Source organism: Lactuca virosa, chromosome 4, assembly GCF_052849685.1.
Source record: "Lactuca virosa cultivar CGN04683 chromosome 4, Lactuca_virosa_CGN04683_v6, whole genome shotgun sequence".
Taxonomy (NCBI): domain Eukaryota; kingdom Viridiplantae; phylum Streptophyta; class Magnoliopsida; order Asterales; family Asteraceae; genus Lactuca; species Lactuca virosa.
In genome coordinates, this window is record NC_136429.1 from 314,798,770 (window position 1) to 314,870,858 (window position 72,089).

The following is a 72,089-nucleotide window of genomic DNA, read 5'->3' on the forward strand; positions in this document are numbered from 1 at the left end:
AAGCAATTTGCATCAAGTATAATTGAAAACAAGCCTAGGCTCTGATACCGTTGATGGGTTTTGAGCATTCCAACACTCCTATGGTGTACATCCAACCCTAGAAACCTTGGATCTATGTTTTCTCTATAATACATGCAAACTTCCATTTCCAAGGCTTTCATCCTAACTAGCATATTATGGGGTATATGTATTATAAAGAACTAGTAGAATGACATACCTTTCTTGTAGCTTGGATTCCTTAAGACCTTGTGAGCCTAGCACCCCAAATGTGATGCCTCAAATGCTTCACACAACACCACCAACAAAATGGAATAACTTGAGAGAAGAATGTTAAGCACCAAAATTCGGCTAGCCCTCACTAGAATCACTTAGGCGCCAATTTGCGAAAATGAGGCTTCTTTATACAGTGTGCATATTAGGGTTACACCATGTAACTCATGACTTTCCACATTCCTCATGATCCATGGGTTTTAACCTCCATGGAGTATCCATGGGTAACCACATGGGTTTAGCCCATCATGAAGAACTATGGATCACAAGCCCACTATATAAGAATGAATGATTTTCCAAATCAATCCCCATTTATTTAATTAGTCTATTTTGATCACAAAATTAATTCCAAACTAGTTCTTGATCAATACTAATTCAATAATTCATATTAATATATTAGAAATTATAATATATTAATAAACCATAAATATCCTCTTCTCACAAAAGTCTATCCAAATTTTTCTGATGCCATGCAACCCAAATGGACCATGCCAAATCAGGTCAACTACATACAAAATATAGTTACGGACTTAGGCACCTTATCCAACAGTCTCCCACTTGGATATGTCTAATAACTATAGCTACAAGTACGACTTCAGGATCCGACCAACAGTCGTAGCTCTTTCAAAGTCTCGCGGAACTAAGTTGTGCCATTTTAAGATAAGTGATCATATAATCCTCTGTTCAAGATATCAGCTGGACAAATACATGGAACATCGTCATACTTATTGTCCAGCAGTTTGTTTCCCGATTTCCGATTTGTTTGACATAAAACTTAATCGAACACATCAATTGAGTTCTGACCGGGCCCGGTACATAGGTCAAAACAAAATCATCGAGGGGCCCAAGATATCACTTTTAATCCTGTAAGGACTAAAAGGAACAGATAAACTTCGACTCATATGCTTGTACTAACTAATCATCAAATTGTACACAACAACACGTTTTATAACATGAAGTTACTGATACGGTTTCGTACTATCAATGTACAACCAACTCATAGTCAACAACTCATATCTCTTGGTTTGAAGACTTATATGATATTACCATCTCACGATCACTCGAGATAAATTCCATGAAGTGATACAATTGAGCGTGGGTTGAATCCAATACTCAGAACTTATGAGCACTCATGAATGTTGCAACAACAATTGCTATGTCTAATACAATTCAAACAAATCTATAAACCCAATTCATGACAGTCTTATTTCAATACCTACTTCCAAAGTATGATCGACTGTGGATAGTTTGAATAATATGATATACCATGACATAATTATTCTGGAAGTCAAAACATGCAAAATGAAACAATAGTAAATGACTGACACAAGACAGTACCATACTAGTAAATAAAAACACCTTTTATTTAAACATCAAATGTCAATTACAATTTAACTATTACAAGTTTCGAAAGCTATCTAATTACTAAAACCAATATCATCCTTCAGCCTAATGCGCCTCGCATGCTGTAAATGCTTAACCCTGCACAGTCCCTTCGTGAAGGATCTGCTGGGTTCTCATATGATGATACCCTCTTTGCCACGAGGAGTCCTTCGATTCGATGTCTAATGAAGTGGTATTTTCTGTCGATCCGCCTGGATCTGCCGTGATCCCTTGGTTTCTTGGCTAAGTCAACTGCACTCTCGTTATCACAGAAAATCTCCATAGGCTCCTTTATCGCTGGTACAACTCCAAGGTCTCCAATGAAGTTCTTCAGCCATATTGCCTCCTTCGCCGCCTCGCTTGCTGCTATGTACTCTGATTCGCACGTTGAATCTACTACTGTCTCCTGCTTGGAACTTTTCCAAGTAATTCCTCCTCCATTTAGGGTAAAGACCCAGCCCGACTGAGAGCGGACATTATCCCTATCAGTCTGAAAGCTAGCGTCACTATACCCCACTAATCTCAACTCATCACTCCGACCAAGGGTAAGGACCCAATCCTTAGTCCTCCGAGGTACTTGAGAATGTTCTTTACCGCAGTCCAGTGAGCGTTGCCAAGATTCCCTTGATATCTGCTGACCATGCTCAAAGCAAAGGCCACATCAGGGCGGGTACAAGTCATTGCATACATGATCGAGCCTACAACGAAAGCATACGGTACTTGACTCATCTCAGCTATCTCAGCCTCTATACTCGGGCTCTGAGTCTAACTGTTTGGCGTTACTCTGGATCGGTAAGTCACCTTTCTTGGAATCCTGCATGCTAAACCTATTCAACACCTTATCCAAGTAGGTAACTTGACTAAGTCCAATTAGTCTCTTACTACTGTCTCTCAATATCCTTATCCCTAGGATATAGGTAGCTTCTCCAAGGTCCTTCATAGCGAAACACTTCCCAAGCCAGGACTTAACCTCCTGCAAGGTTGGGATGTCATTTCCTATGAGTAGTATGTCATCCACATACAATAACAAAAAGCTAACTATACTCCCACTAGCCTTAACATATACACATGACTCATCCTCGCTCCTCAAAAAGCCAAACTCTTTGAATTTCTCTTCGAAACAAAGATTCTATCTGCGAGATGCTTGTTTTAATCCATATATGGATTTCTCAAGCTTACACACTCTATTAGGGTACTTTGCATCGACAATATCCTTATCCCTAGGATGTGGTCCTAACTCTTGTGGAATGCCTCAGAGGTACGGACTCATCAATTGGCTCAACATGAGTTTCCTCCTCAGGTTGATTGCTAGTGTTTGAGGTTCCTTCACCGCTTGACTCTTGAATTTCTTCAAGGTCAATTTGCCTTCCACTGTTTCCTTGGCTTATGAACTCTCTCCGACGAAAGACTCCTCTCCTCGCGACGAAGAGAACATTGTCACTCGGTCTGTAAAAGAGATAACCAAAGGATTTCTGTGGGTAGCCGATGAAAATACACCGCTCACTTAGAGGTTCGAGCTTGTCGTGAGTCTCACGCCTCACGAAAACCTCGCAACCCAAAATCTTTTTGTGGTCTAAAGTGGGAACATTCCAGTCCACATCTCATGAGGTGTTTTGGCAACCTTTTTGGTAGGGACTAGATTAAGGATATGGGCGGCAGTCTCTAAGGCATACCCCCAAAATGAGATTGGCAACGAAGCTCGACACAGCATGGAACAAACCATGTCTAACAAGGTTCGATTGCGCCTCTCAGCCACACCATTCAGCTGTGGTGTCCTAGGAGGTGTCAATTGTGAAACAATTCCACATTCCTTATGATAGTCAAGGAACTCGATACTAAGATATTCACCACCCCGATCGGATCGAAGCATTTTTATCGTCCTGCTTAACTGATTCTCCACTTCTTGTTTAAACTCTTTTAATTTCTCAAAGGTTTCTGAAGAACTATGGATCATAAGCCCACTATATAAGAATGAATGATTTACCAAATCAAGCCCCATTTATTTAATTAGTCTCTTTTGATCACAAAATTAATTCCAAACTAATTCTTGATCAATACTAATTAAATAATTCATATTAATATATTAGAACTTATAATATATTAATAAACCATAAATATCCTCTTCTCACAAAAGTCTATCCACATTGTTCTGATGCCATGCAACCTAAATGGACCATGCCAAATCGGGTCAAGTACATACCAAATATAGTTATGGACTTAGACACCTTATCCAACACCTTTATCCTCGTCTGACTCCTCATCAAAATTTTCCCATTCATAGTTCATTCCCTGATATTCTTTAGGACCAGCTTCGGGTTTTTCATCTTGAACTTCTTCCGGCTCCTCTTCGATCCATCCGTTGGCCACTAGGGCCTGGTAGTAGTGGTCTCCGTGAGGATGAAAGCCATCCATGCTGTCTGCGCGAGAACGAAGATGTGATAAACATGTAGAAGGTTTATGATTATATGATATCCTAAAATACTCCCATAGTATTTCAATCTGTTTCTGTCTGGTTCCTTAAACTTTTGGACACAAAGTTGGTAAATATTAGATTCGTCTCCCACCACGATCACTCCCAAGCACATGTTGGTCGTATTTCGAACAAATATAGTTGATCAGGCTATATTTATCCCCAATACGATTACATAACTGCATGATTTTAACCACCACGTTCAACTCCTTTAAAGCTTTTTAATTGTTCCTTATTTTTGTTCAGAGTGCTTTAGTCCCATTGTATTTATAGTTGCATATCTAGTATGATTAGATAAGCTAGTTCGCTATGTTACATCCGAATACATAATGTATGATAAATCAACAAAAATATATCAAATATCCAAAAAGTCCATAGCTGCCAAACTGCTTAGTGTGTTCCTGAGAATACAAGTCGTATTGAAAAGTGTCAACATAGAATGTTGGTGAGTTCATAAGAATGTTTGTATGAAAACTTTGTAATAGTTTGTAAACCTCCAGAAAATCCAATATTTTCTGGTAAAAATAGTTTTTGAGTCTCGTTTCAAATCATGTATGATTGCATATGTACTCTTTGTTTATCTTGTTTAAAAATGTAAAGAAGATGATTCCCAGAAAATCTTGTATTTTCTGTTTTAGGAGAAATTGTGGCTTTAAACTGAAGACCGGAGTGATGTGGCTAGTTACAAAATATTCGACACAATGTTCGTACTTTGTAAAAATGAGAGGTAAGTATATTCAACGTAAATTTTATAATAGCATTATTAATCTCTATGTGTGTCGTTATAACCATACTAATGTGACAGAGTGCCTGTCTTAATGTTCTTCAGGCGTCAGTTTCTGAGAAGATATTCGTTACCCTAGACTGGTCTGTCTAGCTGTAGCGAACAGCTCAGGTGTGGGGTGTCAACTCCGTATAGATCTATACACAAACTCCCGCTCTCCCTCCAGGGGCTCTGGTTATAACTACAACTACAGGACTTACGGTGTACACTAAAATAGGTACGGTGAAGGTGTGTCTCACAAGAGCTTTAACGGAATTTACGCTAACATTGAGTTTCATTATTTAACGTTATAAATAATGTTACGAGTGCATATTTTTGACTATAATCCATAGATAAAAATATAATCATTTTTATCGAGAGTGTCGGAAAAGCTCGTTTTTTTTATTGTTGTTAGCAAAGCAGACTACTAGTAACGAAATTTTCACGAGAGGCCAAATTTATATAAAATTGACACTAAGACCCAATTAATATAAAGTTTGTCATATGAGGCCCAATTTAAATAGATTTGTCTTATAAGGCCCAAATTTTACCAAAATTGTTATAAGTGGCCCATCTTTAATAAAATGTGCATACATGGCCCAATATTATCTAAAACATCAATAATACCCCATTTTTTTTACTAATATATTCATTTAAGGCCCATTTTTACAAAAGTATTCAAAATGGCCCATGTTTACTAATTAATCCATTTTCGGCCCATTTTAAAGAAAAATATCATATTGTGCCCAAATTTGGTTAATAGTTTCCTTTTCGGCCCATTTTAATTAAAAATATCATAAATGGTCCATTTTTATAAAAAATAACCATTTTAGCCAATTAATACCGAATATGACATAAAAGGCCCATTTTTATCAAAAATGACCATTTTAGCCCAAAAATACCGAAAATGACATAAAAGGCCCATTTTTATCAAAAATGACAATTTTAGCCCAAAAATACTGAAAATGACATAAAAGGCCCATTTTTATAAAAAACAACCATTTTAGCCCAAAAATACCGAAAATGACATAAAAGGGGCCATTTTTATAAAAAATGTCCAAGGATACACATTTTTCCACTTTATTGTCAAATAAATCCCTTTTTAAGTTTTCTTTAGTTTCATAGTGAGTTTTTAAATATACTTAACATTTTTAACCAAACATAAGAAGTTACATAAGGTAATTTACTCCAATAACGCCAAGACTTGGATAAATCTTGAATTTATGGAGCTTTTAGCACAATATCACAACATTTTAACACACATAACATGTAAAACATACACATGCAAACAATAATACAAAGATTACACAAGACTTTGACTTGTATCCTCCCCCAATAGAAAGAAAAACTTGAAAATAGGGGTATGAAGCTCACCTTGGGGCTTTTTCAGTTTTGGAGAGGAAGATGAAGGAGGTTTTCGGTCCAAGTTTGCTTCCTTGAGGAGAGTTTTCGAGATCAAAGTGGTTCTAGGAGGCAAAACACGAAAATGATGTTGTATAAGGGATGATCTTAGTAGATTATGTAAGTAAAACATCTTAAGTTTGATGGAATCTTACCAAGAGTGCAATGTTTGAAGAAAACCTCTTGAAACACACCACAAAACCCACGAAAGTTGAAGAGAGAATGAGACAATTTTCTTGAGTTTTGAGGGAGAATGAGATAGGAATCAAATTTGGAAATGAAAAGTGGAGAGAGGGTGGTGGTGGTGGGTCGGCCGAATATAGGGAGGAGAGGGGAGAGATGGAGATTTTTCCATGTTGGTTCAAATTTTCATGCATGGTTACATGAGAGGTAATTAACATGTTTATATGTGGTGTAACTGTGAGGTGTCACACTTATAAACTACCTTTTTTTTTCTAAAAACCCATTTGGGCTAGTTAGGAGATGGAAGATGGGTTCAATTTTTCAAGGATGGCCGAACGCATTGAGCCCATTGACGTTTTCAGTTTACACAAGTTTTTGGGCTTGGATCGGGCCCAAGAACGATTTCGGTCCATTACTAGGTCCAAAATAATGGTCTAGGCCCAAATGAGGTTATGTGGAAGAGTTTTCGGCCCAATAGGACCCATTAGGAGGTTTAATAAAAAAATTCGGCCCATCAATGATAAGCATAAAGTTTTAGGCCCATTAAAGCCTAAGAAGAATTTTCACGGCCCAATAAGGGTCTTATGGCCCAATATGATATTAAATAAAGATTTTCGGCCAAACTATGGCTCAACAGTGGGTTTTCGGCCCCACAAGGCCAAAGGAAGAAATTATCGGTCCAATAGGGCCCAATGACAAATTATGGTTTCAATAAGGGTTTTGGGCCGAGAAAAGTTGGGCTAAGGCCCAAAGTTGATTGAACTTGGTTTATTGGATCGAGTTTTGGACTTGTACGAGGTTGTTTCGGCTGGAATCACATTGCATGAACGTAGGCACTTATTAGCATTGAAGTTTGATTTTTACTAAATGAAATGATGCAAGGTTACACAAAGGAAATTGTCTTGTTCAAGGTGCAACATCTTAACCCTAATTTGCTAGTTGTGACAAAATCGAACACCATAAAACCGAAATCGAACTCTAACCGTCAGTTTTGGGTTTTGATTTTTAAAAACCAAAAATATCGTCTAGGTTTGGTTTTCATAGTGCAAACCGATCCAACCCATTAGATTTGAAACCGTAACACCCACAGATTCGGACTAGTTAATTAAGATATATTAAGCATTAAAAATGACTTATTGATAGAAAATTATTTAGAATAAATAATCTTGACCAAAGATATAATATATGTGACAAAGATTTTGTACATCTAAAGAACGCCGAAATTCGACTTTGTATGAAGAAGTTATGCTTCTTCAAAGTTTCGCGATTAAACCAGCACAACTCTGCACACCGTAAAAATGAATTTTCGATAAATTATTTTTTAGCATACGAAATCTAAACTAAGGGCATGGTAGTCATTAAACCGAGAGTGTGCATAGAAAGAATATTCAAATATGAGTTCGTAAGAGGAAGTTATGATTTTTCAAAGCTTCAGCGCAACAGTGCGGGCACAAAAATCAAAATTCTAACCAGTTGATTGTTAGCCAAAACAATATAAAGAATAATTAAAGATTTCCACATTCTTCATTAAGATCTTAATACTTTAATCTATTCATTCATACTTTCCAATAGTCTTTCTTACACCCAAATACATCATAAAAATCATTGCTTTGTAGACATGCATGTCAATGCATGTCCTTTCGAAACTACGTCTCAAATGAAAGAAATGAACTCTAAAACTCATGCATAAGACCAAGGAATCCATAGAACATTAGATCTGGAAAATATAACCATAAAGGGACCTCAAGGATCCATAAAGTTGCTAACTTTATGGAATCCACCTACTCAAGCCACCTTGAATCATGAAGAACAAGCTTTTAAGACCAGATCTAGGGGAATAAGACATAGAGATAGAAAGTTAGAGACTTAAAAAGTTTAAAAGGTGTGCAAGAAGGTGGTAAGGAGGTTTTCTTGTTGGATCTTTTGCCCATAGGGCACCTTCTTTTTCTTCTTCAAGTTGCAATCTAAGGCTTAACACTTCAAGAACACCTCAACCACACCATGCACGCTTAAATAGGACTAGGGTTTTCGAGATAAGAGGGTGGAGGCTAAAGAGAATGACCTATACCCAAAGGTAAGGTCCTTAAATATGGAGAAAGCCCAAAAAAATGTGTGTAACAATTGGTAAAATAGGTCAACAATTGTCAGTCAATCGTCGTTAACGTTACTATAATTAGACCTATTGTACGATACGTCAGTATTTATTTAAGAAAGTTTAAGTTAAACTGTACTTAATTGCTCAAGAAGTAATCTATTTTGAACTCAAAGACTTATGCTTATCATTCGAGTTCATTTTAATATTATTATATTCCAAAGAAGAACCTATTTTGTGAAAACTTTACAATTATAACGAATCAAACACGAAACTCTAAATTGTGGATTTTCACATGGTTTCAAGTATTAGGATTACATTCCATGTATATTTTAGAAATAAGATTTGGTTTTTGTGGACTTTAACGATGGAAATAGCATAATATTTATAAAATCGTATATGTATGCATATATATGTGTGTAGGTCACATATTTTATAAACAACTAATGATATAATTGCCATGTTGTTTATTACTAGTGTGTAACAATTTTGACATCCTTACACACAAATCTCGAGTTCCTTATATATATATATATATATATATATATATATATATATATATATATATATATATATATATATATATATATAACTTTTAATGTATAGGTATACATGTATAGTATGTATGCATAAGTACTTCTAAATGCTTCAAACATTCACCCACATGTACACAATCTTGATAGATATTATGGTAAACAAAAATTTAAAGGGAACGATCTAGAAAGTACACATAGTAACCAACTTCCTTTATTCCCACACTCACGTATCTTTCTCCTCACACAATAACATTCAAGAACTTGTACATGTACAAGATTTGATCAAATATGCATTGTACTTACTCAATCCTTCATAGATCAAATACTACACAAAAATCAGCCAAAATTCTTCATAATATCACCTTATTACCGCTTTCAATCATTCTCACCCTTCTCCCTCGCTAATTCCCTCGATCTTTCTCTTTTTTCTCTCTTGTTCGTCGAAAAACTGAGACAGAAAACGGAGATTGATGCCCTCTTTTCCGGTCCTTTTTCTCTCCTCCTTCTTATCAAAAATCATGCCTAAACACCCCCTTTCGATCACCACAGGTCGTAGCTACCATCTCTGGTCGCCAACAACCCATGTCGAGTCCTTTTTTTCGAGAAAATCCTGTGAAAAACCATTGACAGCTTTCCATTTCTTCGACTGTTTCAGCCACACCAACCACTCCTTATCATTTTCCTGCTTCAAACATCAAACCTCAGGTGAGCATATCCTTTTTCCCATAAAAAACATTCAAAGAACCACCACGAACCGCCACTACGCGCCACCGTGGCCGGTGACACATGGATTTAGGTTTAAAATATTGTAAAACGATTAAATAAAAGACTACAACTCACTAAATAATCATATAAGTATAAGTAGAATGCTAAATTATGACATACCTATATTTTGTTGTGTAATATGATTATACATATGTTGAGAAAAATCAAAAGATCATAACTAGGTTGTTATAAGGATACAAGTATATTGATAATTTATAAATTATACATTTTGTTATATATAAGCATAAATTTGTTAAGAATGTATAAAAAGGATTATTTATAACCAAAATGTCATTCAACATAAATATGTACAATATAAAAGTACATTGCCTAAAATAGTTGAAAAACAAAGTTTGAGCATATATATACTCATTATTTGAAAAATACCAAAAAACAACTCGTTATATATATATATATATATATATATATATATATATATATATATATATACACACACACACGTAAAAATGAATTTAAAAATGACTTATTATATTTTTAAAACTATCATAAAAATGTAAATTATTTTTCCACAATTACAAATTTTGTTAAATATTATAGCATGATTGATTTTCGAATTTAAGAATCACTTTATCATAAATTATGCAACTTACAGAATATGTAACTTATTGATTTTATAGAAATTATTGGTTTTCAAGTTGGTTGAAACCTGAAAGTTGTTCTAAACGCAGCCGTTACGCTGTCCAAATTTTATCACGACATATAGTAAGTTTTGAAATATGATAAGTCTTGTGAATCCCAAATAGTAAAAGATTTAAATCAATACTTGTTCCTAAAACGTCAAAGAATTATAATAGTCTAATAAACTTATAACGAAAAGTGTAGGACTATGATGTATAGACACATTGTTAGGATCCATTACAAAAAGATTTTTCCTATATGAGTTGTGTTCATTTCTAAACTAAGACTATAAATCTTAGTAAACTCCCCCCCTTTATAACCATTAATTCGTTTAGAACAAGGAACGATAGGTATAAGATCGTTTGCTTAGATTTATATGGGTATACATCCCCGCCAACGATTGCTAGCTATTAACATCGTGTGACAAGTCGATTTGGGTGCTTCCGTTACAACTCTACTTATTCCACGACGTTGATAAAGTGTTGATGTGGAATTTCAGCATGCCCCTTTTGTAGTGTTGGTGTAGAATAAGATCGTTTGCTTATATTTATATGAGTATACATCCCCGCCAACGATTGCCAGCTGTAACCATCGTCTGACGAGTCGATTTGGGTGCTGCCATTACAACTCTACTTATTCCATGATGTTGATAAAGCGTTGATGTGGAATTTCAGCATGCCCCTTTTGTAGTGCTGATGCAGAAGTTTCGTGTGTCATAGTTTAGTTATGAGCTCATTATAGACCCTGGATTTGTTTTGTTGTTGTATAGAATTTGTATAGAATTAAAATAGGATTTATACATGATTTTTCTTCACTTATACAAGTTGAAAGAAACTGTATGTAATGGGAAAGTTGTGACTCAAAATGATAAGTGTCATTACCAAATTAAGTCATATGACAGTTAATTAATATAGCGACACAATTGAAAAGGTTTATAAACTTATAATTAATAAGTTATTTATATAAACAATTTAATTTTGTACAAAATCATAAGGGTGAAACTGAACATTTTTTATACATTTAAAAAGGTACAATATGATTCTTTTAACATTTAAAACCTTTTTATAAAAATTATACTTAAAGTATATGGAGTCCAAAACTGTAGAACCCACCAACAACTTGTTGTCGACGTATTTTCAAACTTGTATTCTGAGGAAAGTAAGACGTAGGAGATTCTGTAACATCCTATTTAATTAATAAATAAATAGAAAAAATTGACGAATGAATAGTCTCCCTAAATCCATATTATTTAGTGGAGTGTTGGTTTCAGGGAGCCAAATGTTATAATTTGGATTATTTGGGGGTTAAAGCGTAATTTTGGGACTTGTTTTGTAGAGATTTTTAGAGGACAAGGTGTGTTTGGTATCATCTGGACCTGATATGAAAGGATTTTGGATGGTTGGGGGTAAAAAGGGTAAATTATGTACCATAGTTGAAAAGAAATTGTCAAGCAAGGGGTTGTTTTGTAAAGATTCAGACTCAATTAGTAAAGGTTCTTAGGGGCAGGGTTTAAATGGTAATTTATAGACTTCTTTTGAAAGAATAGGCGAAGGGAGGGACCATTTATATCAATATGGCAAGATATTTCATGAGCCAGGTATATAACCCAAGCATCACCGGTGCCAAACCCTAACCCTAAAAGCGAAGTCGGCCGCCATCCTCTCCATCTCATATCCTCCAGCTGCCACCATTCGCTTTCTCGTTTGTTCGATCAACTTATGGGGGGTTAGTCGACTGCCGTAAGCCACCGAAAAACGCTTGCTGCCCCCATCCTTCCTCTTCTTCCCTTCGTTCTGCCGCCGTAGCTCCAAGCAACCGCAGGTGTATATGGAACGTTCTAAGCCACCGAGAAGTCACTGCCGCCATCAGGGTCGTTGCTGCTGCCTCCGATTATGCCATTGTCGCCGTTAGCTAGTGCTGCTGCCGTCTGTTTCGCTCATTGCCATCACCACCCACCACAGGTGCGTGTGGGTTTCCTTTACGAGCAAAAGATGAGGGTGTGTGTTTTTTCGTTGCTATGCATACCGTGTGTGTGTTTGATGGTCGACAACCACGAAGAAACACCATGGCCGCCGTTTGCTGCCACTTTCGTCGCCACCAGCCACCATGGAAGGTGGCTGTGTGCGTGTTCTACCATGGGTTTTGGAGTGTAGGTGTATTGATGTACTATGTTGCATGTATTGCTTGGCCGGATTTTGTTAGAAACGCACCACCACTACTGTGAGGTGGTGGCTGCCACCATGTACCACCGTGTGCGGGTGTATTTTAGTGCGTGTGTGTGTGTCCATTTGGTAGTTTTCATTGTAATATTGTAACTGGAGTTGGAATAATGAAAAGAAAACTGAAAACCACCACCGTAGGGTGGTGGCTGCCACCACCGGCCGCCGTATCGGGCGGTGGTGTGCTTTGATTGTGTTTGGACCTCGTTTTGGATGCTTGGACAGAATCGGCCCAATGAAACCCTAATGGGCCCAATAAAGCCCTAATGAGCCTAATAAACCTTAATTGATCAAAAGACCTAGCTATTGGGCCTATTGGGCTATGATGGGGTTGGAAACCCTAATTAGGGTTTAGAAAACCCTAATATTGGATTTATGGGCTTTGGACTTATCGGGACCCACATTTGGGCCATTGGAATGGGACTATGTATTAAGCCCAATCACACCATATGATTTATCTAGTAGAGATTGGGTTAAGTGAGAAACACTTAACCCTAATTGTCATTTTATGTGAAACCCTAATTTCACTAAGGCTTTGAGTTGGGCTTTTCTATTGGGTTTTGGTGATCAGGATATTGATGGGCCTTCCAAGAACAATCATATGGACTATAATAATTTAATGGGCTTTAGGGTAAGGCCCATGTGAAGGTTTAGGCCCAATTTGGAAAATTGGGCCATAGATGGGCCATAATTGGGCCTTTATGATTATAAGGTATTGGGCCATTAGAAATGCTAAATGTTTGGACTGGACTAAATGGTTGGGCCTTTCAATGAGACCATGTAAAGGTTGGGCCCAATTTGGAAAATCGGGCCATATGTTGGGCTTTGGTCCATGGTTTGACTTCTGGGCCTTTGGATTGGGCCTTGGACTGAATAAAGCTAAGTTAGGGTAAAATAACCTTTTACCCCAAGTATGGAGTTGTGGTTGTGCATTGGAACCCAATTATTAATTGTGTATTGTTTGATGTTGACAGTTCGGGAATCTGCCAACCAGCAGCTGGAGTTTTATTCGCAGGACTTCAGCAGTGTCAGGTGAGTCTTCTCACCATGCCCATGGGTCTAAGGCACCAAGGCCGACCCATTTTGTGATTATGGTAAATGTGTTAGTCATTTCTGTGATTTGATATGCAATGTGATTGTGTGTTATTGCATGGAAGACCCTGGGGGGAGCCCGTGGCATTGGATGTAAGACCATTTGGGGTAGCCCATGGCATTCCTAGGTAAAGACAATGTGGGGTAGCCTATGACATTCCTAGGTAAAGACCATGTGGGGTAGCCCATGACATTGGATGTAAGACCATGTGGGGTAGTCTATGACATTCCTAGGTAAATACCATGTGGGGTAGCCTTTGGCATTGGATGTAAGACCATGTGGGGTAGCCTATGGCATTCCTAGGTAAAGACCATGTGGGGTAGCTCATGGCATTGGATGTAAGACTATGTGGGGTAGCCTATGACATTCTGTAACGCCCGTAGATCCAGGCTAGTCAATTTAGAGATAATAGGGGTCGAAAATGACTTTTCGACAAAAGATTATTTAGAATAAATAATCTTAACCAAGTTGTAGAATATGTCTCAAGGGTTCCGTACATATAAAGAACGCCGAAATCCGAGTTATAACAAAGAAGTTATGGCTCGTCGAAGTTTTTCGGCAAAACCGGCACGACACCAAGAGACGTAAATAGTGAATTTATAATAGAGGACTTTTTAGCCTTAGTGATCTAAACAAAAGTTGTAGTATATGTTAAACCGAGAACATCCATAAAAAGAACGCTCAAATCTGACTTCGTATGAGGAAGTTATGAATTTTCTAAGATTTAGCATAGCAGTGCACGGCCCGAAACTCGAATTTTAGTTCGAGTGGTTTTTGGCTTATGCAAACTAAATGAGAGTTGACGATCTCATTAATAGGAATTCAACGGTAAAAAGACAGACGAAAACGGAGTCCGTATGAAGGAGTTACGAATTCTTCATGGTCATTTAACAGTCTAATCTCATCCTACTGTTAAAGTTAAGATCGGTCGAGAATTAGCCGATGGAGTCTAAATGAAAGTTGTAGATCCTGTTTTTACCTACGCGTGGAAAAAAATAACGTCGAAAACGGAGCTCGTATGCGAAAGTTACGGGGTTTAGAAGTCGGCAGGGTGCTGCTGGAAAAGGGGTGGCGTGGCTGATTATGGGCCAAGGCTTTCTCCCCAAGGCAAGCCACCAGAAGGTGACATGTGGCATGGACTCGACGAGTAGAGCTATTTTCCAGCCTATAAATAGAGGTGTCGGGTTCCCTCATTCTTCACACCATTCCAACCTCTTCTCTCTCTCTCTAGAACCTCTCTCTAGCCCCTAAACCCCCCAAAAGCCTAGGGAACCTCCCTAGCACCCGAAGGAAGCCCCGAGGCTCACAGAGTCCCGAGAAAGGAGCCTTTTGGCTCGGGAACGCTGCTCTGGCGAAGCCCGGTTTTTGAGAAAAACCCGCTGTAAGTGCGCTACGCCTAACCTATCTTTAGTATAGCTTATGTTTTAATATAGTAATGTTCTTAGGACCTTATAATAATTATTTGGGCTATTATTATGAGTTATATAGTGTTGTTTAACGCTTATATAATAATAATAATAGCTAGACTATTAATTAGTCTCGGTTAACGTTAGACTAAACCCTAGTGGTATTGATACTAGGTTTTGCCAAGGGAAAATTGTTTTGAGATAACGAAGCGCTGTCCGAGTTCCGAGTCACCACCTTTCAGGTGAGTGCATAGTCCCTTTCATCTTACACATAGATATGAATTATTTAATATAAATTACATGCTATGTGTGCATATTGTCTGTATACTTGCCGTCTGTGCTGGGTGAAAGATTTTTATACATGTTTTAAATGATTTAAACTGTATATGTATTTTATATCTACAAAATGTGTTGGGTAAAACATGGGTAGATGAAATAGTTGCTGTGTGACAAAAATAAAATGATGAGAAGTGATATAGACCATGAGATAAGGGTGAGAGGTAAACCATGAGAGAAGCCTTTTACCCATGTGTTGGCCCCGTCATTCAACAGAGTATGGATGACAACCACAGACTATTCTAGACAGTCCAGTGGACACTAGCAGGATCGCAACCTGTAGGTGAATGAACTGTGTATTCACCAGATGTACTCTAAAAACCCATTGACATGTATTGCGAGTGGATTCTCGGAAACGATACTGTTGATAAACGAAATAGCCCTGGCAGCTATGGATTTAGTGCCTGTTGAGCAAACCCTGGCAATTATGGATTTAGTGCCCGTTGAGTAAACCCTGGCAACGATGGATTTCGTGCCTATTCCTTAGGATGATCCTTAGGAACGAATGAACAAGAAATAATTGATTCTTAGGGTAGATCCTTAAGAGTAAATAAGATAATGGGGACGGGTAATTGGGTTAATTGTTTGATGATTAAACATAATAACTATATTATTGTGGGTTGAAAACCCTATGTACTCACCAGGTTTCCCAACCTGACCCACTCAGTTTATTTGAATCACAAGTGTCGATATGGAGCTACTTTACACTGAGAGATTTAAAAGAGATGTAGATCACTAGTGTAAATGAATGTAAGTTCTGTTTATGCTTATGTTTCTGTATTGACCATGACATCCCAATGTTTTGAAAATGAATGAAATACATTTCTTCGGAAATGATTTGATAACGTATTTATCATGTTTTTCTGGGAACAAATTCCGCAACATTTTTATTAAAAGAGGTACTCTGATTTTTATAAAGCATAAACAAAATCGGTCTTTTCTGGCCGTGAAAATGGGGATGTCACACATTCCTAGGTTAAGACCATGTGGGGTAGCCCATGGCACAATGGTGTAAGACCCTGGGGGGAGCCCACAACATACTTACAGGTTTATGTTTGTGTTATGTGTAGATATTTCTGTGATATATGATATGTTATGTGATTATGTATGTTATTGCATGGAAGACCCCGGGGGGAGCCCGTGGCAATTGAATGTAAGACCATGTGGGGTAGCCATGACATTCCTAGGTTAAGACCATGTGGGGTAGCCCATGACACAATGGTGTAAGACCCTGGGGGGAGCCCACGACATCCTTACAGGTTTTTGTATGCATGGCTTATGTGATATAGGTAGCTTCTATAGCTAATATGATATGTGATATGTGGATTGTGTGTGTGGTCTGCTCTGGGAAACTCACTAAGCTTCGTGCTTACAGGTTTGTTTATGGTTTCAGGTATCATCGTTTTGGAAAGGAAGGGCTCGGATTGATCGCAGTGCACACACCTATGAATTCCGCAACGAATGATTTTGGGATGAACTCTGATAATGTTTTACTTAATGATGATTTGAAATGTTTGGGATGAATGGTATCAATGTTTTAGCTATACTAAAAATGAAATTTTTACCCTTGATTTTTGGGTCGTTACAAGTTGGTATCAGAGCCTTGGTTTGAGGGATTCGGGTATACCTTCGAGTGTGTCCGAACTCAAACTGAGAATCTGTAAAGTTTTCAAAAAATTTCGAAAGAAAATGTTTTCAAGGAAAAGGTTTTCTAAGATGAGAAAGGCTGTGGTGCATGCAATCAACCGATCTCAAGTAAGTTTCCCCAGAATACCCACATATGTAGTCTGTTATGACTTGGTTTATGAATCTGCGACTCGCATGCTAGTTAGGGCTAGGGGAGATACCTGTATATGCTGTATAAGCTGCTAGACTTGCATGCTATGCTGAGTAGTCAACAATTGGTTGGCCTGATATGTGGTGCTTGTAGCCTTGGGAATATTTGATGCCATGCTAGAATGAGAATGATTATTGGTATTGGTAACTGCTACGTGTATGCTTTTAAAATTGTATACGGTTAGGATCTTATAGCCTTAGAATAATTGATTTGTCCTTATTTCCTGTTCCTTGTCTGGTTGTGGTCCTAGGGTAGAGTCGATTATTCGACAGTCTATTAGATCCTGTTCTGTGTATAATTTTCATGCATAAGGCAACCAACAGTGAAGATGGATGAATATGGATAGCGCGAGTTGCGATATATGGGCGGAATGTTCTATGGCAGTTCTTTGGATCGGAGTGCTAGTGCACAAATTCTGCTTGCTTTGTGCTTTATGGAACTCTTGAGTGATGGGAGTCAGCTACTAAGTGGATATGACGATATCCAGGAGGTGGATGGCTGGCATCATGGGGAGTTCCTCAGCAGCAGATGACAGGGCGAGGTTGGGAACCTAGGAAAGCCTAAGATATGCTCCAATGAGTTAGTGGGGTGGTTTGGTGAGGTTGGGAGCCTAGGGGGAGCCTAGGAGTTGCTTCGGTGCGTATTGTGTTGATGTTTAGCGGATATTGGTGCATCAGTGGGATAGGTGACTTAGAGGATTCGGGAGGATTGCTGAGGAAAGTATGGATAGGTGTGGAAGGTAGTATGGGCTCGTACTATTGAAAGCACAGGATCCATACTCGAATCAGTGAGAGTCTTGGAGAATCTAAGAAGCTGATGGGAAGGGAATTCTTGGTAATGCTCTGATAGTGGGGATAGCTGCTTGCCATATGAGGATGAGCACACATGAGGGAGGACCAAGGTTTGGTCCCGACTCCGGTGGTGAGCCAGATAGCGGAAGGACTGTCAGGATTTTGAGTTCGCCTTGGATCTCTTGTATCAGGCAACAAAGATTGATTGTGTGATCTATTGCACTTTCGGGATTAGAGACTATGTCTTGGGGGTGGTTGTAGCCCGGTTTAGGGAAGAGATTGCTTCAGCTACTGTAGTTCAGCCGTTATTGAGCTGGTGAGTGTGCCAGGGTGCGAGACCCTGAATGATATGATTTCTAGAGCTCGAGAGCAGGGATTGATTTGGAGCACATCAGGAAGAGGGGATCAGATCAGGTACATACATTGGAGGGTCCCGGAAAGGGACCCAAGGGTTCGAGTTAGTTGTGTAAGGCCAACAGGGTCGGATTTAGTGCGGTACTTGCGGGAAACTGCACGAGGGAGTTTTCGTTTCAAGGGTTTTAGTAAGTGTATCTCTGGGTGTGTTGCTCTGTTTGTGTTTGGATATACATTCGACCAAATGTCGTATGCCATTTGCATACCGTGTGTTACGAGGTGGTTAGTGAAAGGTTGTTTCCCTATTTGCTGGTTTGGAGCGTTCAATGTTATCTAGGTCTAGGGTCGAGATCGGTTCAGGGACATGATGCAGAAGGCTTACAGACATGATTGGTGACTCAACCATTATACTCGAGTCGGCTTTTGGAAGCGCCATGGAAAGTAGGTTACTGTTGAGGCTTGGCATGGACATTGGTTATTCGAACCTCAAGATATAGGTGGGGCATCATTTCAAGGCGTCTGAGATTATTAGTCTCGCTGGGATTCGGGAAGTGTTTGTCTAATCTTGAGGAGTTGCGTGGTCCTTGGGGATTTGGGCCCGTAACATAACACTCGCACGGACAAGAAACAGGTTGTCAGCAGTTGGTTATTAAAGAGTAAGAGGGATCGGGAATCCTTCAAATCTCATGTATTGCGAAGACTTAGTTGAATCTACGTGGGGGAGAATCGCGCAGGTATTCATGACAGGGACAGGAATGAGACCGGGATGGGCTTCTCGTCCTTATCGAGGGAAAATGGCGGCCCAAGTGGCTATTTGGTTTGAGGGTTGTGCGAGTTTGGAGTTTGGTAAAACTCCCCAGCATGTGAACTGCGTCTTCCTGGGGGCTTGATAGCAGAATTTGGGGAAGCAGGTTGTGTAAGTCCCACAAACACGAACCAACCAGTGATCAAACACAATCAAGATGCAAAAACAGTAAGAATTAGAAGGAGTAGAAGCAAAGAAGTTCCAACAATGCACAAGTTGTATTCAGCCATAAACGTCTAGTATACTTGGAACACACACATACACGTCTGACACATCTGACACATCTGACACGCTATTTATATGACCACCAGCCGCAAACACGTTCACGGCCGTGAACAGGTTCACGACCGTGAAATCTACTCGGCCGTACACACAACCTCAAACACATATTACATGACCCAAAACCCTATCAGACCTATACAGATAGATGCCTAGCCCAAACCAACAAATTATGACCTAACAGTCTCCCCCTTGGTTTGAGCTAGCATAGATTCAGTCTTTCTCAATCGCTAACACATCAGACCTTCCCATAGCTCCCAACCACATCTTCTTTTCAATGATCTCCGCTATCATCCCCATAAATTCTTTGGCAGTAACTTCCAGAATTTCATCAGCGACGTGAATTTGATGTTGAGCCAACGTATGGATGTCCCTTTCTCCAAATTGAAGCAAATCCTTCTTGTCAACCATCCGAAACACACCATCTGGGAATTTGATGACAGTAGATGCTGTGGCGTCATCATCAACCCAGTATTGCATGTTCCGCAAAGATCCATCACGAAAGTTCTGGACAATCGGAATCTGTTTCATATGATTTGTTGAAGGCCACATCACAGTCTTGAATGGCAAGTTGGTCGTTGGATCCAACACATCCTTGAAGTGCTTGACGAATGATTCTGCAGTCTTCATCCCGTCAAATTGTCGCTTCACTTGATTTTCCAAAAAATGCTTGAATTTAGTTGCTTGGGGATCATTGGATGGATTTGAAAATGGATCATTAGCAAGTTCAGACAGATCCACCCTTGTTAAAGAGATAAAATCATGTTTGTTCGTGTAGTACTCCACATTTCCGCTTTTACGCTTCACCACCCACAAATTTAATTTGTCGTGAAAGCCCCACATCGAAATCCCTGACCTATCACCATACTTAGACCTGAACCTCTTCTTGCTGAGCTCAGTCATGGTGAGTTGAGGTTGGTATTCACGAAGATTCTGATCGGAATTCTTTTTGAAGATCCATTTTCCTTTTTTCTGTGAAGTGACCTGTTTCCCAGCCCTTTTGATTGTAATTCTTGGCTGGGGTTGCTCTGGTTCGTTTTCAAAACGGTCGACGATTTTAATGGTCCTGTCAGTAGTAAAATCGACAATGGGATCTTGTTGAGATGTCTGGGCTGGGTTAATGGTAATTGTCTCAGCTCTGCCTGGTTCTCCGACAAATGATTTGAATTTGTCGCCAAATTCTTCAGCAAGTTTGTTTTTAAGGTCGAAGTAACAGGCAGCCAAAGCTCCAAGATGAGTCTGCAAGTCAGAAATTTGTTTTGACTTTAGAGTATTGTCTACTTCAAGCCTAGTAACTCGGGTGTCGAATTTCTCATTCAAAACATCTTTTTCAATAAGTCTCTGATTCATCACACCAATTTCTTCCTTGTGCTCTGACACAGATGGGTCTGCTCCCCTTGAACTTTCTTCCCCTATTGATATACCTTTGCCTCGTGGAGAAGGGTCTGAATCATGTTGAGCAAGAAACCTGGCAAGTCTTTCAGATGCGACATCATGCGCAGGTCGGGGAGGAGAACCCCCAGGAGCAGAAGAACTCCCGGCTTCGAATGAAGATTTAACACCACTTGGTCCTTCTTGGGTTGGTCCTTTTTGGGTTGTTTAGATTGGTATAGCAGCAGAAGTAGGTTGTTGAACTGGTGGAACTTGTTCTCTTACTAGCACTCCCGGCCTGGGATCAACTCTTCTTCTTTTCATTGGAGGCTGGGAGGCTTGTGTCATTAAAGGGTCACTTTCAAACAACACAGAGGATGGAGTAACAACTGGAAAGGGGGAATCCTTGAAGTTGTATCCACATTCATTGAAGGGTCACCCATTTGTTCAGAGGTAGGAGGCGTCACATTGAGAACATTATCATCTCCCTCCGTCTCCGTTGTAGATTGTGCAACTTCATTGACGTTGTTGAAGAAAGCATCAAGGTCTTCAGTGCTTAACCTTATGTCTTGATCCTGCTCAAACCCGAATATCAGATCATCATCATCATAACCAGTTAAATCATCACCAATATTCACAAACTCTTCATCATCATCTTCAGTATCTTCATCTTCATTGCCCTCTTCAATGGTAATAGGCACATGCTCCTTGGTGACAATAGCAATCGGAGGAACATGCTCTTCCTCATGCTCGGAAGCAGTGATCACGTCATCTTCAGTTTCATAGGATCTGATGAGCTTTTAGTCTCGGTTGAATCACTAACTTCTGGGAATTGGCCAAATTTCACCAATGGATATTTCCATTGGAACATGAACTTTCCTTTTCTGTTTTGTTTCATGAGTCCAAAGGTGCTGGAACCAAGGGACTTCAAATCAAGAGTTTCTCCCCTTTTCTCAAGTTCCGGGTATTTGCTGTTGAAGATCATCTGTAAGAATCTCAGAAACATGATAAATTTATCTTTTCTTTTTGCCTCTACATTGCCGACCATTTCGTTTAAGATGAATCTCAAAAAGTTGAAGTCGAGACCCGTAGCTAGAGCAGCAACTGCACCCGTGTTTAATAACGAGACCTCGTCAGCCCCGACTCTCCTTCCAGAGATACAACTCACAAACACATGGACCAGGAACCTCCAGTAGGGTGGCAACAGTTTCTTGATTGTTGGAGGAAACACACCCTCATAGCCCATACGTTCAATGATTTCCTCGGTCTGGTTTATGGAGATCTTAGTTGGAAATCCAGACTGGTCATTGATCTGTAGTACCTTACGGATAACTTGCTCAGATACAACGATCTTTCTTCCGTTGACAGTTGCTTCTAAAGAGATTTCATCATCATTTTCTTTTCGCACCACAGCTGAGTTCCAGAACTGCTTCACAAGATCTTGAAAGATTATTGGACAGGATGTGAAAGCATAAGCTAGACAACATTTCTTCAGTCCATGAACCATGGACTTGAAGTCGCTGTGTGCAGCTGGTGGATCTAACAGGAAAACGACAACATTGTGATTGTCTGAAAATTTCAATTCGGCCATTTTGAACTACACAAACCAAGACAAGTGAGAAAACAAATGATTTAAATCATTTAAAGATTAAGTTTTCTCATTATTCAATTAATTAGGCTTTAAGTTTGAATGAAATTAATGAGTTCATGATCAAAAGAGGGTTCTGATGGGTTTTAAGCATTCTAACACTTCCTAAGTGTACATGCAACCCTAATAACCTTGGATCTATGTTTGTCTAATTATCATGCAAAGTTGAATTCCAAGGTTATATTCCTATCTAGCATACATGGGGAACAAATTTTAACTTGCATGAAAGATAGAATAACTTACCTTGTTGTTGCTTACGATCCTTGAAACCTTGTGAGCCTAGCACCCCAAGTGTGATGCCTCAAATGCTTCACACAACACCAAATGCTTTTGGAATGACTTTAGAGAGAATACAAACTTCTAAAATCGGCCTAGCCCTCTTGTTTCTTATGTGTAGCCGATTTTGGTGGAGAATGGGTTTCTTATATAGTGTTGACACATCTAGGGTTACACCATGTAAACCCTAATGTGTCATGACTCTTCATTTCCATGACCCATGGGTTTGTAACTCCCATGGAGCATCCTATGGGTGTAACCCAACTTGATAATCCATGGAGCCTCTTAGCCCACTATATAAGATATGGAAGATTTACATAATCTACCCATATATTTAATTAGTTATCTTTTGATCACTTAATTAATTCTAAATTAATTCTTGATCAATCTAATTAAATAATATTATTAATATATTAGAACTTATAATATATTAATAAACCATAAGTGTTATTTCTCTCATTTTTAGTTTATCCAATTGCATGGTGCCATGCAACCCAAATGGACCATGCCGGGTCGGGTCAAGTACATACCAGAAATAGTTATGGACTTAGACACCTTATCCAACAGTCTCCCACTTGGATAAGTCTAATAACTATAACTGTAATACTTCAGGAACCGATCGGCAATCGTAGCTCTTTCAAGGTCTCTCGGAACTGAGAAGATGATGATACGGCATTTAAGATAAGTGATCATATAGTCCTCTGTTCTAGATATCAGCCGGACAAATACATGGAACAGTGTCTTACTTTGTGTCCAACAGTTTGTTTCCCGATTTCCGATTTGTTTGACATAGAACTCAATTGAACACATCAAATTAGTTCTGACCGGGCCCGGTACATAGGTCAAAACAAAATCATCGAGGGGCCCAGATATCAGCTTCTAATCCAAGAAGGAACAGATAAACTTCGACTCATATGTTTGTTCTACCACTCATTGAATTATACACAAAAGCACGTTTTATAACATCGAGTTACCAATGCGTTAACGTACAATCAATGCATAACCAACTCATAAGTAACAAATCATATCTCTAGGTTTGAAGACTTATATGATATTACCGTCTCACGATCACTCGAGATAAATTCCATGAAGTGATTCCAGTGAGCGTGGGTTGAGTCCAATGCTCAGAACTTATGAGCACTCAAGAGTGTTGTAGCCATGTCCAACAACTTAGACCTCTGCAACCAATCATGACAGTCTTGATTCATACCTACTTCCGACATATGACCGACTGTGGAGGTTCGAATAATATGATATACCAAACATAATTATTATGGAAGTCAAAACATGCAAAAGAAATATAGTAAACGATCGACAAGAGATAGCAACACTTTACTCATAAATAAAACACCTTTTATTCATCATCTAATGTCAATTACACTTTACAAATTTCAAGGTTATCTAACTACTAAATCTAATATCATCCTTCAGCCCTATGCTCCGAGCATGCTGGAGATGCTTAACCCGAGTCAGTCCCTTCGTGAGGGGATCTGCTGGATTCTCATCCGATGATACCCTCTTTGCCACGAGGAGTCCTTCTTCTATTCGATGTCTGATGAAATGGTATTTTCTGTCGATGTGTCTGGATCTCCCGTGATCCCTTGGTTCCTTGGCTAAGGCAACTGCACTTTCACTATCACAGAAAATTTCCATTGGCTCTTTAATAACTGGTACAACTCCAAGGTCTCCAATGAAGTTCTTCAGCCATATCGCCTCCTTTGCTGCCTCGCTAGCTGCTATATACTCTGATTCGCAAGTTGAATCAGCCACTGTCTCTTGCTTGGAAATCTTCCAAGAAATTGCTCCTCCATTTAAGGTAAAGACCCAGCCTGACTGAGAGCGGAAATTATCCCTATCAGTCTGAAAGCTAGCATCACTATACCCTACAACTCTCAAGTCTTCACTCCCACCGAGGGTAAGGACCCAGTCCTTAGTCCTCCGTAGGTACTTGAGGATATTCTTTACCGCAGTCCAGTGTGCCTTGCCAGGGTTCCCTTGATACCTGCTAACCATGCTCAAAGCAAAGGCTACATCAGGTCGAGTACACGTCATAGCATACATAATCGATCCTACAGCCGAAGCATAAGGTATTCGACTCATTTCTGCTATCTCAGCCTCAGTACTAGGGCTTTGTGTCTTACTCAATCTGGCGTTACTCTGGATGGGTAACTCTCCTTTCTTGGAGTCCTGCATGCCAAATCTCTTCAGCACCTTATCCAAGTAGGTACTCTGACTAAGTCCAATTAGTCTCTTACTCCGGTCTCTCAAGATCCTTATCCCTAGAATATAGGCAGCTTCTCCTAGGTCCTTCATAGAGAAACACTTCCCAAGCCAGGACTTAACTTCCTGCAGAGTTGGGATGTCATTTCCTATGAGTAGTATGTCATCCACATACAATACCAAAAAGCTAACTATACTCCCACTATCCTTGACATATACACAAGATTCATCTTCACTCCTAGAAAAGCCAAATTCCTTGACTTTCTCATCAAAGCAAAGATTCCATCTGCGAGGTGCTTGCTTTAACCCATAAATGGATTTCTCAAGCTTACACACTCTATTAGGGTACTCTGTGTTGACAAAACCCTCTGGCTGACTCATGTAAACATCCTCAACCAACTTTCCATTAAGGAAAGCGGTTTTGACATCCATTTGCCATATTTCATAGTCATGAAATGCGGCTATGGCTAACAGAACCCTAATAGACTTAATCTTGGCCACTGGAGAAAAGGTCTCATCATAATCAACTCCCGGAGTTTGTGAGAAACCCTTTGCAACCAGTCGTGCCTTATAAGTGTGTACATTACCATCCATGTCGGTCTTCTTCTTGAAGATCCATTTGCACCCTACAGTCTTACGACCTGGTACATTCTCAACCAAGTTCCAAACTTGATTGTCATACATGGACTGTATCTCGCTGTCCATTGCCTCTTTCCACTTGGCTGACTCAGGGCCTGCCATGGCTTCCGCGTAACTGTTAGGTTCATCCAGACCTATCAGTGTCTCATCACTGATAAGTGTATCACCTTCCGCAGTAATATGGAATCCATAGTAATGCTCAGGTGCATTCCTAACCCTTGTGGAACGCCTCAGAGGTATAGACTTGTCAATTGGCTCAACAGGAGTTTCCTCCTCAAGTTGAGTGCTAGGGTTTGAAGTTCCTTCACCACTTGACTCTTGAATTTCTTCAAGGTCAACTTGCCTCCCACTGTCTCCTTGGCTTATGAACTCTCTCTCTCGAAAGAAAGCCCTCCTAGCTACAAAGACAACATTCTCACTAGGTCTGTAGAAGATGTAACCAAAGGATTTCTGTAGGTAGCCGATGAAAATACACCTCTCACTTCGAGGTTCGAGCTTATCATGAGTCTCGCGTCTCACGAAAGCCTCGCAACCCTAAATCTTAATGTGGTCTAGTTTGGGTACTTTACTAGTCCACATCTCATGAGGAGTTTTGGCAACTTTCTTTGTGGGAACTAGATTAAGGATATGGGCGGCAGTCTCTAAGGCATACCCCCAAAATGAGATTGGTAGCGAAGCTCGACTCATCATGGTACGAACCATATCCAACAAGGTTCGATTACGCCTCTCAGCTATACCATTCAACTACGGTGTCCTGGGAGGTGTCAATTGTGAGACAATCCCACATTCCCTAAGATAGTCGAGGAACTCTGAACTAAGATACTCACCACCTCGATCGGATCGAAGCATCTTAATGTTCCTGCCCAATTGATTCTCGACTTCCTGTTTAAACTCTTTAAACCTCTCAAAAGTCTCTGACTTATGCTTGATTAAGTAGACATATCCATATCTACTGTAATCATCAGTAAAAGTCAAATAATAACGATTAGCATCCCTTGTGGCATGTTTGAAGGGCCCATACACATCCGTGTGTATAAGATCCAACAAACCTTCACCCCTCTCACAAGAACCTGTGAAGGGTGACTTTGTCATTTTTCCAAGTAAGCATGATTCGCAACTATCATCTGACTTTAGGTCAAATGACTCCAATACTCCATCCTTTTGGAGTTGGCCTATGCGTTTCTTGCTTATATGTCCAAGACGACAATGCCATAATGATGCTTTATCCAAGTTATTATCATTAACAGAATCAATACACAATACATTATTTCCTAAGTTATCAACCATAGATACAGTTTCATACACACCATCACAAGGTAATGCTTTAAAATAAAGAACATTATTAAAGAAAGCATTAATCGAACCAACTTCATTATCAAATGAAAAGGTGAAACCTTGTTTATACAATGCATGAAAGGAAATAATATTTCTTGGCATTTTTGGCGAATAACAACATTTATTCAAATCTAAACTAAACCCACTACTTAGCGATAAAGTATAAACTCCAATCTTGGTGACAGGTAAAGCTTTCCTATTCCCCATGATTAAGTTTATTCTTCCATGCTCCACATTCTCACTTCTTCTTAGTCCCTGCAAATCAGAACAAATATGAATACCACAACCGGTATCAAGGACCCAAGAGTTAGAATGGGGTGAGTTATTAGATAAGATAGTGTAAATACCTGCATGGTTGGGTTTAACTTTCCCATCCTTCACATCTTGCTGGTACTTTGGGCAGTTCCGCTTCCAATGTGACTTTTCATGGCAATAGAAGCATTCATCCTCTTTAGGGTCAGAAGAAGGAGTGACAAAACCTTTCTTGGTTCCACTTGAAGAAGAGCCATCAAGGGTCCTAGCCTTGGTACCCTTCGAAGAGCTCTTCCTCTTCTTCCCTCTACCTTTCCCGATTGCCAAAACCAGGGCGGAGTTTGGAGTAGGAGTGTTAACAACCGACTTACCCTTAAGACCTGTTTCTGCGGTCTTGAGGAGTCCCTGAAGTTTGCTGAGTGTGACCTCTTCCTTATTCATGTGATATGTCATGCGGAATTGATCATAGCACGATGGTAAGGAGTGCAAAATGATATCTATTGCAAGCTTCCCAGGGAAGTTCACATTAAGCTTCAGCAACCGATCCACATACCTTTGCATTTTCTGCATGTGGCTCGTGCCGGATTCCCCGTCCTTCATCATGGTTGTTATGATAGAGCATATGATTTCATACCTCTCTTGTCGTGCACTTTGATGGTATCTTTCCATCAGATCTTGGTGCATTTCAAAAGGGTAGAAGTCCTCATAGGACTTTTGGAGTTCCGCTGTCATGGTGGCCAACATGATGCATGCCACTTTTGTAGCATCCCTTTCATGTGCCCAGAAGTCAGCGATCTCCTGGGGAGTTGCAGTGGTCTCATCAATCTCCTTAAGCTCCTTGTCAAGGACATATTGTTTGTCCTCGTAGCGGGTAATCATCCTGATGTTTCTGATCCATTCATTGAAGTTGGATCCATCAAAAGTGACTTTCCCACACAAGTTCATAAGGGTAAAGGAGCCATTAGGATTAGAGCCAGAAACAGCATTGTTTGAAGATATCTGAAAGAAGAGAACAAGATTAGTTTAGATATTAAGAGAGTCCTTAATAAAACACCCAAATGTAATATTAAGGCTAGGATCCAATCACAATATATTATGACTTAGAAGAGGTATGCCGTAATCCAAGCTATAACATATTTGAAAGGTAGGTGAATGACGATTCACCAATTTCCACCATGAAAAACGAAATATAAATATTAGGTTTTTAATTGGTTCTTAGAAATTCCTAGATTCTTTTGAGATTCAATGAACTTTTCAAAGGCATGTTTCAATCTCGAGTGTGCCCTCCAAGTTTTGTGACTGGGATACCGAGGATCACAAAACGAGGTGTGAAGTAACCATGCAAATCACTTGGTACCCTCAAGGTTTATCACTCAATCGATATGCCGGTAAACCACACACGCTCCACCGATGCTATGGTAAACCTTAAATCACCCTTTACCTACCTTGTTAAGTCCAAGTTAGTGTGCCGGTTAACCACACACGCTCCACCAACGACTTAAACAAAGTGTAAAGTGTAATTTCATGGATTAGCACCTTATTCACATTTTCCTAAAGTAACTAAGATTGGGAATTTAATAAAAGCATTTAGTTACTTTATAATATTCATCATACTTTTAATGAGAATTTATAAGTCCTTGTCTTACCCGTTCGGCTAACGACCCTCCACCGATCAAGGAAGCGGTGGGTGAGAGTGGACACCCATTAAGTTGTCATTTTATAGGCAACAACCTTATACCCCCTTATAGACCGGCTTCGTGAATGAGGCGTACTAGCGGTAAGACGACTTGACGTTATACATATATATATTAGTAACTTATAATATTATAAAGTATAAGGGTTGAATTTTAACTTTTTAAAATTCTAAGGGTTGGAACTAAAGTTTTAATCAAGACTTTACATGTTCCAAAACTTGAGGGCAAGTTTTGTAAACTTCCAAAACTTTTCATTTCTTATAACTTATGAATTAATTGAGTAATAAAAATGAAGACTCTTCATTTTTATAACTCTTGTGTTCTTTTAATGGCTTTAATAAAAGTGAGACTTTTGGTTTTCCATAACTTGAGGACAAGTTATGGACTCCATTAAAACACATTATGATCATGAATTAAACTACCATGAAGGTTACAAACAATTCCTATGATCATCTAATCTTCATAAGTTCAAGAACATGAATATGAACACTTTCAAGAATCAAAAATTACACTTAAAAAAAACTTGTAATTTTAATAATTGCCATTGTAAATGGATTAGCATAAACATTACACCATCTAAAACAAGCTTTAAAACATCAAAACAGTTTAGGGTAATGTTTCTAGTCCATTTCCAGCAATAAATGTGCAAACTTTCATACGAGTAGAAAACAGAAAAACAATTTGTTTTCAAGCTGTTTTCACACAAAAAAAAAACAACAAACAAACCTAGGCTCTGATACCACTGATGGGTTTTGAGCATTCTAACACTTCCTAAGTGTACATGCAACCCTAATAACCTTGGATCTATGTTTGTCTAATTATCATGCAAAGTTGAATTCCAAGGTTATATTCCTATCTAGCATACATGGGGAACAAATTTTAACTTGCATGAAAGATAGAATAACTTACCTTGTTGTTGCTTACGATCCTTGAAACCTTGTGAGCCTAGCACCCCAAGTGTGATGCCTCAAATGCTTCACACAACACCAAATGCTTTTGGAATGACTTTAGAGAGAATACACACTTCTAAAATCGGCCTAGCCCTCTTGTTTCTTATGTGTAGCCGATTTTGGTGGAGAATGGGTTTCTTATATAGTGTTGACACATCTAGGGTTACACCATGTAAACCCTAATGTGTCATGACTCTTCATTTCCATGACCCATGGGTTTGTAACTCCCATGGAGCATCCATGGAGCATCCTATGGGTGGAACCCAACTTGATAATCCATGGAGCCTCTTAGCCCACTATATAAGATATGGAAGATTTACATAATCTACCCATATATTTAATTAGTTATCTTTTGATCACTTAATTAATTCTAAATTAATTCTTGATCAAACTAATTAAATAATATTATTAATATATTAGAACTTATAATATATTAATAAACCATAAGTGTTATTTCTCTCATTTTTAGTTTATCTAATTGCATGGTGCCATGCAACCCAAATGGACCATGTCGGGTCGGGTCAAGTACATACCAGAAATAGTTATGGACTTAGACACCTTATCCAACAGGTTCACGACTGTGAACGCCTCAATAGTGCCGAAAATGATTTTTGCATCAATTGACCCTCGAAATACAGTCGATTCTGTTTAAGTTTAGCATGAATGTGGTCATTTTGGAAGTACCTACACAAATCAGAGAGCAATTTCGACAGAAAACACGAAATGAAGATGAATTGAGAAAAGCTGTAGAGAGAGAGAGAGAGAGAGAGAGAGAGAGAGAGAGAGAGAGAGAGAGAGAGGATGAAGGGTTCACGACCGTGATCAAAAAATGAGGCTAATGAAGGTTAACGGCCGAGAACTCAGACCTTTATACCTGAACCCAATACACGGCTCAAAGCCCATGAACCGCAAACCCACGAAGCATCAAATCTAAGCCCAATTCTTCAATTTTTTTAAAAATAAAACATTTTGAAGACTTAAAAATTAAAAATTATAATTAAAATAAATAAAATCAAAAAAAATTTAAACTAAACTAATTTTGACTAAAAAGTTTTAATTTTTTCAATTGTTTAGAAAAAATAAAAGAAAATAAAATAAAAATAAAATAACATAACACCAATTCCTTTTTCACCATTGCAGATATTCCTTTTTTGATTTTGGGATCAAAGTTTTAGGACAGTCTTAGTCCGTGTTTCAGTACCTCCACCTTTGTGACTAGATCTGGTCAATCGCCGGTATACTGGTCCACTTAAGCACGAAAAATTGTGACAAATTCGGACATACAACAGGTGATAAGACATTTGACCCTATGATCCTAAATGATGTTCCTAGAAGGCCATTTAGCTGAAGACGACCACGGATATTGTTGTCCACCTAAATTTAGCAGCGAGATCTACAGACAACCTATTCAATGTTCAATTTTAGATGACCTAGAATGTGTTTCCCGCTTCCTGACATACTCCGGTAATCAAGAACTTCCAGAATACTCCTTACTTTAGATGAGCAGACAATTATTAAGATGGAAGTTAGATTTAGAATGCATATGTTGTACACCGAGGTCGGATTTTCCAATCACGCAGAGGGATAAGCATATGACTAAATGGATAGAGGGATTAAGAAATAGAATGGTGCATATACTGTGTCCCAGGTCGGATATTCCGATTACGCAGAGGGGACATCATATGGCTAACAGACAGAAAGAATTGCATAGATAAGAAGATGCATAGAAATAGAGTTGCATATGCTGCAGTCCAGGTCGGATCTCCCGATCACGGAGAGGAGGCAACATATGACTAACAGAAAGAAAGCAAGAAAATAACTTTCTACAGATCTACTTTATCAGAATTCCCAGTCGCCTTATTAGTACCAGAATTAAGGACATGCGTCCATACATCGAGGAAAGGTTACGCCACAGTTCTAGATACAGATTATCTTAGTGTAGCCCGTAGATTCCCATGTATATCTCACTGCTTAATCTACCCGAGCGTCGTATTGTCAGACCAAACAGATCTATCTAAGTCAGTGTTTGTCAAGTCCTTATAAAAGTCAATCTATGTCTAGTCAGGTCCATTAAGATCTTTTGTGCCTACCAGCGCACTGAACACAGAGTCTAGATAGTTCAGGGTTGGTACCTTACACAGATTAACATTGCCTGTTATCACTGACTTGATATCACTTCCCAACACATCACCTGCAGACATGGCTAACATGAGATACTATTTTTGGATTTTTTATTTTTCTGAAAAAAACAGAAATAACACTATTTTTTGATTTTTGAGATTTTCTAATTTTTTTTGTTTTGTTTTTGTTTATTTCTCCACCTAAATTTGTGCATAGGGGAGAATGGAACTAAATGCGCAAATTTAAACTACCTAAAACACAAAAATCAGTCCTCAAAACGAATCATTTTAAGAAAACCAACCAACACATTGAATCGAGCTTTGTTAAATGGTTTTGTGTACAGATCCGCCACATTATTAGCAGTGGGAACCTGTTCTAACCGAATGAGCGAACGCTCATAACAATCTCTGATAACGTGAATTTTGATGTCGATGTGCTTGGTTTTGGTGTGCTGGACAGGATTTTTAGCTATTTGGATAACAACTTCGTTATCACAGAATATTAGGGTTTCAAGAAAGTTCAAACCATAATCCATTAATTGATGTTGACTCCGAATGACTTGAGAGCAACAGGCAAAATCATCAACGTATTCCGCCTTCGCTATTGAGGTTGAGACTGTCTGTTGTTTCTTGCATTGCCATGACACCAGACGGTCACCTATAAATTGACATCCCCCAGACGTTGATTTCATGTCAAGTTCACAACCTCCATAATTGTTGTCAGCGAATGCATATAAATCAAAATCAGATTTTTTAGGATACCAAAAACCCAATTTTAGGCTACCTTTGAGATACCTAAAGATCCTTTTGACAGCAATAAAATGAGAGAGTTTAGGATTAGCCTGGTATCGTGCACATTGACAAACTGCGAACATGATGTCCAGCCTGCTCGCAGTTAGATACATCAGGGATCCGATCATCGATTTGTACTCAGTCTGATATACGGACTTGCCTTCGGGATCTGGAGATAACAGGGGTCGTTCAGCCATCGGTGTTAAGGCAGCTTTGCAGTCTTTAAACTCAAACCTCTCAAGCATGTCTTCAACGTATTTCCCTTGGTGCAGAAGAATTCCGGTTGAGGTTTGACGTAATTGCAAACCCAAAAACTTTGTCATTCCCCCCAAGGAACTCATCTCGAGCCTCCTCTTCATAATCGTCTCGAACTCCTTGCAGAGCTTCTGGCTTGTTTACCCGAAGATGATATCATCGACATAGATCTGAACAAGAATTATGTCTCCATCAACATGCTTTATAAAGAGCGTCTGATCGATCGTTACTTTGGTGTAACCATGTTCGAGCAAATGATCTGTTAGGGTAGCATACCAGGCCCGAGGAGCCTGATGCAACCCATACAGAGCCTTATCCAATTTGTAGACGTGATTCAGAAATTTTTAGTTGAAGAAACTGGGAGGCTGATCAATGTAAATCTCTTCTTTCACAGCTCCATAAAGAAAGGCAGTCCTAACGTCCATCTGATAGACAGTGAACCCCATGTAGGAAGCATACGCCAGGAAGATACGGATAGCTTCAAGACGCACTACAGGAGCATACACCTCAGTGTAGTCAAGTCCTTCAATTTGTTGAAACCGAAGAACAACCAACCGCGCTTTATTTCGCACAATGACCCCACGATCATCCTGTTTATTATGAAACACCCAACGGGTATCCGGTGACTTCTTTCCTTTAGGCAGCTCAACCAGCTTCCGAACCCCTAATTTCTCGAATTGATTCACCTCTTCATGCATTGCATCAACCCAACTAGGCTCATTCAGCGCTATTTCGACATTCTTTGGCTCTATCTGAGAGATGAAGCAAGAGTAGAGGCATGTATTTACGCCACTCTGACTTCTCATTCAAACACCGTCGCCTAGTTCACCAATAATGTTCTCTATAGGATTATCGTGTTGCAGTCTCGAAGGAATTTCATGGTTGATATCATTAAGCGTGACAGGAAGGTTGTTGATATTGATGAATCCATCATTTGCTGAATCATTCTCCTCAGAGGATCAGGAATTGTGAGAGGAGCTAGCCATATACTCATTTGTAATTGGCTCGGGAAAGAGAAGCTCCATGAAAGTTTGAGTGGCAGCGGGAGTGATGTGGTGTTACAACGGTGTTAAAACTTACCTAACTTTATACAAGAGATCTCTAGATCAGAAAATGAAAGTTAGAATACTATAGGAGTATTCTATGATACTATAACACAATAACAAGTTTGAAACATACTAAGTACGTTACATTAAAATACTATAGGAGTATTTTAGGCACTATATAAATAACTTATGTGATAACTTAAAAGACCCTTACGGATTGGTCTATAATCTTACAATGTATACTACCAAGGTTTTATATAATTGAGATTTTATAGACTTAGAATTTGTGATCTACGCTTCATTACATGTTCCTTGTTTGGTTGTGGTTTTGGAGTAGGATCACTTATTCGAAGGTCTATTTAATCTTGAATTATATACAACTTGTATACATTGTACAATTATAGGAGGACTCTATAAGGATCACCCCATAAAGTTACCCTAAATCTCATAGATTCTTTAGTCACATCCATTCTCGCACGACAAACCCATGTAGATGTAACCACTTCCTCATAGCAGTCAACATAAGAGTCAAGGGGGAACAAGAGTAAGTTCAAGAGAAGTTTCCAAGGAGGGATCAGCCGAAGTAACCAAAACGTCATATGCGTCACACTAATAAATAATAATCTTGGTTAACTTAATGAGTTAGTGGAAACACTGCTCACATTATGTGTTAGGATTATTTTCTTACATGCAGCTGGTAACAGTTATTCAGGTAACAAATATTCATTCGAGGATAGCCATTTCTAATTCATAAAGTTTATTAGGTATAGACTCTTTTATGAATCGTTTCCAGAACCCTGTGGAAGTCAGGACCCGATACACTCAAAACTAGGATAACCTTGTCTTTTCAGCTTTCGGCTTTTATCCACTGCTATAGACTTATTCCATCTCGTCTTTGTATTCTTTTAGCAAAGATGCCTCCTCGCAGATCAAATAGACGCACTACTCCTATAACTCCAACTCCAACACCTGAATTCGACTCTGCTGCTCTCCAAGCAGCAATATCCTCCGTAGTGGCAACTGTTCTAGCTCACTTCGGCGAAAGTGGTACCTTCGGATCTGGTAGCGGTACCCATTTAGCCAACCCCGGAGCTACTCACGGACACCCAAGAGAGTGTTCGTATAAGGATTTCATGAACTGCAAACCCAATTCCTTTAATGGAAATGGTGGAGTCATCGCTCTGATGCGATGGTTCGAGAAAACAGATTCGGTCTTCGAAATATGTTCATGCCCAGAAGGGAGCAAAGTGAAGTTTGCTGCATGCACCTTCTCCGACAAAGCCCGAACATGGTGGAACAGCCATGTTAAGTCACTGACCCTATCAGTGACTAACTCAATGGGTTGGGAGAACCTAAAAGTGTTGATGCTGGAAGAATACTGCCCGAGGGGCAAAGTTCAAAAGCTGGAACAAGAACTATGGGAGCTCACGATGGTCCGCTCAGACATAGTGGCCTACACTGACAGGTTTAGCTACCTGGTAGCACTATGCCCCAGGATGGTTACCCCGGAGAGCAAGAAGATAGAAAGATACATATGGGGTCTAACTTCCCCGATCCAAGGAGATGTACTGTCTTCTAACCCAGCCACATTCAATAGCGCCAAACGCCTGGCTCAGCGACTCATTGACCATGGAGTCCGCCATGGCGTAGAGGTCCCAGTTCCCGAGCCATCAAAGGGAGAGGACTATAAACGGAAGTCGGGGAACAAGAGGAAGAAGAAGCGAACAACACAGGATACCCCGCAAGAGCAACAAACGAGTACTATGTACGCCGCTACAACGCCTGCTGTTTCAGTGCCTGCCAGTCGATATGCTGGAACCCTTCCAAAGTGTGGAAAGTGCAAGTATCACCACACCGGAGTATGCCGGGAAATGCAGTGTCTGAACTGCCACACAAAGGGACACACAGTCCGTTTCTGCAGGGCACCGTCTCAACCGATCTCCCAAGTCCCTGGAGTTGAAGAAAACCAAGCCTGCTATGGCTGTGGCGAAGCTGGACACCACCAGAGGGACTGCCCGATAACAAAGAACTCAGACGCGGATGGACGCATTCTGATGATCACCGCAGGAGAATCAACCCCGGAGTCGCCTTCGAGCAGTGGTACGTTTTCGAAATAGTAATTATTTTTAAAATTAATTTATATTTATATATAAGATTAAAACTTGGGGAAAACACTTAAAAGTGATTATAATAACTCACTGATTGAAACAAGTCACAGTATTCAAGAGAACTAAAAGATCCGTTCCGAGAAGCTATGATGGCTTAGCATATACATCAGGGTTGTGAATGTTAGATTAATGTCTAAGTCCATAACTATAATTGGTAAGACTTGACCCGACCCGGCATGGTCCATTTGGGTTGCATGGCATCGGGACAATTGGATAGACAAGATGAGGAAAAAGGATACTAGTGATTTATATTAATATATTATAAGTTCTAATATATTAATATATAATCATATTATTTAATTAGTATTGATCAAGAATTAATTTATAATTAATTAAGTGATCAAAAGGAACTAATTAAATATGGACTCTAAGATATATGTGTGTGATGGGCCAAGTTCATTTAGGTTGGGCTAAGCTTTCATGGATAGTCCATGGAGTGTTTAACCCATGGATCATATGAAATGAAAGGTCATGGGTATTAAGGTTTAACCCTAATCTCCACACTATATAAAGATGTCCTTGGTTGGTGAAATGGGCACTAGTGTGTGTACACAAAAGGGTAAGGCCGATTTCACTAGAGAGAACCAAAGTATCCTTATTCTCAAGGTTATTCCAAGTGTTCATGGTGTTGTGTGAACCATTTGAGGTGTCACACTTGGGGCACTAGGCACTCAAGCTTCATGAAGACAAGTTACATAAAAAAAAGGTATGTATTCTATCTATTTTATTACCCAAGTATATGATATTTGTATGTTAGTATAGGGTAATATCTTGGAAACTTCATATTTGCATGTATAATAGAGAAAACATAGATCCAAGGTATTTAGGGTTGTATGTGCACCATAGGATGTTGTAGTATACTAAAACCCAACAGTGGTATCAGAGCCATGGGTTGTTTTCTGTTATATTGATGCAAATGTTTTATTTTCAAGTTGGAAAAAAAAGGAAAAAAAACATGACGTTTGTCAAATTTTAAGATAATTACTTGTTTTGTGAAAAACGAATTATTTGTAAAATTTGAATCATTTGTTATATGAGTTGAATTAGGTCAAATTTAGTAAAAGATAAAATGATATGATTATTTTATTAGTTTTAAAAGTTTGATCTAAATGTTTTAAGGAGTTACAAATTTTGTCATAAAATTTTGGAGCTCAAAAGTTTTTTTTTTAAAGTTGTGATCTTAAGGGTTTTTGAAACTTCCATAAGTTATGCATATGAAAGTTTTTTTTTTTAAAAAAAAATTTGATTCAAAATTTTTATGGAGTTACAAAATTTGGTGTTTATGTTTTAAAGAATTCCATAACTTGTTCTTAAGTTATAGAACATGGAAAGTTTCATCATAAAACACCATTAATTCCATAAGTTATGGAATCCAAAGGTTTTCAAGAATTACAAAACTTGCCCTCAATTTTTGGAATTTGAGAAAAGTTTTTTATGAAAAAAAGAATTGAATTCTAAAACTCTTGGGTTCATAACTTAAACAATTAATTAAATGGTTTTAATTTTGAGTTTAATAATTGGAATTATGATGTTTTGTTGAATAGTTCAAATTAACTCTTATGGACTTTATTAATAGTTAATTAAAGCATTTAATTAAAAGAGTATTATTAAATCCATAAATATATGGTTTGAGTTTAATTAAATTAAAAGTCTAGTTTAATTAATAGATTAAACCATCAAGTATTTTAAATGTCTAAAATACACCCTTATACTATTATAATATTAAAAGTTTAATATATTATATGTATAAGAGCAAGTCGTCTTACCATTAGTAGGCCTCATTCACGAAGCCGGTCTATAAGGAGGGTATAAGGTTGTTGTCTATAAAATGGCAGCTTAATGGATGTCCACTCTCACCCACCGCTTCCTTGACTGGTGGAGGGTCGTTAGCCGAACAGGTAGGACAAGGACTATAATTCTCCCTTCATTAAAAGTATTAATGATAAATACTAAGTAACTAAACCTTTTATTAATTCTCAATCTTAGTTACTTAGGAAAATGTGAATAAGGTGCTAATCCATGAAATTACACTTTTCACTTTGTTTAAACCGTTAGTGGAGCATGTGTGGTTAACCGGCACACTAACCTGGATTTAACAAAGTAGGCAAAGGGTAACTTAATATTTATCATAGTATCGGTGGAGCTCGTGTGGTTAACCGACACATCAATTGAGGGGTAAATATTAAGGGTACCAAGTATATTTGCATGGTTACTTCACACCTTGTTTTGTGATCCTCGGCATCCCAGTCACAAAAACTGAAGGGCACACTCGAGATTGAAACATGCCATTGAAAAGTTCAATGAATCTCAAAAGATCTAGGAGTTTTAAATCCAAGTAAAAACCTAATTAAATTATTTCGTTTTTCATGGTGGAAATTGGTAAATCGTCATTTACCTACCTTCAACTATTTTATAACTCAGATTACGGCATCCCTCTTCCAGTTATAAATAGGTTGTTGGATCCTAGACTTAATATTTCATATTGGGTGTTATATTAAGGACTTTAGATCAACTATCTTGAATATCTCCCAAAAGATGTCGAGTTCAGACATCTATGATCTTCCCAAATCTCTTGGAACTTTACTTCCTCCACCTCCTCCAATTATTCTCCCTAACCCACAAGTTCAAGGTCACTCAAGCCCTAATGGCAAGCAAGGTCTATGTGTGATCACATCTTAGAGATGAAGTCACATATTGACAAGCCGGGAGAGTTGGGTTTCAAAGTCTTGAGAAGTGGATGTTCAATCACTTTCTAAGTCACACAGTGAGTTCCTTTGGGACTACTATGATACAGTCTATGACATGAACCTTAATGATCATATCTATTTGCTTGGTGTTGCTGAATCAGCAATGATTTGGAACGATAGTGAAGCAAATTTGATTAGAAGATCAACTTCCCAAAAACTTTATGGACAGTGACAATGGTGACATTGGAAATCCAGAAAAAGCATTCTCTCCTAATGGAAAGGGATTGGCCATAGTCAACCCGGTTGACCAAATGGTAAAGAGAAAGGCTAAGTCTGAGATAGTCCCATTACCAAAGGGTCCATATGTTTATTTTGCCAAAGGAAGGGGCGTTGATTGCAAAGCTGCCAAATTTACCTAAGGATGTTAAAGTCAATAAGTTTGACTCTACATCAGGTAGAGCCCTATATCTAACTCTGTTAAGTTCTATTCTGAGATCCTCATTACATGATGTGACTGGGTCACATGTTGATGTTTTAAGAATCAAAGAATAGAGAGAAATCTTAAAGGAAGTATATGCTGATTCTGATCGCGAAGGTGGATTTCGATCGCATCAGAATTTTGAACAGTTGCTTAAGAAGTTATGATATATTGCTAAGGAATAGATAACAACAATTTTCCATGTGGATTGTAAGGATAAGTTTTTCCGCAAAGTTTTAAAATAAAAGAAAATTGTTTAATTTTATTTAATTGAAGTATCCTTACAATGGCATTTGTGGAAAATTGTTGCTTATATGATTCCACTGACAGCAATATTGGAAAATGGATTTGATTCTTTCATTTGTGGTAGTGTCTAAATTTACCAAATCAGGAAAGTTCCTCATCACCCAAGTTTCAATTGGACCGAAACTTAGAATCATGCAAGTTGAATAGTATGATGAATGAGAACTTTCAAGCATTGGAAAATCAAGACTAATTACTTATTCACATGGATGTGTGAGTCAAGTGAAGGACTAAAGGGATCGAGTACACATTCTTGTGCACTGGTCATGTCCACCACAAAGCTTGTTAAGACTATTTGGTTTACTAAAGTTTAGTAAATATGGTTATACTTACAAGTTTAAGTATAATTCTAAAACATTGGAAAAGTCTCAATGTATGGCAAAACGAATGGGAAGAATCAAATTAGGCAGAAAGATAAAAGTTTCTCAAATCTGAAAAGATGGGAGAGTACTTTAGTATCATGTTTGTGATCATCTTAATGATTTAGAAATCATATCACAATTAGTCCTCTAAAGGTCATCTTAGTGCATTCTTATGACTAAGAAGAGGAGTCATGAATTGTTGAAATGGTTAGATCAGGAAGATGAGTCATACTTCGTTCCAAAACAATTCTTAGAGTCATACTCCAAGATTGTAACTTGAGTGACATATCTTAAAGAAAGGTTTAAAACACTTGTCAAATGTAAGACTAAAAGTGTCCTACTCTTGTACATTTGAAATTGGTAAGTTGTGATGTTTTGGATAAAACAAAGACCAACTAAGGCCAATTGTGTGAAGTGTTTGTCTTGATAAAGAATCCGCACTATCTCTTGAATATTTGGCAAGATAGTCTTATATGTCAAGAGGATAGTGGGAGTCTTAAAGATCCTAAAAAGAATTTCAAGAACTAATCAAGAATACAACCTGAGGTTCTTCACTAGCACACGACTTGAGGTTTATAACCTATCGTGTTGACATATTCTGTGCCCATTCCAGTTAAAGTTGGCTTTGCATAGGAGTTCTGAAAGTTCTCAATTGGTTGCATAACAACTTGGAAGCAATGGCAGGCCCTGTACTGCCAGGTGGCAAGAAGTTAAGATTGCATAAGTTCAGTCCATATGAGTTTGGATTTGTCATTATCCTTGTCTTGTGACTATGGTTTTGACGATTCACATGGATAAGAACACATACACCATAAAATCTAAGGGTCATAAGGTTTCTCTCCGATTCATGAAAATGATGGTGAGGAAACACTTCCACCAAGTAGATTTGAAGCAGATGGCAAAAGGTCTAAACAATTGAGACTATGATTACGACATCTCTTTTCATAGTTCTGAAATTGTTTAGACACACATGCATGCTATCTAAGGAAAGGTGTATGATTTTGATAAAGTTTTATCAAAGCATCTCGTATCAGAAATCTGAACTTTGGTAAGAAAGTCAATAAAGTATTGATTTCTAGAAGTCCAGCTGATTTCTGAGTACATGTCAAAGCTAGTGGGAGCATAAGTGTTATGCTAATAATCATCATGTTAGTGGGAGCATGATAATTATTCTTAGTGTTGCAAGTTAGCAATGTTAATTATAGAAAAGAAAAGTTTCAATTCGTGAGGCTGCAGGGATTGAAAAGGTTGTTTTGCTATAATTAAGGGAGAGGATATACTTCATTTCAGTTCTAAAGGCTTAGATTGAGACCTTAATCATCTTTAGTCAAGAATATATATATGAATTTCATGTTGGATTGGTTCAACTTAAGGAAATTCTATATATTGCATTCTCAAAATTCGATTATGATTACGACATCCCTCTTCATAGTCAAATTTTGAAAACATGGCAAATAAAAATATTGTAGCAAAAGACTGGTCTAGAATCATGTCTTTCTGTGAGACATCATGAATCGTGTACCATTTGCTTTGAGTACAGGATCGATTGCATGTGCTATACTATTTGTCATTTCTAAATTTTTCCAAATGCCCAAAGGCATTAAGAAGGGAAAAGGTCTAGAATTGGATATGACTAAAATGATTAAGCAATTGTCGAGGACAATCTGAGGTTTACCAAAGATTGGTTGCTCAGGGACAGTTGGAATTATAGTGTTAATTTTGGAAGGACCATATTGACATATTCTGAAAAGAGGCATCTCTTATTCAGAAGTGATAGTCAAAATGAGAATATGGAGTTGTCTCCATAGGTGGAAGTTATCTGTGTAAGATTAAAAACTTAATGCAAGAAGCATGTCCAAAGCAATGTACTTTGAATATGAGACTTAGTTTCCATGGAGTTGATCTCCATTGGAATACCTTATAATGACTGTTGACAAGTCTTTGTGACTTTGTACATATTCATTACAGGAGGGTCAGTGCATATAAGTTTAAAATCTAAACAGATTTCGATAAATGATAGGAATTTGAAATTCTCACATTTTTCGATAAGGATTTGGGAGTGTGAAATTAGAATCATTGAAATTATGTTCAATTGGTTTATTTCACAAAGTAAGGATCATAGACAAACATAGAGTGCATACTTGGTGTATGGCAAAGCTATTGTTTAGAAAAACATAGTGTACATGCTTGGAGCATGGGACAACTAGTGTTTTTAATTCAGGTATAAAGTTGATAAAACCGAAACAATGAAATAATGAGTAATCAGTATGGTGATAAATAAAAGTGTTTATTTATATTCATAGGGTTTGATACCATATTTGATTCATTTATTCTTGTGTTTCATTTTGCATGTTTTGACTTCCAGAATAAACTAGGTCATTCTTCCTGAATGACTAAGTTATTCAAACTATCCACAGTCGGTCATATGTTGGAAGTAGATATGAATCAATACTGTCATGGGTTGGCTTGTAGAGGTCTAAGATGTTGGACAAAGTGGTGCTACAACACTCATGAGTGCTCATAAGTTCTGAGTATTGGATTCAACCCACGCTCATTTGAATCACTTCATGGATTTTATCACGAGTGATCATGAGATGATAATATCTTATATTCTTCAAACCTAGAGATATGAGTTGTTACTATGAGTTGGTTATACATTGATTGCATGAAAACGCATTGGTAACTCGATGTTATAAAGCGTGCCTTTGTGGATGATTCAACAAGTAGTAGAACAAGCCATATGAGTCGAAGTTTATCCATTCCTTTTACCTTCGGGATAAAAGCGATATCTGTGGGCCCCTCGATGATTTAGTGATGAGACATGTGAGTGCTTGGCCAAGCCACGACTGATTTGATTTGTTCAATCAGTCAGTCATCATGAATCGAAAATCGGGAAACAACAAATAGACAGAGAGAATGATTTATAATCCATGTCTCAGTCCATATGATATCTAGAATGGAGGAATATATGATCCCTTATCTAATGGACAAGTCATTGACAAAGGTCAGAGTTCATCAGCAAGGTCAGAGTTCGACAGAAGCTTTTGAGAGCTACGATTGCTAGTCAGGGTTTGAAGTCATACTCAATAATAGTTTTAGACTTATCCAAGTGGGAGACTGTTGGATTAATGTCTAAGTCCATAACTATAATTGGTAAGACTTGACCCGACCCGGCATGGTCCATTTGGGTTGCATGGCATCGGGACAATTGGATAGACAAGATGAGGAAAAAGGATACTAGTGATTTATATTAATATATTATAAGTTCTATATATTAATATATAATCATATTATTTAATTAGTATTGATCAAGAATTAATTTATAATTAATTAAGTGATCAAAAGGAACTAATTAAATATGGACTCTAAGATATATGTGTGTGATGGGCCAAGTTCATTTAGGTTGGGCTAAGCTTTCATGGATAGTCCATGGAGTGTTTAACCCATGGATCATATGAAATGAAAGGTCATGGGTATTAGGGTTTAACCCTAATCTCCACACTATATAAAGATGTCCTTGGTTGGTGAAATGGGCACTAGTATGTGTACACAAAAGGGCAAGGCCGATTTCACTAGAGAGAACCAAAGTATCCTTATTCTCAAGGTTATTCCAAGTGTTCATGGTGTTGTGTGAACCATTTGAAGTGTCATACTTGGGGCACTAGGCACTCAAGCTTCATGAAGACAAGTTACATAAAAAAAAGGTATGTATTCTATCTATTTTATTACCCAAGTATATGATATTTGTATGTTAGTATAGGGTAATATCTTGGAAACTTCATATTTGCATGTATAATAGAGAAAACATAGATCCAAGGTATTTAGGGTTGTATGTGCACCATAGGATGTTGTAGTATACTAAAACCCAACAGTGCATAGATAAGACGTTGCAGACTTAGGGTGAGTGATTCCGTCTTAATTCCTGTTCCTTGTTTGGTTGTCGATTTGAGGCAGAGTTACTCAGTCGACTGTCTTATTCATCTTAATTATTCATAACTTGTATATGACAGGCGATCGTAGTGGTACCAAGGAGGATCGTAGTATAAACTATCGACACTAGTTATCAAAACACTTTCATTAGTATGTACTCGCTCATCGCGGTACGATACGTAGGAGTGTTAACATCAAGGGGAAAACAGAAAGCACTAGAACAGTTACAAAGAGTACATTGTCGAACACACTAGGAGTACATTGTCGAACACATTAGCGGTACATCATCGTATAACAGGCGTTTCTTTCAAATCGGCCAAACTTTTGCTCAGTATAAAGTCCGTACTATCATTCGTCATGAGTTGGCGTGGTCCTCACCATACTAAGTTCATATGTTTCTATCGCCTCAAACGTCAAGTTCACGAAACCTTCGTCATTCGTATCGACAGTCCGGCCTAAACCTCAGTTTTGCCTTTCGTATTCTAAACCCCGAAGTACTCGTGTGAAGAGTACTTTGTCCTCCAACGCCTTGCCGCCGTATGTTCCACAGACCATCATGAAATACCATTCGTCCAGCAGACCAAGTTCAAGCACAGAGGCTAAGGACGAATACAGCCCACCTATCACTATTCAGTGTATACGCGAGGGTAGTATATGATTATGATTACGCAGATTTAGTATGTGTGTTTCTGCCCTATCTCCTGTTCCTTGTTTGGTTGTGGACATGGGGCAGAGTCGCACATCCGACAGTCTTACTAATCCTAATTATATGCGACTTGTATACATGAGGTAATGATAGATGGACCGAGTATGAGTCCTATCATGAACACTAGGGAAAAGTTCCAGGTCTACGAGTGGGTATTCGGCAAATCAGAGGAGCCCAACCCCAGTAGTACTGTAAGAAAGCTAATTTCGGGACGAAATTCCATCTAACGGGGGGATGATGTGACAACCCAGAATTTTTTTGTTTTTAAAGATCAGTCAGTTAACTCAACTGAGTGTCAGACTCATTTCTAATGAGTTCTAGCCTTGCTAAAGGTCATTCTAAGGAGTTTTAGCCTAGTACACTTAAGGAATGAGTGTTAGGAAGTACCTGCTAAAGTCACTGTGCAACGTTCAAGCCTTAATCCTCATCAAAAGGAGTTCACGGCCACAACACTTGAGTGTCCGGCCGTAAACTCAAGGTGGGCCGTAAACTCCCTCCTTATAGGCTCATATCCTTCAACTTTCTTCATTCTTTCACTTTCAAACTCAAGAACTTCCATTTCTCTCTCAAGTATCATCGAGTTCATCATCTTAGATCATCAAAAATGTAAGTGTTCTTCCTTTGATTTGTTAATACATCTCTTTATCTAGTAACACCCTCATGATTCATCCATAGAAACATCCATTTTAACTAGATCTTCAAATCTTCAACTTTCACCAAGAACACACACTAGTGTTTTGGTCCAAAATCAACCCTTTCAAGCCTCTATATCGCAAGTACTCTTTCCTTAACTTGTTATCTAGTTGAAACACCTGATTAGAGCCTTGAAACCATAAAGAATGCAAGAACAAAAGGAGTTTACGGCCAAGCAAACTCCATTGGCCCTAAACCCCTATAAGTGTGCCATTTTGGTCACAAACCCTTCTAAAGTCCAAGCCTTTGACCTTGAAACCTTAATGGATGTTGTAGGACCTTAAACCACACACTTTGGCGCAATTGACCATGAGTTTACGGTCGTAAACTCCCTTGGCCGTAAACTCATGGCCGTAAACTCCATGGGTGGCCGTGAACTCTCCTTTGATCAATCACATGTGATTCAACACTTCACTTCAAGTGTTTCCTAGTCTCTAAAGGTGTTTCCTAGCAGTTGGTTGCTTCTAAACACTATATTTACGTCAATATATGCCGTTACATGTCATTTAGGACTCGTTAAGTCTCGGGACTTCATTCGTGGAACTTCTCATCTTTACACACACATTCGTTTGAATCACCCACATCAGGTGAGTTCATACCCCGTAATGAATCTTTTAACTGTTTTAAACGCTTTAAGGGGGGGAATACAAGTTGAACACAATGATAATTGTGTAAATGTTGGTTATGAACATCTTTCAAAAGATTGCTTATGTCTTTTATAAGTGATCAAAACATTTCAAAAACTCTTTTAAAGTTATATTACTTTATAGTTTAACAAAACTCCATTTTTAAAGTACAAGCATAACTTAGTAGTAAAATGAGTCTTTTCAACAACAGTTCAAGTAAAATACTAGTAAACTATAAGGGGTATAGTTTAGGGGTTCAGTTCATACTATAACGAGAACATACTAAGATACTATAACAAGAGAAGATACTAAGATACTATAACAGAACGAACATACTAAGATGCTATAGCATGGAACAATTACATGATCTAATTATACCAATGAATCACTAACTCATTGTTCTAAACAAAAGGTGATAGTTAAATTGGGTATACATGATCACATAACTTTAATGCGAATTACACGGCCTAGCAACTGGTTTGCGGAAGTCGCGTTTGGTTCCCAGAATCTTTTGACAGGGAGAGCGTATAGTATGAGAACTAGCATTCACATTATGACCTTAATTCCCATTACTTTTATCAAGTGACAGTACCACTTGAAAGTTAATGCAAACTATTTTCAAGTCAAGATAGTTATAAACTAGGGAAAACTTACATTTTACAAACGACAAACATAACAGTCGGGTCTAGTACATTCAGTAGAAAGGGACCTATAATGCTAACCTTATGATTCCTTAATGTATACATCAAGGGATATATATTAATAGGATCTGATAGGTAATAGGATGTGTGCTTTCCGCTTCATTTCCTGTTCCTTGTTTGGTTGTGGGCTTAGCGCGGATTCACCCAGCCTATTATCCATTCGATCTTAGTTATATATATGTTCCGTATACATTGTGTCATCATAAGGGGTACCAGGTATGGGTCAGGTCATAGGACACTAATTCAATGCACATTTTTCTAGTACAAAACATACTTTTCAAATAGAACATTTGGTGTACAAAACTAGAAACTTACCAGTAAAGGGTTTAATCCATTTTATTAAACCAAGTATAAACTTAAAGGACCTTAGGTGGTTAATCCTATAATACCTTAGTTTATACATCAAGGTTATATATAATTAATATCGGATAGGTAGTTGGATGTGTGCTTTCCGCTTCATTCACTGTTCCTTGTTTGGTTGTGGGATTAAGGCAGATCCAAACAATTAACTATCTGTTCGATATTAGATTATATATAGCTAGTATAAACTAAGTGATCATAGAAGGAACCACTGTGGTTACTATTATATTATAATAAATAAGGGTTTTCTTAAAGAATCTTTTCATCAAATATAAAGGAACTATTACAGTTAACTCCGTGAGTACCAAGGGAATACACCAGGGTTATATACAACAAAGATCTAACAACTAATGGGATGTGTGCCATCCGCCTCATTTCCTGTTCCTTGTTTGGTTGTGGGCTTAGGGCAGATACACACAATCGATTGTTTGTTTACTCTGAGTTTTATATAACTTGTATCCATTTAGTACTCATATAAAGGATTGTAGAGTCATTTTTACTTATCTTTCATCAAAGCAGGAAATATAGGATTTTCTGGAGGAACAGACAAACTTTTCTAAACAGAACTTACAACTTACTAAACTTTCTTACAACTTACTTACATCACTAAAATCTTATGAACTCACCAGCTTAATTGCTGATAAACTCTTTCAAAATAACTTGTATTCTCAGGAAACTAGTAGACAGGTACTCGCGCTGGGAATTTAGAAGATGGAGCAGTATAGCTCCAAGTCTTGTTTTGATTATTTGTTTATGTACTCTATGTTTTATGAACACATATTTTGTAAACACTTTCTTTCTAATGAAATGGTTGTTTATTACTTTGATTACTAGGATGCATGTCTTGTGATACTAAACATGACGTCCTCCACCCCAAAACGTTTCCGCCGTTCCGGTTTTGGGGTGTGACAGTCACAGGTATAGCAGGTTTGCCATACACAAGAAATGGTTCTCTGTCTATCTCCTCTTGGGTCAAAGGTAAAACAATATAGTTGTTATTGAAAGGAGGAGGGACACACTCATATCCTAGACCTACTTGTTTTTGGTCTTTGCATTTCATTTGTTTTTCAATCATGGTTTCAACTTTTTCACTTGACACATCGAATTTCTTGAAGTTAAAATCAACATTTTTAAAACGGATCTTCAATCTGTCAAGTTCTTCAGTTACAACAGCAAGTTGTTTCTTAATGTAATTATAGTTCTCACGCTTGTTACTGTACTCCTCCTGCAATTTCCTAAAGTCCTTAGTCTTGGCCTCTAGTTGTTCTTTTAATGGTTTCTGGCCTTTCCTAAGGTTGTACCCCTCATATTTAAGGTCTTCATTCTCCCTTTTTATCAATTCAATTTGCTCACGTAAAAATTTAACAATGTTAATGCAAGTTTGAGAACAAGAGATTTCACTGACCTCCTTCTTTTCAGACTCTGGGGTAGTCTATACCATAAAGGCAAATTGCAGCTCCATCATTTCTTCTTCCGGGTCCACTTCAGCTTTTTCTTCTGGGACATCATTGATCTGGGCAAGGTGAGCATTTTCAGGTCCTGAGATGTTCAGGGCCTGAATCTGATCCTCCCAGTCAAATGACTGAGCAACCACTGCCAGATTCTCCGTTTGGTTGTTGGTGGTAGCATTGTTCGTTCACTATTTTCCCTCCTGTCTGGCTTTGGGCAGTCTCTAGCAAAGTGACCAGGTTCATGGCAGTTAAAGCATCTTAATTTGCCCTTGTTGAAGCCGACCTTCTTCCCTGCGTTTATTCCCTAGTTGTTTTTGCCGGTTTTCTTGGAGAACTGCTTGGCCCTGAACATATCCATAGAAATCTTCCATGTGATGTCCATCTCCTCAACATCATCTGGATATATTTGATCAAGGTCAGCAAAAGAAAGCTGAGGAGGTAGCTAGCCAGCCACAAAGGCATTGTAGCAGTTCACAAGTCCGGTTGCTAAAGCCATGTTCTCGTTAGTTTCTTTGGGAACAAGAGTGGGAATAGGTGCTTTTGAGGAGGAGGCTTCTTGTTGATAAGGCATGGATGGTTGAATGTTATGCATCGGTGGAACAACATGAGATTGTGGTTGTGGAGCAACAAAGGTTTGAGGTTGTGGAGTGGTGAATGATGAGAAGGCACTGTTGGATGAGATCCCAAGGTTAGCAATGGAATATGAATTTACATGATTGATCTCCCTCTGCTTGTCATCAAGGTCGCAAGCTTTGATAATCACCATGGTTTCCGCAAGACTCAGATGGTTGAGGTCCTTCGTCTTCTTGATCACTGGGACATTCATGTCCCATGACTTTGGCATTGAGTTCAGCAGCTTCTTGTTGATCTCAAACCTTGTGACCAAAATACCAGCAGAGCTGATCTCAGTAGTGAGAGTGATGAACCTTTGCAGTTGAGCTTCTAAGGATTCTCCCAGAATATGATTGAACATATTAAACTTCTGCCTAAGCATGTCCTGACGACTCTGCTTCATATCCTCATTTCCTTCGTATACCTCAATCAGTGCTTCCCTCAAAGCTTTTATAATGGCCAAGAATAAGAGGGAAAGAAATGAAATTTAGATGTTGGGCTTAAATTGCATGGGCCCATTAGAAATTTTTTGATTTATATGGGCTCACTTGAGAGTTTACGGCCCAAAAAGGGCAAACATGTGGGTTTTCGGCCCAATGGGGTTCAAGAAAACAAAGTGAGACATTTTAGGCCCAATAAGGCCCATAAAAGTCTTATGGCCCAAAATGCTATAGTTTAATGAATGTGGGTCCAATTAGGGCCCAAATGAGGATTCGTAGCCCAAAAGAATCAAGTTGTGAGTTTATTGTTCCATTAGGCCCAATAAATGATTTCTGGCCCAATAAGAGGATCCTGGTCTAATCAAGAGTTTGAACCGGGACATTAGGGTTACAACCCGACATTGAGTGAATGTAGTGCATTGAATTTTATTTAGGGCTTCACGAGTGAGTTTTGATTCGAACAGTTGTTTTTGAATTGAATAACATGAATAGGTATAACCTTAAACTTGAAGCTACAAGATACATCAAGAGTTGATTACATAGATAGAATTTCCTAGCCAAAAATGCTAGTTGTGAGAAATTGTGGCCTTAAACCCTAAGACCGGAGTGATGTGGCTATCGACACAATGTTCGTACTTTGTAAAAATGAGAGGTAAGTATATACAGCGTAAATTTTATAATAGCTTTGTTAATCTCTATGTGAGTCGTTATAACCATATTAATGTGACAGAGTGCCTGTCTTGACGTTCTTCAGGCGTCGGGTTCTGAGAAGATATTTGTCACCCTAGACTGGCCTGTCTAGCTGTAGCGAGCAGCTCAGGTGTGGGGTGTCAACCCCGTATAGATCTATACACAAACTCCCACTCTCCCTCCAGGGGACTCTAGTTATAACTACAACTACATGACTTACGGTGTACACTAAAATAGGTACGGTGAAGGTGTGTATCACAAGAGCCTTAACAAAATTTACGTTAAAATTGAGTTTCATTATTTAACCTTATAAATAATGTTACGAGTGCATATTTTTTACTATAATCCATAGATAAAAATATAATCATTTTTATCGAGAGTGTCGGAAAAGCTCGTTTTTTTACTGTTGTTAACAAAACAGAGTATTGGTAACGAAATTTTCACGAGATGCCCAATTTACGTAAAATTGACACTAAGGCCCATTTAATATAAAGTTTGTCATATGAGGCCCAATTTAAATAGATTTGTCTTATAAAGCCCAAATTTTACCCAAATTGTAATAAGTGGCCCATCTTTACTAAAATGTGCATAAGTGTCCCAATATTATCTAAAATATCAATAATGGCCCTTTTTTTTACTCAAAAATTCAATTAAGGCCCATTTTTACAAAAGTATTCAAAATGGCCCATTTTTACTAGTTAATCCATTTTCGGCCCATTTTAAATAAAAATATCATATTTGGCCCAATTTTGCTTAATAGTTTCCTTTTCGGCCCATTTTAATTAAAAATATCATAAATTGTCCCTTTTTATCAAAAATAACCATTTTAGCCATTAATACCGAAAATAACATAAAAGGCCCATTTTTATCAAAAATGACCATTTTAGCCCAAAAATACCGAAAATGACATAAAAAGCCCATTTTTATCAAAAATGACCATTTTAGCCCAAAAATATTGAAAATGACATAAAAGGCCCATTTTTATCAAAAATGACAATTTTAGCCCAAAAATAACGAAAATGACAAAAAAAGGGCCATTTTTATCAAAAATGACCAAGGATACACATTTTTCCACTTTATTGTCAAATAAAGCCCCTTTTTAAGTTTTCTTTAGTTTCATAGTGAGTTTTTAAATATACTTAACATTTTTAACCAAACATAAGAAGTTACATAAGGTAATTTACTCCAACAACTCCAAGACTTGGAGAAATCTTGAATTTATGGAGCTTTTAGCATAATCATAACATTTTAACACACATAACATGTAAAACATACACATGCAAACAATAATACAAAGATTACACAAGAATTTGACTTGTATCCTCCTTCAAAAGAAAGAAAAACTCAAAAATAGGGGTATGAAGCTCACCTTGGGGCTTTTTCAGTTTTGGAGAGGAAGATGAAGGAGGTTTTCGGTCCAAGTTTGCTTCCTTGAGGAGAATTTTCGAGATCAAAGTGGTTCTAGGAGGCAAAACACGAAAATGATGTTGTATAAGGGATGATCTTAGTAGATTATGTAAGTAAAACATCTTAAGTTTGATGGAATCTTACCAAGAGTGCAATGTTTAAAGAAAACCTCTTGAAACACACCACAAAACCCACGAAAATTGAAGAGAGAATGAGACAGTTTTCTTGAGTTTTGAGGGAGAATGAGTTAGGAATGTAATTTGGAAATGAAAAGTGGAGAGAGGGAGGTGGTGGGTTGGCCGAATATAGGGAGGAGAGGGGAGAGATGGGGATTTTTCCATGTTGGTTAAAATTTTCATGCATGGTTACATGAGAGGTAATTAACATGTTTATATGTGGTGTAATTGTGAGGTGTCACAATTATAAACCACTTTTTTTTCTTTCTAAAAACCCATTTGGGCTAATTAGGAGTGGGAAGATGGGTTCAATTTTTCAAGGATGGTCGAACGCATTGAGCCCATTGACGTTTTCGGTTAGCACAAGATTTTGGGCTTCGATTGGGCCCAAGAACGATTTTGGTCCATTACTAGGTCCAAAGGAATGGTCTTGCCCAAATGAGGTTATGTGGAAGAGTTTTCGGCCCAATAGGGCCCATTAGAAGGTTTAATAATAAAATTCAGCCCATTAATGATAAACATAAAGTTTTAGGCCCATTAAAGCCAAAGAAGAATTTTTACGGCCCAATAAGGGTCTTATGGCCCAATATGGTATTAAATAAAGATTTTTGGCCCAACTATGGCTTAATAGTGGGTTTTCGGCCTAACAAGGTCAAAGGAAGAAATTATCGGTCCAATAAGGCCCAATGACAAATTCTGGTTTCAATAAGGGTTTTGGGCCGAGAAAACTTGGGCTAAGGCCCAAAGTTGATTGAACTTGGTTTATTGGATCGAGTTTTGGACTTGTACGAGGTTGTTTCGGCTGGAATCACATTGCATGAACGTAGGCACTTATTAGCATTGAAGTTTGATTTTTACTAAATGAAATGATGCAAGGTTACACAAAGGAAATTATATTGTTCAAGGAGCAACATCTCAACCCTAATTTTCTAGTTGTGACATCACCCCCCTCCCCCCGGGTTAGAGGGAATTTCGTCCCGAAATTCGTTCTGAAGCAGCTTTCAAATACTAGGGAAAAGATGTGGGCATCTCGATTTTGTATAGTCTCTTCGTTCCTAGGAGAATTTAGGTATTTGTTTAGTGTTTCAGCGGACCCTTGCTTCTGGCATTTAGCCTGGTTCCTATGGTTTTCCCGGGTCTGTTACATCTATGAGCTCTTCAACGGAATGGAGATTTTCATTCCCTTCTATTATGTTAAGCGGGACAATGAATGTTTCGTCGGATAAGCATTTCTTTAGTTTGGATGCATGAATGACAGAGTGTACGATGCCGGGTTCAAGCAGTAGTTGGAGTTTATAAGTCATTGGACCAATCCTAGAAAGGACCTTCAAAGGTTTGATGTATCTCGGGTTTAATTTCCTATGCTTCTCCAAAGCGTATTATCTCTTTCCAAGTTGGTACTTTTAGGAGTGCACGATCACTGACTTGGGAATTCCAAAGGCTTCCATTGCTCACATTCATGGCTCTTTGGTCAGTTTCTAGATGTCTCTAGTCGTGTTCGGATTTTGGATGATCTCTTCGGTTGTCTCTCCGGTGATTTTAGGGTCGGCGACAATGTCGTAGGGTACTCGTCCTTTGGCTAGTCATGTGTTAGTCACCTCAGCCTACATGGGGCGGTCTGCATTTACGTCCTCTTTGGTGAGGTAAGTGGATGGTTGCAGTTAATGAGAATTGATTACTGATGTCCCCAAAAGTAGTGCCTCTAATCCTAAGGCGAAGTTATCGCCACTATGGTTAAGGTCGCGTGATGTGGTTAGTCTTAAAACTCTTAGGCTGTTTTTGGGACTTTCTTACTATGGGATTCTGACTAATAGAATGTCAATCTTTGCTTTTTTCTTATGGTAGGTCGAGTAAGTCTTCGATTCAGAATAGGGGATATCGATCCTTGAGGATGTGTTCGTCTGATTCCTAGTAGTTAGTGTTCCTATAGATACTTTGCCTTTCCTCTTTATGAGCCGTATGGGTGCTCTCAGAGGTACGAGTCCTTGGTCTGATAATTCATTCACTCGTTGGGTCGTTCCATCGATTGGACACCTTCCGTGTTTATGTTGGTGTTAAGTAGTCTTGGTGGTCTGGCTATGGAAATGGCTCCATGGATTGAGTTAATTTGTGAACCCAGCTTGGTATGTAGGCGATATTACCGAAGGGACTTCGGGAACATCTCAGGGAGGTTATGAATTTTTGTGGTTCCTTTGGGGTCTTTTCGCTTCTTGTGTCCAAATTCTATTGTGGCTAGGAAGACTGTGGTATTTCTTACATAGGTGCTTAGGAGTCTATATGTCAGGGATGATTCGAGGACTTGTCGTTATAAGTTGTAGGGGTTTCATTAATCGATTTGTTAGAGTGAAGGGTCTCTTCATGGCACATGAATTTTGTATGATGAAGATCAAGGTAGCCCATGTCAAATGACGCTGTGGGGATCCTTGTTGTAACAGATGTTGGATTGATGTGTAAGGAATGGTTGTTTGGAATGATAGTGTGTTCTATGTACACGTTTTCTTTTGTTACCGGTTTCGTCATTGGCATCATTACTGCAAACATTTTGTACCACGCTTAGCGAGTGATAGCAGTATAAGTGCTTCGAGTATTAGTGATGAAATTGGATAGTATGGTCTCCACCAGGCCCCTCTATAATCGCTTAATGTATACAAGTCATGTGTAATTAAGATTGGTAAGAACGTCGACTGAGGGACTCTGCCCTAAATCCATAACCAAACAAGGAACAGGAAATAAGGCGGAATCATGCACTCTAAGCCCTTAAAATCTCAATTACATATGACCCTAATGTATACACTAAACCATCATAGCTCACCTGTAAGGACCCTTAGTTTTTATATGAATGGCATGTTTCGTTCCGACGGGAGAGTAATTTATAGTTATTGACTAGAGTCTTTAGATATCTCTATTGGGAAGCGTACCGCTGCTTATAGATGATTCCGGAAGGGTCTCTCTGTAGCGATGGTCAACACCCTTCCCTCCCTGCCAGGGTTCATTGTTATTGGACAGTCCCTCTTGAAGTGTCCAGGTTCATCATACTCGTAGCAGGTCGGGCCTATTATGATGCTGGGGGTCTGGGAGATCAGTTGTGCTGGTGCCCTGCAGAAACGGGTAGTGTGCCCCTTCCTGTTACAGTTCTTGCAGTGTAACTTTCGGCAAGCTCCATAGTGATGGAAGTTGTACCTGCTGCATTTTGGGCGAATCCGAGCATATGGGGCCCTTGGCGTTGAGGTAGCAGGGTCAGTGGGGGTAGGAGCTGCTACAACTTGCTGCCTTTTGGTAGGACCTGGGGTTGAACTGCTCCCTCTCTTGTTACAAGACATTCGCTTCTTGTTCTTGGATTTGTGGTTCGGGGTGGTCCTGCAGGTGGCCACTTGCTGGTCCCTTGGGTCCTTGCTGCGGGTAGGATTGTCGACATTGTTTCCATTCCCATTTGTGTTGTTGAGTTGTGCCATGACAGCTGTCATAGCAGCTGTTACTGCAACTTGGAAAGTAGCAGAGTCTATTCGTAGGATCGGTGTTTCGCCGGTTGGCTGATTGTTCCATGGGAAGACATGATTCTGTTGCATGAGGAGAAATGAGCGCATGAGTAACCATGGTCAGTTCTAGTTGTACCCATCCATTTATTCACATATAAATTTCACGTGTGGTTGTACAATTCTCAATGCTTCGACCTACATCTCGATGATGTATTTATGGTAAAGAGTAAAAATAGACATTGCACGAATGCTAAGTTTATCATAGTAGAATATTGCTAGCAATACAATTTAGTGAGTTTGGATTACATGGGTTTTTTTTGGGAGGGTGCACCACTCTTGATTCTGCCACTACTAGTTATAACGAAATACATAGTAACCTTAGGACATAGTGCGAGTAGTGTAATATTATCATATGTCGAAATAACGCACAAGGAGCTCGGCCAATTCAATCATCTCCCGAGTGGCCTCATCTACCCCCTACTCTGCTTGAACTCCCCTAGCTTCGGCTGTAAAGAGTTGTTTTAGGGTGGCCACTTCCTCCTCTAAAGAGCGTAGACGGTCGGTAGGGCCCTCCTGTGCTGTGTGTTGGTTTGGTATTACTCCGGATGGGTAAGGCTCGCTATGGATCCCTTTGGTGCCTTTTGATGGGTTTTGAGCATTCTAACACTCCTATGGTGTACATGCAACCCTAGAAACCTTGGATCTATGTTTTCTCTATAATACATGCAAACTTCCATTTCCAAGGCTTTCATCCTAACTAGCATATTATGGGGTATATGTATTACAAAAAACTAGTAGAATGACATACCTTTCTTGTAGCTTGGATTCCTTAAGACATTGTGAGCCTAGCACCCCAAATGTGATGCCTCAAATGCTTCACACAACACCACCAACAAAATGTAATAACTTGAGAGAAGAATGTTAAGCACCAAAATTCGGCTAGCCCTCACTAGAATCACTTAGGTGCCGATTTGCTAACATGAGGCTTCTTTATATAGTATGCATATCAGGGTTACACCATGTAACTCATGACTTTCCACATTCCTCATGATCCATGGGTTTTAACCTCCATGGAGTATCCATGGGTAACCACATGGGTTTAGCCCATCATGAAGAACTATGGATCACAAGCCCACTATATAAGAATGAATAATTTACCAAATCAATCCCCATTTATTTAATTAGTCTATTTGATCACAAAATTAATTTCAAACTAATTCTTGATCAATACTAATTAAACAATCCATATTAATATATTATAACTTATAATATATTAATAAACCATAAATATCCTCTTCTCACAAAAGTCTATCCAAATTGTTCCGATGCCATGCAACCCAAATGGACCATGCCAAATCGGGTCAAGTACATACCAAATATAGTTATGGACTTAGACACATTATCCAACAGTCTCCCATTTGGATAAGTCTAATAACTACAGCTGCAAGTATGACTTCAGGTTCCGACCAATAGTCGTAGCTCTTTCAAAGTCTCGCGGAACTAAGTTGTGACAGTTTAAGACAAGTGATCATATAATCCTCTGTTCAAGATATCAACCAGACAAATACATGGAACATCGTCATACTTATTGTCCAACAGTTTGTTTTCTGATTTCCGATTTGTTTGACATAGAACTTAATCGAACACATCAATTGAGTTCTGACCGGGCCCGGTACAAAGGTCAAAACAAAATCATCAAGGGGCCCAAGATATCGCTTTTAATACTTTAAGGACTAAAAGGAACATACAAACTTCGACTCATATGCTTGTACTAACTAATCATCAAATTGTACACAACAACACGTTTTATAACATCAAGTTACTGATGCGATTTTGTACTATCAATGTACAACCAACTCATAGTCAACAACTCATATCTCTTGGTTTGAAGACTTATATGATATTACCGTCTCACGATCACTCGAGATAAATTCCATGAAATGATACAAGTGAGCATGGGTTGAATCCAGTACTCAGAACTTATGAGCACTCATGAATGTTGCAGCAACAATTGCTATGTCTAATACAATTCAGACAAATCTACAAACCCAATTCATGGCAGTCTTATTTCAATACCTACTTCCAAAGTATGATCGACTGTGGATAGTTTGAATAATATGATATACCATGACATAATTATTCTGGAAGTCAAAACATGCAAAATGAAACAATAGTAAATGATTGACACAAGACAGTACCATACTAGTAAATAAAAACACCTTTTATTTAAACATCAAATGTCAATTACATTTTAAGTATTACAAGTTTCGAAAGCTATCTAATTACTAAAACTAATATCATCCTTCAGCCTAATACGCCTCGCATGCTGTAAATGCTTAACCCTGCACAGTCCCTTCATGAGGGGATCTGCTGGGTTCTCATTTGATGATACCCTCTTTGCCACGAGGAGTCCTTCTTCGATTCGATGTCTAACGAAGTGGTATTTTCTGTCGATGTGCCTGGATCTTCCGTGATCCCTTGGTTCTTTGGATAAGGCAACTGCACTCTTGTTATCACAAATGAGAGAGTAAATTGTCCCTATCAGTCTGAAAGCAAGCGTCCCCACTACTCTCAACTCATCACTCCCACTAAGGGTAAGGACCCAATCCTTAGTCCTCCGCAGGTACTTGAGAATGTTCTTTACCGCAGTCCAGTGAGCCTTTCCAGGATTCGCTTGATATCAGCTGATCATGCTCAAAGCAAAGGCCACATCAGGGCGGGTACAAGTCATTGCATACATGATTGAGCCTACAACGGAAGCATACGATACTGGACTCATCTCAGCTATCTCAGCCTATGTACTCGGGCTCTGAGTCTTACTCAGTTTGGCGTTACTCTGGATGGGTAAGTCACCTTTCTTGGAATCCTGCATGCTGAACCTATTCAACACCTTATCCAAGTAGGTACTTTGACTAAGTCCAATTAGTCTCTTACTCCTGTCTCTCAATATCCTTATCCCTAGGATATAGGCAGCTTCTCCAAGGTCATTCATAGCAAAACACTTCCCAAGCCTGGACTTAACCTCCTGCAGGGTTGGGATGTCATTTCCTATGAGTAGTATGTCATCCACATACAATACCAAAAATCTAACTATACTCCCACTAGCCTTAACATATACACAAGACTCATCCTCACTCCTCGAAAAGCCAAACTCTTTGACTTTCACATCGAAACAAAGATTCCATCTGCGAGATGCTTGTTTTAATCCATAGATGGATTTCTCAATCTTACACACTCTATTAGGGGTACTTTGCATCGACAAAACCCTCTGGCTGACTCATGTAAACATCCTCAGCCAACTTTCCATTAAGGAAAGCGGTTTTGACATCCATTTGCCATATTTCATAATTATGAAATGCAACAATGGCTAGCATAACCCTAATAGACTTAATCTTCGCTAGTGGTGAGAAGGTCTCATCATAGTCAACTCCTGGAGTTTGAGTAAAGCCCTTCGCAACCAATCACACTTTATAAGTGTGTACATTCCCATCCATGTCAGTCTTCTTCTTGAAGATCCATTTGCACCCGACTGTCTTACGACCCGGTACATTGTCAACCAAGTTCCAAACTTGATTGTCATACATGGACTGAATCACGCTTTCCATAGCCTCTTTCCATTTGGCAGATTCTTGGCCTGCCATGGCTTCCTTGAAGTTGTTAGGTTCATCCTAATTTATCAGTGTATTATCACTGATAAATGCATCACCTTCTGTAGTAATATGGAAACCATAATAATAATCAGGTGTGTTCCTAACTTTTGTGGAACGCCTCAGAGGTACAGACTCATCACTTGGCTCAACAGGAGTTTCCTCCTCAGGTTGATTGCTAGTGTTTGATGTTCCTTCACCGCTTGACTCTTGAATTTCTTCAAGGTCAATTTGCCTCCCACTGTTTCCTTGGGTTATGAACTCTCTCTCACGAAAGACTCTTCTTCTCGCCACGAAGACAACATTGTCACTCGGTCTGTAGAAGAGATAACCAAAGGATTTCTGTGGGTAGCCGATGAAAATACACCGCTCACTTAGAGGTTCGAGCTTGTCGTGAGTCTCGCGCCTCACGAAAGCCTCGCAACCCCAAATCTTTTTGTGGTCTAAAGTGGGAACTTTCCCAGTCCACATCTCATGAGGTGTTTTGCAAACCTTTTTGGTAGGGACTAGATTAAGGATATTGGAGACAGTCTCTAAGGCATACCCCCAAAATGAGATTGGCAACGAAGCTCGACTCATCATGGAACGAACCATGTCTAACAAGGTTCGATTGCGCCTATCAGCCACACCATTCAGCTGTAGTGTCCTAGAAGGTGTCAATAGTGAAACAATTCCACATTCCTTAAGATAGTCAAGGAACTCGATACTAAGATACTCGCCACCCCGATTGTATCGAAGCATCTTTATCGTCCTGCCCAACTGATTCTCCACTTCTTGTTTAAACTCTTTAAATTTCTCAAAGGTTTCTGACTTATGCTTGATTAAGTAGACATAACCATATCTACTGTAATCATTAATAAAAGTCACATAGAAGCGGTTAGCATCCCTTGTGGCGGTTCGGAAGGGTCCACACACATCTGTGTGTATGAGGTCCAACAAACCTTCACCCCTAGCACAAGTACCAGTGAAGGGTGACTTAGTCATTTTGCCAAGTAAACAAGATTCACAACTATCATCTGACTTTAAGTTAAATGACTCCAAGACTCCAACCTTTTGGAGTTGGCCTATATGCTTCTTGTTGACATGTCCAAGACGACAATGCCACAAGGATGACTTATCCAAACTAGTGGAAGAATCATTATGCAATACATTATTTCCTAAGTTGTCTACAACCGACACAGTTTCATATACACCATCACAAGGTAATTCTTTAAAATAAAAAACACCATTATAAAAAACATTAATACCACCACATTCATTATCAAATGAAAAAGTAAATCCTTGTTTGTACAAACCATGAAAGGAAATAATATTTCTCGCCATTTCAGACGAGTAACAACATTTATTCATATCTAATATTAACCCACTACTAAGCAATAAAGAATAAACTCCAATCTTGGTGACAGGTGAAGCTTTCCTTTTCCCCATGATCAAGTTTATCTTCCCGTGCTCCACATGCTCACTTCTTTTTAGGCCCTGCAAATCAGAACAAATGTGAATTCCACACCCTATATCAAGGACCCAAGAATTAGTATGTGGTGAGTTAATAGACAATATAGTGTAAATACCTGCATGGGTGGGTTTAACTTTCCCATCCTTAACATCCTGCAAGTACTTGGGACAACTTTGTTTCCAGTGCCCTTTTTCCTGATAGTAGAAGCATTGTGCATCCTTCGGGTTGGAAGAGGGAGTGGCAGAACCACCTTTGGTTCCACTCGAAGAGGAGCCATCAAGAGACTTTCCCTTGGTACCCTTCGAAGGGGTTTCCTCTGTTGGATTAATGTCTAAGTCCATAACTATAATTGGTAAGACTTGACCCGACCCGGCATGGTCCATTTGGGTTGCATGGCATCATGCATTTGGATAGACTATAATGAGAGAAATAACACTTAAGGTTGGTTAATATATTATAAGTTCTAATATATTAATAAGGTTATTTAATTAGTATTGATCAAGAATTAATTTGGAATTAATTAAGTGATCAAAAGGAGACTAATTAAATATATGGGTTGATTGTGTAAATCATTCATTCTTATATATGTGGGCTTGTGATCCAAGATTCCTTATGTTGGACTAAGTCCATGGGGTGACCCATGGATACTCCATTGAGGTTAAAATCCATGGAGCATAAGGAATGGGTAAAGTTATGAGTTACATGGTGTAACCCTAATAACCACCATATAAAAGAATCTCATGGCTCAAGAAATGGTGCACTAATGTGTGAGTGTGAGGGCTAGACAATTTCAAGGAGTGTTCAAGTTTCTCTCAAGTTATTCCAAGTGTATTTGGTGTTGTGTGAACCATTTGAGGTGTCACACTTGCGGCACTAGGCACTCAAGCTTCATGAAGACATTCTAAATCAAAGAGGTATGTATTCTATCTTGTTATATTTATTATTTTGTATGCTAGATTAGGATAATACCTTGGATGTTCATAATTGTATGTATAATAGAGAAAACATAGATCCAAGGTATTTAGGGTTGCATGTACACTTAGGAGTGTTAGAATGCTCATAACCCAACAGTGGTATCAGAGCCTAGGCTTGTTTTCTTGTTATACTTGCAAAAGTAGCTGAAAAATCGAGTTGGATGCATATATTCGATTGTTTTGGCTGGAATTGGACTAGGAACATTACCCTAAGATGTTTTTGGACTTATAAACTTGTTTTTGATGTGGTAATGTTCATGCTAATCCAATTTCTAAGATAATTGTCATAATTTCAAGATTTGTATTAGTTTGTATGTTCATGCTAATTTCTTGAAGATTGATGATTTGAATTATCTTGTTCTTATGAGGTTCTTAGATTAATAGAAAAGTTGTGTGAAATAGTTGTTTTCAATCCATTTTAATCTAAGAGTTGATTCCAAAGTGTGTTTTTGTAACTTGTCCTCAAGTTATATGAAAAGTCACATTTAAGAATCATAAAACTCATAAAAGTTGGCAAAGGTTACAAAATGAAGAGTCTAGTTCTAATTAAATGGTTTTATGACTCCATAACTTGTCCTCAAGTTATGGAGGTTCAAGAGTCTCTTCATTAAATTAAAAAAAAAGTGTAACCTTAATTAGTTCCAGAAGTTACAATAAAAAAAAGTTATTTTTTTTATTAATTAGTTTAAAGTCTTCCATAACTTGTCCTCAAGTTATGGAACTTGAAGAGTTTTTTTTTAATTAAAACTACTTTAAACTCATAAGTTATGGAATTAATTAGTTTTGAATAGTTTCAAAACTTGCCCTCAAGTTTTGGAATTTGAAAAGTTTTCACTTATGAATACTTTAATTCCAAGTTAGCCCTTAGAATTTTAAAAGTTAAAATTCAACCCTTATACTTTATAATATTATAAGTTAATAATATTTATATATATATGTATAAGAGTAAAGTCAGTCTTACCGTTAGTAGGACTCATTCACAAAGCCGGTCTATAAGGGGGGTATAAGGTTACTGCCTATAAAATGGCAGTTTAATGGGTGTCCACTCTTACCCACCACTTCCTTGACTGGTGGAGGGTCGTTAGCCGAACGGGTAGGACAAGGACTATAATTCTCCTTTCATTAAAAGTATTAATGATAAATACTAAGTAACTAAACTCTTATTAATACCCAATCTTAGTTACTTAGGAAAATGTGAATTTGGTGCTAACCCATGAAATTACACTTTGCACTTTGCTTAAGTCGTTAGTGGAGCGTGTGTGGTTAACCGGCATACTAACCTGGACTTAACAAGGTAGGCAAAGGGTAACTTAATATTTATCATAGTATCGGTGGAGCGTGTGTGGTTAACCGGCACACTGATTAAGGGGTAAATATTAAGGGTACCAAGTATATTTGCATGGTTATTTACACCTTGTTTTGTGATCCTCGGCATCCCAGTCACAAAACCTGAAGGGCACACTCGAGATTGAAACATGCCTTTGAACAGTTCAATGAATCTCAAAGATCTAGGACTTTCAAATCCAATTAAAACCTAATAAATTATTTCGTTTTTCATGGTGGAAATTAGTGAATCGTCATTCACCTACCTTCAAATATTTTATAGCTTGGATTACGGCATCCCTCTTCTAAGTTATAAAATAGTTTGTTGGGTCCTAGCCTTAATATTTCATATTGGGTGTCATATTAAGGACTTTAAATCAACTATCTTGAATATCTCCCAAAAAGATGTCTGGTCTAGACATTTATGATCTTCCCAAATCTCTTGAAACAAGCTTTCCTAAATGAAGATGATGTCCCATGGATATCATACTTCTTTCACCTCCTCCAATTATTCTCCCTAACCCACAAGTTCCTAAAAAGTTTAAGGTCACTCAAGCCCTATTGGCAAGGCAAGGTCTAGGTGTGATCACATCTTGGAGATGTAGTCACATATTGATAAGCCGGGAGAGTTGGGTGTCAAAGTCTTGAGAAACTTGGTGGCTCAACTACTTTCTAAGTCACATAGTGAGTTCTTTTGGGAATCCTATGAAACAGACTAAGACAAGACCCTTAATGATCTTATCTATTTGCTAAGATCAACTTCCTAAAACGCTATGGACATTGACAATGATGACATTGGATATCCAGTAAAGCTCTCTCTTCCCAATGGAAAGGGATCAGCCATAGTCAACTCGGTTGACCCAATGGTAAAGAGAGAGGCGAAGTCTGAGATAGTCCCATTATCAAGGGTCCATAGGTAACTATTGCCAAAGGAAGGGGCATTGGTTACGAAGCTGCCAAATTTACCTAAGGATGTTAAAGTCAATAAGTTTGGCTCTACTTCAGGTAAAGTCCATTGTCTAACTCTATTAAGTACATGCTGATTCTGATCGCGAAGATGGATTTCAATCGCATGGTTCGGTGATCAAAATTTTGGGCTATTACTTAAGAGTTATGATATTTATATTGCTTAGGAATAGATAACAACAAGGTTTTCATATGGATTGTAAGGATAAGTTTTTCCGCAAAGTTTTAAAATAAAAGAAAAAGGTTTTGATTTTATTTATTTTAAGTATCCTTACAATGGCATTTGTGAAAAGTTGTTGCTTATAATTTCCATTGATAGCAATATTGGAAAAATGGATTTGATTCTTTCAGTTGTGGTAGTGTCTAATATTACCAAATAAGGAAAGATTCTCATCACCCAAGGTTCAATTGGACCGAAACTTGGAATCATGCAAGTTGTATAGTATGATGAATGAGAACTTTCAGCTTGGAAAATTAAGACTAATTCCTTATCTGAATAAGGAAAGGACTAAAGGATCGAGTACACATTCTTGTGCACTAGTCAAGTCCACCACAAAAGATCAAGAAGACTATTCATCATGATTTACTTAAGTTCAGTAAATATGGTTATACTTATAAGTTTAAGTATAAGTCTGTAGCATTGGAGAAGTTTCAATGTGAGACAGAACGAATAAGAAGAATCAAAGTATGGCAGAAAGATAAAAGTTTCTCAAATCTGAAAAGATGGGAGAGTACTTTAGTATCATGTTTATGATCATCTTAATGATTAAGATACCATATCACAATTGGTCCTCTAAAGTCATCTTAGTGCATTCTTATGACTAAGAAGAGGAGTCATGAATTGTTGAAATGGTTAAATCAAAAAGATGAGTCATACTTCGTTCCAAAAGAATTCTTAGAGTCATACTCCAAGATTGTAACTTGAGTGACATATCTTAAAGAGGGTTTGTTAACACTAGTCAAATGTAAGAGTAAAAGGTTATCTACTCTTATACTTTTGAAATTGGTAAGTTGTGATGTTTTGGATAAAACAGAGACCAACTTAGGCCAATTGTGTAAAGTGTTAGTCTTGATAAAAAATCCGCACTATCTCTTGAATATTTGACAAGGGAGTCTTATATGTCAAGAGGACAGTGGGAGTCTTAAAGCTCTTGAAAGTTTCAAGACTTAATCAAGAATAAAACCTAAAGTCCTTCACTAGCACACGACTTGAGGTTTATAACCTATCGTGTTGAAATTTTTGTGCCTATTCAAGTTGGTTTTGCATAGGAGTTCTGAGAGTTCTCAATTGGTTGCACAACTACTTGGAAGCAATGGCAGGCACCTGAGCTGCCAAATGGCAAGAATTTAAGATTGCACAAGTTTAATCAATATGAGTTTGGATTCACTAACCTTGTCTTGTGATTATGGTTTTGACAAATTCACATGGATAAGAACACATACACTATTAAATCTAAGTGTCATAAGGTTTCTCTCCGATTCATGAAAATGATGGTGAGGAAACACTTTCACTAAGTAGATTTTAGCTAGATAGCAATTATGATATTTGCATTCTCAAAGTCGTTAGTGGAGCGTGTGTGGTTTACTGGCACACTAACATGGACTTGTGAGAAGTGGCAAAGGTCTAAACAATTGAGACTATGATTACGGCATCCCTTTTCATAGTTCTAAAATTGTTTAGACACACATGTGAGCTATCTAAGAGAGGTGTATGATTTTGATAAAGTTTTATCAAAACAATCTAGTATCAGAAATCTGAACTTTGGTAAGAAAGTCAGCTGATTTCTGAGTACATGTCAAAGCTAGTGGGAGCATAAGTGTTATGCTAATAATCATCATGTTAGTGGGAGCATGATAATTATGACAAAGGTTGCAAGTTAGCAATGTTAATTATAGAAAACAAAAGTTTCAATTCGTGAGGTTGCAGGGGTTGAAAAAGTTGTTTTGCTATAATTAAGGGAGAGGAAATTATACTTCATTTCAATTCTAAAAGCTTAGATTGAGATTTTAATCGTATTTAATCAAGGATATATATATGAATTTCATGTTGGAATGGCTCAACATAAGGAAATTCTATATATGCGTCCATTATTTGCGTTCTAAAATTCGATTATGATTACGGCATCCCTTTTCATAATCTGAATTTTGAGAACTTGGCAAATTGAAATGGAAATATTATAGCAAAAGACCGGTTTAGTCTTTATGTGAGACATCATGAATTGTGTCTCATATGCTTCGGATATAGGATCGATTACATGTGCTATATTCATCCTTTCTAAAATTTTCCAAATGCCTGGGGCATTATGAAGGGAAAAGGTCCAGAATTGGATATGACTAAAATGATTAAGCAATTGTCGAGGACAATCTAAGGTTTACCAAAGATTGGTTGCTCACGGATAGTTGGAAGTATAATGTTAATTCTGGAAGGACCATATTGACATAATCTGTAAGGAGGCAACTCTTGTTCAGAAGTGATAGTCAAAATGGAATATGGAAATGTTTCAAAGTTAGAAATTATTCAATCTGTGTAAGATTAGGAAACTTAATGAAAGAAGGATGTTTCCAAGGAGCTGATCTCCTTTGGAATGCTCTGTAATGATTGTTGTCAAGTCTTTTTGACTTCGTGCATAATCATTAAGAGGATCAATGCATATAAGTTTAGAATCTAACAGATTTCAGTAAATGGTATGAATTTGGAATTCTTGCATTTGCAGTAAGGATTTGGGATTGTGAAAAGAGGACCATTGGAGTGATGTTCAATTGATCTATTTTACAAAGTAAAGATCATAGACAAACATAGTATGCATACTTGGTGTATGGCATGACTAGTGTTTAGAAAACATAGTGTACATGCTTGGAGCATGGGACAACTATTGTTTTAAATTCAAGTATAAAGTTGATAAAACCGAAACAATGAATAATGAGTAATCAGTATGGTGATAAATAGAAGTGTTTATTTATATTCATAGGGTTTGATACCATATTTGATTCATTTATTATTGTGTTTCACTTTGCATGTTTTGACTTCCAGAATAACTAAGTCGCTCTTCCTGAATGATTAAGTTATTCAAACCATCCACAGTCGGTCATATGTTGGAAGTAGATATGAATCAAGACTGTCATGGGTTGGTTTGTAGAGGTCCAAGTTGGTGGACAAAGTGGTGCTACAACACTCATGAGTGCTCATAAGTTCTGAGTATTGGATTCAACCCGCGCTCATTTGAATCACTTCATGGATTTTATCACGAGTGATCATGAGACGATAATATCTTATATTCTTCAAACCTAGAGATATGAGTTGTTACTATGAGTTGGTTATACATTGATTGCACGAAAACGCATTGGTAACTCGATGTTATAAAACGTGCCTTTGTGTATGATTCAACAAGTAGTAGAACAAGCCATATGAGTCGAAGTTTATCCATTCCTTTTACCTTCGGGATAAAAGCGATATCTGTGGGCCCCTCGATGATTTAAAGATGATACATGTGAGTGGTTGGCCAAGCCAGGACTGATTTGATTTGTTCAATCAGTCAGTCATCATGAATCGGAAATCGGGAAACAACAAATGGACAGAGAGAATGATTGATAATCCATGTCTCAGTCCATATGATATCTAGAATGGAGGAATATATGATCCCTTATCTAATGGACAAGTCATTGACAAAGGTCAGAGTTCATCGACAAGGTCAGAGTTCGACAGAAGCTTTTGAGAGCTACGATTGCTGATCGGTTCCTGAAGTCATACGCAATAATAGTTTTAGACTTATCCAAGTGGGAGACTGTTGGATTAATGTCTAAGTCCATAACTATAATTGGTAAGACTTGACCCGACCCGGCATGGTCCATTTGGGTTGCATGGCATCATGCATTTGGATAGACTATAATGAGAGAAATAACACTTAAGGTTGGTTAATATATTATAAGTTCTAATATATTAATAAGGTTATTTAATTAGTATTGATCAAGAATTAATTTGGAATTAATTAAGTGATCAAAAGGAGACTAATTAAATATATGGGTTGATTGTGTAAATCATTCATTCTTATATATGTGGGCTTGTGATCCAAGATGCCTTATGTTGGACTAAGTCCATGGGGTGACCCATGGATACTCCATGGAGGTTAAAATCCATGGAGCATAAGGAATGGGTAAAGTTATGAGTTACATGGTGTAACCCTAATAGCCACCATATAAAAGAATCCCATGGCTCAAGAAATGGTGCACTAATGTGTGAGTGTGAGGGCTAGACGATTTCAAGGAGTGTTCAAGTTTCTCTCAAGTTATTCCAAGTGTATTTGGTGTTGTGTGAACCATTTGAGGTGTCACACTTGGGGCACTAGGCACTCAAGCTTCATGAAGACATTCTAAATCAAAGAGGTATGTATTCTATCTTGTTATATTTATTATTTTGTATGCTAGATTAGGATAATACCTTGGATGTTCATAATTGTATGTATAATAGAGAAAACATAGATCCAAGGTATTTAGGGTTGCATGTACACTTAGGAGTGTTAGAATGCTCATAACCCAACATCCTCTTCTTTCCTTTACCTTGCCCGATTGCTAGAACATGGACGGTAGTAGGAGTAGGAACAACATTCTTACATTTGAGACTACTTTCAACAGTCCTCAAAAGTCCTTGAAGCTTGCTAAGCGTGACCTCATCCTTGTTCATATGATAGGTTATGCTGAACTGATCATAGCAGGAGGGTAAGAAGTGTAGAATGATAGCTATTGCTAACTCCTCATCAAAGTTCATATTTAACTTTAGCAAACGGTCCATGAATCTTTGCATTTTCTGCAAGTGCCCCATGATGGACTCTCCATCCTTCATTTTTGTTGTTATCATGGAGGTGATGATTTCATACCTTTCCTGACGAGCACTCTGATGGTATCTTTCCATCAGGTCCTGGTGCATCTCATCAAGGTAGAAATCTTCATAGGATTTCTGGAGTTCTGCTGTCATAGTAGCCAACATGATAGAAGACACCTTAGTGGCATCCTTCTCAAGGCTAGTGTACTCAGCAATCTCCTCGGGAGTAGCAGACGACTCATCGATGACCTTAAACTCCTTGTCGAGGACATATTCCTTGTCCTCATAACGAGTGACCATCCTTATGTTCCTAATCCAATCATTGAAACTAGTTCCATCAAAGATGACTCTCCCACAAAGGTTCATGAGAGAGAAGGAACCGGTATGGTTTGAGCCAGAAGCAACATGATTGGAAAACATCTGAAAAGGAAGAAAGACAAGTTTAGATTAGATATAGAATCCTTAACAAGACACCCAAATGAAATATTAAGGCTAGGACCCAACACAATATTTTATAAATTGGAAGAGGGATGCCGTAATCCAAGCTACAAAATATTTGAAGGTAGGTAAATGACGATTTACCAATTTCCACCATGAAAAACGAAATAGATTATTAGGTTTTAATTGGATTGAAACTCCTAGATCTTTTGAGATTCATTGAACAATTCAATGGCATGTTTAAATCTCGATTATGCCCTTCAAGTTTGTGACTGGGATACCGAGGATCACAAACAAGGTGTGAATAACCATGCAAATTAACTTGGTACTCTTAATTTTATCACCTAATCGATGTGCCAGTTAACCACACACGCTCCACCGATCTATGATAAACCTTCAGCCACCCTTGTTAAGTCCAAGTTAGTGTGCCGGTTAACCACACACGCTCCACTAACGACTTTAGCAAGGTGCAAAGTGTAATTTCATGAGTTAGCATCAATTTCACATTTTCCTAAAGTAACTAAGATTGGGAATTTATGAAAGGTTTAGTTACTTTAATTTTATCAATATAATTTTAATGAGAATTATAGTCTTTGTCCTACCCGTTCGGCTAACGACCCTTCACCAGTCAAGGAAGCGGTGGGTGAGAGTGGACACCCATTAAGCTGCCATTTTATAGACAACAACCTTATACCCCCCTTATAGACCGACTTCGTGAATGAGGCCTACTAACGGTAAGACTGACTTGATCTTATACACACACACACACACACACACATATATATATATATATATATATATATATATATATATATATATATATATATATATATTATTAACTTATAAGATTATAAAGTATAAGGGTTGAATTTTAAACTTTTAAAATTCTAGGGTTTTGAATTAAAGTTTTCTAAAGTGACTTTACAAATTCCAAAACATGATGGCAAGTTTTGAAACTATTCAAAACCTTTCATTTCTATAACTTATGAGTTTTAATGATTTTAATGGAGAAGACTTTTGGAATTCCATAACTTGAGGACAAGTTATGGAGTCCATTAAAAAGCATTTAGATCAACAATTACACTAACAAGCATGTCAAATAATTTCTATGACCTAACAAACTCATAAGCATGCATAATTCAAGTCAACAATTTTCAAGTATCATATGAACTTAATATAAAACTTGAAACTTTGACAATTATCATTGAAATTGGATAAGCACAATCATTACCACATCAAAAATAGGTTTGCCAATCTAAAAACAGTTTAGGATAATGATCCTATGTAACATCCATAAAAATCATGCCAAATTTAAACTTTTTCAAACATTTTAAAACCATTTAACATTACAAATATTGTTTTCAAAATAATAATTATCAGAGTATCCCCAATATCAAATTATAAAATCATAATAGCAGGAGGAGCGGTACGATCATGCCTTGGCCTTCCCGCGATCACTAGAAGTACCTGAAACAATAATGGATAGATGTAAGCTCCAAGTCTTAGTGAGTTACCCCCAAAATACCAACTATACATAACCATAATCATATCATATAAACAAATACAAAACATCATGCATAACGAGCCTTCAGCCTGATTAGACCGCCTCGCAGGCCTTCAGTCTATCTGGACCGCTCTCCGAGCCTTTGGCACGTCTGGACCGCCTCGCAGGGCCTTCAGCCTTCGGTCTGACTAACATCCCTCTTGGGCCTGTAGTCTGTCCGGACCGTCCTGGGTATGTTGGCCTTCCGCACAAAGCAGGACCGCCTCAACCCAACCCCAAATAAAATAATCATGTGCACATAAATATCATATGCTAGCATACACAACAGTCAAACCGATCAACAGATCACAAAGCATTGGAACAATCCTATAACCAGGATACCGACCTAACAGATCACTAACATAGCATCATCCTATATACCAGGATACTGACCTAACCAGGTCACTAAGCATAAGCATATCACCATCCTAACTTTTAGGATGTAAATCAATAAACATATCATGCAATAATTTGGATACAAATCCATAAAGGGCCGACCTTGGTGCCTTAGACTCTGTTGATATAGTGAGGATAACTCACCTCGTAGATAGCGCTAAAATACTGAAAATCTCTGACTGCTGTCTCACCGGGAATCCCGAACTATTACAAAATAAATAGTAGGTTAATACTCAAAATAACTTTCTTGACTAAGCGTCCAAATAACTCATTAAGTCCATTCCCTTTGTTGGGACAAAGCCCAACACCAAGTCCTTGACTTGAAAGTCCATACTCATAAGTCCACTATTGGACCAATTTACTAAATTGGGCCGAACCCCCTTATTGGGCCTAGCCCCATGATCCACTATCACAACCTGGCCCAAATATTTCATTTACAGAGTCCAATAAAGGCCCAATTCCATTTATTCCATGAACAGCCCCAAACCCGAAGCCCATTTGTCAAAAGCCCAACAGAGGACGTACGCAGGGCATACTCCTCTGCGTACGCGGGGCGTACTCATCCAAATCGCTGAGCACCATCGGGGTGGTTGATCCAGTAAGCTGGGCGTACTGGATTTACACTGGGCGTAATTGACAGTTTGCCAAATCCTCATTAAGCGCTTAATGGCTTAAGCACTTAAGCCCAAACTTCAGATCCAGAGGCCTAACTTGCCTAGGATCCATAAAGTTGTGAACTTTATCACTTTGGACGTCCATAATGTTGAAAATGATTGGTCTTAATCCATTAAGACCTTATCCTTCCATGCATGGGATACATTCAGCTAATGGGACCTCATTTTATCACTCAAGGTCCCTTCAAGAGTCCAAAAGGACAGTCTTTTACGTCCAAAACACAACATGCACTACCTTGTGGTTTTTGGGACAAGAAATGGGTATTTTAAAGCAAAATGGAGAGATCTAAACATATAAGCATAAAGTTTGGAACTTTATACCTTCTGGAGCTTCTTGTGTACGAAATAACTTCAGATCTACAAGCTTGATCAC